Genomic DNA, 72,089 nt, shown 5'->3' with positions numbered 1-72,089 from the left:
AGGTGTTATGAAGATTACTTTGAAACTAGATGTGAAGCCTGTCAAACAAAGAACTTATCAACTCAATCCGAAGTATAAAGAAAAGCTGTACCAAGAGCTTATTATTGAACCTATAGAGGAATCTGATTAGGTGAGCCCAATGGTTGTCCAGTAAAAGAACAGAAAGGCGAAATCAGGAAATGTGTAGATCTAATAAAGTTGAATGATGCATGTGTGCACGATCCATTTCCAACACCATTTACAAATGAAGTATTAGAGGATGTTGGTGGACATGAGGCTTATTCATTTACTGATGGGTTCTCAGGATTCCATCAAATAAATATTGTGCCCGAATATCAAAGAAAGACAACCTTTTCAACTGAGTGGGGTTGCTTTCAATATACAGTAATGGTAATTGGATTAAAGAACATGCCTACAATCTTCTCCCGGTAAGTGATCGTGGTGTTCAAAGAGTTTATCGATAAATTTTTAGAGGTTTATTTTGAAGATTAGACTGTGTTTGGGTTGCTAAAGTGCCATGTTGTGAGCTTGTGCCGTATGCTAGATACATGTCGAAGGTATCAGATTGCGTTGAATTTGAAGAAGTGCATATTCTATGTGCCCTTTGGAATTTTGCTTGACCATGTCATCTATAAGCAGGGATTAATGGTGAAACCTATGAAGATCATTGTTATTATGAATTTGGAAGCTCCTAGGAATGTAAAATAGCTACACACAACGTTGGGTCACATTGGGTACTATAGAAAATTTATTGAGGCATATGCTCAGATAACTGCGTCGATGGAAAAGTTATTGACGAAAGATAAGATGTTTTGTTGGGATGAAGAATGTCAGTGAAGTCTAGATGTATTGAAGGAAAATATGGTGATTGCACCCATTTTGGTGTTTCTAGACTGGAAGAAAGAGTCCCATGTGCATGTAGATGCCTCTTGCATTGCACTAGGTGCAGTATTAACACAGGCAGGAGAGGGAGAAATTGATCATGTAATAGCCTTTGTGGCATAAAGTCATCAAAGAATGAGAAGGATTATTCTACATAGAGTGCATGGGGTTGGCGATGGTCTACATGCTACAAACATTTCGATATTATTTGTTGGGTAGACATTTTAAAATGTATATAGATCACTTCGTGCTAAAGTACCTAGTCAATAAGCTTGTGTTGGGGGGGAATACCTTCTGATGGTTATTGTTGTTTCAAGAATATGACTTTGAAGTGATTGTGAAGCTTGGAAGAATAAATGCAGGACCTGACCACCTGTCAAGGATTGAAATGGGTGAAGAACCAAATAGCTTGGAGGAAGGACTCACAAATGACCACTTTTCTGATATCATTTAGTTTTTAACTATGGGTGTAGCTCTGGAAGGATATTCTACTCAATAGAAGAAGGAACTAGTAGTTTGCTTTGCATAGTTTGCAGTGATTCTCGGTCACTTATACAATATGGGAATAGTTGAAATACAATGAAGGTATGTTCTAGAGTTTGAGCATGCTAGTATCATCACCGAAGAAAATGGAGGAGCGGGAGGAGGACACTAGGTAGGAAAAGAAACCACACAGAAGATTTTTCACACTGGATTATGGTGGTCGACATTGCATAAGGATTCTAAGGCGTACTACGAGGCTTGCGATGCTTGCCAATGAATGAGAAAGCCTTCGTGAAGAGATGAATTGCCTTTAAATCCTTAGGTTTCATTACAGGTATTTGATAAATGGGCGATTGATTTCATAGGTCATACACAACCACCAGGAAAGAAAATGGGTGCACGATATGTCATTACTACGAAAAAGTATTTAACCAGATGGGCAGAAGCACACTAAGTGAAGGATTGTATAGTTGCCACCACTATGATGTTTTTGTCTGGATATGTCTTAACATGGTTTGGATGCCCTAAGGTTTTTATGAGTGGTACGAATACACATTTCTTGAATGAAATGATCAGCGCGATGCTTGAAGAATTCAATTTATACCACCAAAAGAGCACACCCTATCACCCAAAAGTGAATGGAATGGTCGAAGCATTTAACAAAATCTTTGAAAATGCATTGATAAAGATCTGCAATGCATAAAGGAATGGCTGGCATATGTGTGTACCAGTAGTATTATGGGCATACAGGGCGACCTGAAAGAAGTTGGCAGGCCAAACACCATTTGGGTTGGTCTATGGGATTGAAGTAGTGAGGCCTATAGAATAAATTGTGTCAAGTCTTTGTATTGCATCTTTCATAGAGATGGTGGATCGCGAGACCTTGGAGGTGTTAGGTTCCTATATCAGTAGGAGCCATAATTTATGAATGGTTGAGAATAAACCTATAATATGTACATACCTTTGCTTTCTACAAATGTTTTCCATATTCAAAAAGTCAAAAAATTAAAAAAATGTAAAGAGGGTATGTCCTAAAAGAAAAATAAAAGGACAAAAAGAATGAAAAAAAGTAAAAAAAGATGAAAATGAACCCCCAAAAAAAAATACCATGAAAGTGTGCAAGTCCAAAGCCACTACCATTTACTTTTTATGCATAATAATGATTGTGTGAAACTTTCATGCCACAATCCATTGTAATCAAACAATTTAATCTTGGTTATTCCATGCTTTAAATTTCATGCTTATAGATAGAGAATAAAATCTGACCAAGCTGTTTAATCTTGGCAGATGATTAGATTAGGTAGAGTGAATAAAAGGAGCTCAACTATTTAATTTGAGCCCTTGGATGTAATAGGGATAGAATTAGATAGATTTCTATTGTAAAAGAAAAGAAAAAGTTTTGATAAGGATTTTCCAGCTTAATTCCACCCTAATAAAGAGTAGAAAAAAGTGGTAGGATGCATAGATGGGTAAATAGTTGAATGGTTGCAGAATTATGATGAATGATTAGTTAAGATCATATAATTTACTTTCATCATCAAGTTGCTAAAGTATGGATGATAATTGAGCATTTACACAAAGTCAAGTGATTAAATTCCCCATGCCTTTCACCCCTAATTTTACTAATTTCCCATAAGCAAAGTCAAAAGTACCCAAAATCTTAAGTCAAAGGGGCTTAGAGAATTTCTCTGAATTCTGAAGGGACCAGACCCTCAGCCTAATGACTTATAGGTCCTAAGTACTAAAATTCCCCTCAAAAACATTCACCCCCTCCATGATTCATTCATTTTCCCTAAAAACCCCTTTTTCCCTAAGGATAAAACCTTAGAAAAGTAATCACCCCCAAGCAAACCCCTTTTGCACAAAAACCCTCAAATGCGCATTTTTAGTCTAAGTTATAATGTGTAATGTGGAAGGCAAATAAACTTAAAATTACATTATACTTAGCACATTTCTTTTTTCCGCTCTCATTTCATATTTACTTCTAACATTATTTATTAATTCCCCAAAAAATACCCCTTTCCCGTATATTTTATTAAAAATCCCATATGTTAATATCCTGCCCCAAGGTGTGAAACATAAAACATACTAATAAACTAAATAAAGGGATTAATCAAGTCAATCAGTGACTAATTAATAACCATGACCCACCACCATATAAAGAAATTATTTAATCAATCAGTGATTAATTAATAATCTTTCCCTGCCAATCAAATCACTCCCAACATCATTAAGCCTCCCTAATCCGCAATTAATTAATCCTTCTACTCATTAAAACCCCATCGGGCCCCTCCATTAAACCTCACATTAAATCATTCCCCTGATCACCGTGTGATCTGACCCCTTCAGATCCAACAATCGACGCTCATATCGGGGAGCCCCCGAAGGTCGACCTTTACCTGCCTGATGTGAGTGGTTTCACTATTCACTCCGCCACTACGTGGCACCCGATGGATGGCATTGGGCAGCCTCTGCCAAAAACCACTTTTTCCTAAAAGTGGTTCAATGGATTCTGCTTACCACCTCCACTACACGCCAAAATGTCACATCCCCCATTAGTGCCAACTATCCTTTTCCGAATGTACCAGCCAAATTCATTGACTTTATGAATAAAACCCAAAAGCTTATAGTTTTTCATTTTATCGTGAAGAAAGGAAATTCTAACCTCCATTCAAACAAAGAGTACGTGTAGTCGTCAACCTGCTATCAACTGCCAACTTACTGAGCCTACTGAACTCCAGACAACCTTGCAAGTCCCGTGTGCTTCCAGTAGATAGTGCACAGTCACCATTACTCTGTCGAAAATCTAAAACCAGGTATTTAATCCAATTCACCAAGAAACTTTGTTTTATTCCACAACCTGGACTAAATTGCTTCCAATTCCTAAGTAATTTAGTAAGAAGAATTCCCTGGTGACTCCAAAACACCTCAATTAAGCTAGTTTTTCCCAAATTCACTAAAAACCCTTCGCCCCCGTCCTTGAATCCACAAGAACCAAGGATGTCTGCCCCAATTTCACTGAATATCATGCCCATTACTACTCATCATAGGGATTTAGATCATCTCCCACTGGATGATAAAGATTTCTAGATTAAAGATACCTCTGTCTTTGAATCTCCCTTGAAACTATATTGCAAGTACAGAGACCAATTCCTAAACCATGTAGACCATATAGGGCTTTGGGAATCAGGACTACCCAAATACCAATTCCCAAGAGTCCACATCTTCCTAGAGATTGTACCTTACTTCCATATGAACTATGATCCCAACCAAAGAGTAGTGAGAGCCCCGGATCAGTCTGTATTATTCACTATCATTGTTGAGTCAATAAATGAAATGCTGCAATTACAACCAAGTCAAAACTTGACTTCTCTTTCTATTGGAGATTTGTTGAATAGATACCCTACACTCAACTCAATTCAACTTGCCCAGTTATACCAAATCTTCGCCAGGGAAGGAAAATACACTCCAAAAGACTCTCCCCCTTATCTATGAACTATATTCTCTAACCTTGGTAGAGACACCATAGACATGATTTCCACTGTGTTAGGTTATACTACAAGTGAATTTGTTTATGAAATCATCATAGCCTTTATATCCATCTACTCTCCAGGGCAACCACCAGCCATCGTATTTGACTATGCTAAATTCATTGCTGATAAAATGCATGATCAATTCATGAGGTTAGAAAATGAAAGAGTATTTAAATATTATTTAGTCCTATATCATTTGTTGTTATATTATCAAACTAATAAATTTCCAATTACCCTCCAAAAGATTGATACCAGAGGCAACCCTAGGTCAATGGTCTTCTGGACTGTGTTGTTCCACCAATTTGACTCTCGATACTCTTATAATGATTTCATAGACCTCTTTGTACACCCAGTAGCAACTATGTTTCTAGGAAACCCTCCACCCAGAATCAGTGCAGACATCAGGAGGGTCCTTCAATTATCAAAATAGTATAGAGTGGGGGATTGGTACTTGTACTAGAACCACACTAAAATAAGAATCTATGATGTGGGTTGGCTCCCTACAAATTTCCCACGTACCTATGTATGAAATTGTTTGCTATGGAGTACTACAGACAAATGATAAACTCAGATGAGGTGCAATTTGTCAAAGCCAAGAAGAAAGTACAACTTAGGATAAAGGATCAGCTTGGCCCATTCATTTGTAACAATAGGGAAGCAGGAAAAGTAGCAGAGGAAATGCTCCAAAGACTAAGATTAAAACAAAGTTTCATTTGGATATATGATCCTTTTGATTTCATTTGTAATAGTATATAGAAGAATAAATTATCTCCTTACATCCACCATAGAATCCTGAAATTGAACAATATGCAAATTAGTTTGAATGGAGGGAAAATACTTTGGTATATTGGGATAGTACAAAAACTACTGTCAACAATGTATTGATTAATTTAGATAGAAGACTTGATGAGGAATCATTTGTATAGGTGCCAGAATTAAGTCAATCATAAAGACACAGTGAACACATAGTAGAGCAACAAGGCCACTCTGAGAAACCAGGCCCATCAAAGCAACAACCTTTAGAGTAACCAGAATCATCAAAGCATTCAGAGAGAAAAAAGCAGTGAGAGGAATCTAAATAGCCTATGGTTTCAGAAGAGCTTGCTCCACTAGAGCAAATCATGAGCAATCCTCCCATTTTACAAATTCCTCTAAATGAGGATAGGAATCTAAAAAGAGATAGAGAGGAGGCCACCCCCTCAAGTAGACCTATTTCCCAGACCTATGTCAAGAGGCAAAGGTTGAACCCATTTTTAGAGCAGGAATACACCGAGGAAACAACAAGAACTGTAGGAGCAGAAAGAAGACATACCACTCCTCCGGGAGGGACACAAGAACCTTCCACCTCATAGGCTCAAATGTTGGAAAGGCAACAAAGTGTGGAAGTATCCTCCTTCAGGGCTCTTGCTGGGCAAAGCCAAGATATCAAAGAGAAATACAAAGAAATCAAGGCAAGGAATGAAAGGCTAAAAGACCAAAGTTATGCTCATTACCTGAAAATGGCTTCAACAAATCAAACAAGGCTAATGTCAGCCTTTGACATAAAAGAAGGTAAAATGCAGATGAGATTTCTGAAGCCAACTACATAGCAACCTAGACCAATGGCAAATGATCTGAAAACATATTTTGAAGTCTTTTCCAAAGAAATTCATCCTATTGATCAAATAGAGCTACATAAACAGACTAGTGAAATGGTTTAATCAGCATTGACCAACAAGGCAATCACAACCCACCAGCCCCAGAATTCATTGAACAACATATCAACACAATTCTAGTTGGAGAAGGCCTCTTCATAGGCCAAGGACACCAAAATAAAGTCCTTAGAGGACTTGGTCATAAAGCTGGGACATGATCCAAAGGATGTGAAAGTTGCGGAAAAGCTTATCAAGAAGAAAAATGATGATATAGCTACACTGAAGAAGCAACTCAGAATTCCTCCACTACATCATCCTCAGATAGCTGAAGTGTTGGGAACACAGAAGGAGGAAGAGCTTACGGACTTAGAACTAAAGTCGAATGATAAATTGAAAGAAACATAAAAGGAGCTAGATAATTTGATATAGTCAAAGCAGAGTGAGTTGGCCACCACTCCTTAGATTGTAATTCCTACAGTCTCCATTGGAGTACCATCCACATTGGCTACTGCCTTAGCTCCAACACTTCCACTAGCAACAACCTTGCCAGTAACAGGTACATCAACAGGCACAGGGGCATCTACAAGCACAGGTACTTCTACAGAACAAACAGCTGAACTGGTAAGGGCCATGGAAGAAATGAGCATCTAGGCCATTGAACTTAAAAAACTTAGAGAAAAAGTATCAAATCTGGAGACTGACTGTAAACTCTCCCAGACATAGTAAAAGGAAGAATTTTAGAAAAACCAGAGAATGGTAGAAAGAATAAAAGTCCTTGAAAAGGACTTAACACTGCAAGAGCCACTAGGAGACATGAAAGAAATTCTTTAGGCCAACATCATTGATTCCATCAATGAGGTTTGGCCATCCATTCAAATTATTTTTGAATAGACTGAACTAGTTAAAACAACTACAGAAGTAGTCAATAAGACAAGGGAAGAATTGGGAGACAAGCCTGAAGAGGCAAACCAATTAATAACATTTTTGAATAGTAGAAACAGGTACCAACCATATGAGCTAGAAATAGAGGATAGAACAACAACTGTTATAGAAATAAAGAAGGTTCTCACCAAAAGGAACCTAATGCTTAACCTAGAGAAAAGATGTCAAAGTATTCAAGTAGATATTGATAGTTTTATGACAAAGTATGGCATTTTGAGAGACAAGGGACTTCCCAGTCCTATGGTTATAAATGAAAAATTAATGACTCAAGATGACTATATTGACAGGCTCAACAAGCTAGCAAGAAACCAAGCTAGTACCTCTGGAGTAAAAGCTCTGCCCACTGGTAAGGTACTATATGACAGTTTGGAAAATATGTTTTATATAGAGCATGAGGTAAAGCATTTTTTTTACCAGTAGGCCAAATTTTTATAAATATATAGAAGCTGACGAGATACATAGGAAAATAATAAGAATGAAATTACTTGACAGTGAATGGTGGACAAGTTTGACTGATTTACTATGAAGCTACTACAGTAAATCTATATGGTAAAACATTACTTCCAGGTGAAACAGGTAATACAGTGTCAAAGAAAAACAGGTAAATAATATCAGTAGGTAGAATATAGAAAGTGATTCCAACACACAACTACAAAGCAACTGAAAGAGCCAAATCTGATTTACAATAGCCAGCACAGTCACAATAAAAGGGATAGTAAGAAGACAGTTCTCCATCTGTCTCTATCTTCTTGCTAAAGATGTTTTCATTACCTCGAATAATTCTCATGTAGATATGAGATATTTTTGTAAACATTTTTCTTATAAATACTTCACAAAACGAAGTAGTTAGGGTCGATTATAATACATTTCTATAGACATTTTATTTTTTTAGCCAAGGAGCTATTATACTCAAGATTGGACTAGTTTTGCTGGATATGAAATAAAGCTAAGGACATTTCACAGGATTCTTGTGCACAGTTGGAAAAAATAAGTATCATCTCTTATGTTTAAATAATTTTTTCTCTTCATGTTATGAATATTCATATGTGTCTCTTATAAACTCTAAAAAGTAAACAAGGAATAATATCTCAGAATTAGCTTAAGTGCTCTCTGTTTTAATTGTTTACTTTCTATATGTTTCCAACTAAACTATCTTGGTATGGGAATTCTTAATTGCTCCCTTACTTCCATATTTTACCCCCATTTCGGTCCATAGTAAAGGATTCTTCATTTCACTTTGCTACTGATCATCCTTCCTTTCATCATCTTAATCCTGATTAAGGATTCTTCATTGCCCTTTTCCCTGGTTAGGACTACACCATCCATTTGAACCCAAAGATTTTCTTTTTGTTGTGCTAGCCTACCCTGTGACCTCTTACCTTAGTGATTGATCAAATACATTTAAGCCACTCTTGATTGACTCCATAGCCCAATGGCCTGAATACTTCCTCTACCCATCTATCTTTTTAATTCCATGACCCAATCAAAACCAAAATCCCATGAGCACTAAGAACTACCCTAAAATCTCATAAAAACAAAGTTAAATTATAAATAGAGAGCCCTCTCTGGACTTATGTTGGCTAGAACCTGAGTCTAAAAGATTTGGTTTGTGGTTACCTCAGACTATTCCTTCTTTAATAACTTCTAGGGAAAATTTGAGTGCTAAAATAGTGGTGAATCTGTTAGGGACTCAAACCCCCAATCTTAATAAACCTTTGAGAAATTAAAATATTTATTTTTAAGCATCTTAAATGGTTTATTAGAATTTATTTCAAACTTTCATAAAATAAGTAGAGAAAGCTCGAAATCTAGCTTCAGGGAGAACTCACCATAACAGGGCCAATCTTGATCCAAATCCTCCCCCTATGTTTGACAATCCCAACCTTATTCTGAGAATAATCAGAAGAAAAGAAATTTCAGTAAGCCCAAGACCTTTATTCAAATCAAATTCATGCCCCGTTGAGTGGTTGTTCCTAGAATATCTCCCCTTTGACGAATATTTTGATAATTCTCTATTTAGAACTAAGTCTGAAAGTGAACTTGAAGGCACAGTTCTAGACTCAGAATTCAAAGCTAATCTTTAAGTCCAAAGAGAAAATTTGTCAATTGATCAATACCTTTTGAATTCCCCTCATTCATCCTTCACTTCTGATGGAATCCCTGAACTTTCTGAAACTACTTCAACTTCTTTTAGCTCCCCATCATTTCCTCACACCTCTAAAGACCATCCTTCATCACCATTCATACCTTCACTCCCCCATCAACCTATCAGTACACTTCAAATACCTATCACCCCTGTTACCCCAACTCCCCTTGTTGTCCCAAATCCCCCAGTTAGCCCAACTACAGTTCTCAATCCTGTCCAACTTAGAGCTATGACACTGAGATATGCCCCTCTTATCATGCCTACTCCTCAGGGTGTCTTACTAGTAAATTATCAGAGTAAAATTACCTTATTTGATGGCACTGGAACTTACACCGCTCAGCAGTACACAAATAAAATGACAAATTATTTCAAACTACATGAGATTGACATAGGAGATGTACAAATGAGAACTTTTTCCCAAATGCTAGATGGAGAAGTGAGAACATGGTTTAGATCTTTGCCTCCTAATAGTACAGATAGTTTATAATTTTTTTATAAACAATTTTTACATAGGTGGGAGAAGAAAAAGAACCCTCTTCAAATTCTTTCTGAATATGACAACCTTAAGAGGGGACTATTAGCTCTGCTATTTTCTTCAACATTTGATGGATAAAAACAGGTTGGGCAGTGCTGGTTTTGGTTGCTTAGGGCTCGCAGCAGTTTTTCCCTCTTTTCCTTCGTTTTCCTTATAACTCCATAAAACCCCGTTATCCCTATTTTACACCCACATTTAGTATTAAGCTGCGTTTCCTTAGCTCTCAGGTGTTGGGTTTAAACGTTATAAAACCCCGATAACGTGACCGCGGACCATAACCCGCCCTTTCCACATCACTCCGCTTACACTCTTATAACTCCCAATAACTCTGTTTTCCTCTAAATTTCTTCACAAACTCATTTAACCCCGATAACCCGACTGAGCGCCTTTCGTAAGCCTTTTTCACATCACATCAATTAGAAAAGGGCATGTGCTTTAAACCTTGCCGTCCAATCCTCCGCCTCGCAATCCAACGATATACGCTACTCTTGCTCTCGTAAACCGCACACACGATAGCTCGCGGGGAAAGAGGTTTCCCGCTGGACCTACCAGACATGTGTCACAATTGTATTGGATCGCGCCACAGTATACGGATACCACCTACCTCACGTGAGCGGTGCGAGGAAACCGCTTACCGTCCACACGTATGACCTCCACTCGTTAACATTCGCATGTATCTGCTGCCCGATAGTCGTCGGATCTGCCCGACTGCGATCCGATGACCTACGTTCGTCTTTCCATATGTCTTCCTGATAGCTCCCTCTGATTCATTCTCCATCATCCATTTGTAGGATTTGACGACTGTTTTTTATTGCCATCCCGCCCATGCATCCTCTATGTTGTTTTTGTGCCTCGGACCTGTATCATTCACTCGAGGGACGAAGGCAATCGTCTACCAGATATGTGCAGTTAAGCTTCAACCATTGCATTCAACACATTGTACACCTGAAGGACGAGAAGGATAGCCTTGGGCAGATAAACGCATTGATCAGTTATAGAACTCCTTCAATCTAGCACTCCATCAGTTTGTGAAGTACAACAGAGTACCAGACAAGGTCATTTTGTTCATTAAAATAATTAGATTGTATCAGAGACCCATATCAAATAGTTAATGTGGTTGGTGGTCCATTATGACCCCTCCACGTACATGGCAGCATATATTTTTGTAATCAACATCCATATATACCCACAAAAAAGATGTAATGAGGGTTGATGAATATTATTATGATGTAAAGTTCAACTTCTGGACACTGTAACTACTGTGATACCTGTAGTGTCTGGTCTTCATTTTCAGCTAATGCAAGCTTATTTTGTTGTTAATTGCTCACTTTCCACTTCTTCTTTGTTCCAGGTTGTGCCTGTTATACATTTTTCATGTGCTCTTGATGTTTAGCATTAGAGGGCCTATCATCCCACCTCTGTGTTAGAATTTAGTATGTATTATTGAAGGTGTATGTAGGTTTCTGTTTTCTTGGTGCCAGAGAGCTATCATCTTGTCTTTGCATTAGGAAATAGATTTACAGACCTATTAACTGGTTGCAGCCAGCCATCACAGGGTCCTGTGCATCTACTGGTGTGGTCAATATTCTCCATGTTCACCTCTTCCTTAAACTATGAGTAATTGGTGGTCTAAAGCCTTGTGGTCTGAGGGTGTTCACCCATGTCTGGGGTTAAGCATAGTAGAAGTGGTTATCTGGCTTGAATATGCATCATTTATTCCATTCATCCACCTTTTTCCAACATTTTTGTTGAGTTTGTAATGTTCCCGAGCATCTCTGATATACAACCTAGGAGAGTTTCTTGGGATGATAACATTAATTGGCATCGTTGTTGGGGAGAGGAGATTGAAGCTTAGCTTCCCTGGGAAAATGTCACAGTTCTAGATTTTGATGATAGACAAGGTTTGGGCACATTTCTGGTTGTAATAATCTATCTGGCGACTCCATTGGAGGAAGACCAACCTTTGGCGACTCCACATTGAAGTTCTGGCTCAGTTTGTGAGGCATACTCGAAGAAATCCTCAAAAATCACCAGTTGAATTAGTGCCTGACCCTGAGAGGACTGTCAAATCGAAGGAAGCATCACAGAAAGGGGCATCAGGATCAGGTAAGACTAAGAAATCTCATTCATCTCTAAAAGATAACATTATATCTGAAGATATATAGTTTGAAGATTTAAAGCCCAGCTCTGTTAATAAGGAAATTCCTTCAAAGATTAATATAGCCCCTTGTCCATCTAGTTCCCCTTTGAATCTCAGTCCCAATAAAGTTTCCCATACAGTCCAAAACATCCCTTTGTCTTTGCCACTCATCACATTACTTCCTACTGCTCAATCTGCTAGTATCCTTCCACTTATCCCAATCACGGCATGACAACAAGAACCTATGAAGATAGAAAGAATTATAGCTGCCAGATATGGACCTTGGGTTTTTCCTGTTCCTTTGAATCCTATGCCTATGGGAGAATATCAAAAATATATGCCTAAATTCACTGGAACAAAGGGAGTAACAGTAGAAAAACACCTTGAAGCTTTCTATAGTTAAGCTGATTGTTAGAGCTTAGATTTGTCTCAGGCTGAAAAGACAAGGTTCTAGGTCCACATCAAACCACACTCAGCCTGGTAGCTAGCCCTACAAGTACAGGAGAGGTCTCTCTCCGGGTCGATCTCAGAAAAAGACAAGCGATGGGGCTCGAGATGACTAATTTAGCAACTAATTTTAGGCTAGGTATTAAGTGAAAAGGATTTGATTTGAGTTTTTAAGGATTTTGTGTTGGAAACAGGGAAAGGCAAATTGGGCTTGGGGATGAGGCACAGTTTCTGCAGAGTTCTGATTGGGGCAAGGAAGGCAATCGTTTTGATGCTTTAAACTGAGTGAATGGATAGATCAGACTGGTGATGAGCTAAGGAGAGCAAGAGAGTCTCAAGAATTCTTCTTAAATAGATGAAAACATGGAAATTTAAACAAATTCAAAGGCAGGGCATAACAATTAATGGATTCCACCTTAATCACTCATTTGTTCAAATTCAGATGAAAAGAGAGGAAAATGATACACATAACACTAATGAACTTACAATTACTTAGAGAAGCACACCATCAAAACATAAAGCCACATGGATCCCAAATAGTGCTGCAAAACCTTGGTCTTTCCTTAGCCAAAAATGCAGAGATAGAATGTACAATGATATGCCAAAGCAATCCCAAGTGTCCAACCCCGAAAATGACTTAGGAATTACATGATATAGACTAGCCCAACCCATCCCCTTGCCTCTAGGGGTCGAGCTCATCATTCTAGGAGCTATTTGAACTAATTCTAAACAAGGAACTGAAAACTAGGTAGTTAAACAACTTACCTCTATATGCTAGGAAACTGATTCATTCACTCACATTTCACCTTTTGGTGAATGAATCTTCTAGAACAAGTAAAAATGTGCCAATATTACATCATGGTTGTCAAATTACATCATGAAAATTCAAGAATAACTTCAAGAAGCAAAATTGCATGAATTGTTGAGCTGAACAGTGAAAAACAAGCCAAAATTCTCTATGCGCCGCGCCAAAATCTGTATGCGTCGCGCAACTTTGGAGCTGATTTTGAGGCACTCCCTAAAGTCCAAATTTAGCCCAAGTGTCCTTTTCGGAAATCCCTTCCTGTCTACTTTCCAACCCAAGTGCAATTTCTAAATTTGGATTTCATTTGCACCCTCCAAAAATTCAATCTCCCAAGACTGCTTTCTGTGTGTCAAAATAGGGGCAGGGAGGTCATTTTTTGAGTGTTTTTGACCTCCTGGGGACTCAAAACTTGCCCAAACTTCTTGGCCATGCACCAGAAGTCATGATTTTTCATAAAAAATCCAAAAATATAAAGTTTTTTGAATTTGGAGCTCCCTAGCAAAAGCGTGCGCCAGGTGGCGCGGCGCATAGGGAGGCAAAACCCTATTTTTTAGTGCAAAAAATTTCAAAATGTCAAAAATGCTCCAAATTTCTTGAAATTTGGGCTGTAGGTCCCCCATCAAGTGCCATGCTCAGCCAAAGAAGCTTCAGTCAATATCTGAAGACGATCAAGCTCCCTTTTGCCTCTTTTGCCTCTTTGATGCCTTCCTCAATTTTGCCTTCAAATTCCTTATTCGTGCCTTGGAACTCATATTTCGTGCCATGTAATGATGGGCCACGCAATCGCAATCACAATCCTTTGCTTTCGAGCTCCAGATAATCAGGTACCATGCTCTCCGAATTGGGTATCAAATCCCCGAAAAGAGCAACCATGACTGAGGCATGTTACTAATAAATTTTGCCGCATTAGCAAGCTCTCCAGCAGCCTGTATTTCCTCTGTGTTGCCCCATCTTTACCATATGCAATATTCTCCTTAATAGTGGTTGCAGAGAGAGCAGGTTCCTGGCTTACAAGTCCAATATTTTTCCTTATCCATTAAATTGATTGATATTGACACTATCTATAAGCACTTCACCAGCTTGTGGATCATAGAATCTATCTATAAGACTTATAATTGTGGACTTCCCACTTCCACTCTCTCCAACTATAGTTGTAGTGGTACCTCTATAGCTGCAATGGTACCTCTGGCTATTTCCAGTGAGAACCCTGAAAATATGTGAACATCAAGCCATGCTGGGTAACCTAAGTGTACATCTTTAAGCTCAATATCACCCTAAATATCCTCAAGTACCAATCCATTTGTATCATATACATCAATCTCTAGCTTTCTATAAATTGTCTCAAACATTTTGTAAGCTACAACTTATCCAGCTCCAAAGGCATTTAACCATGGTGATGCCTCCATTCAAAAATGCAATCATGACATTAATCACACTCGGCTCCAAAATATCCTTCATGAATGATTAACCTTTATCCATACCAAAGAGTCAATGCAAAGGTGGAGAACAAAATAAAATGTAAGGACCCAATGCCCAAACTAGCTGCCAACCATTGATGAGCAATAGCCTTGTAAGCAATCGCAAGGGAATTTTCATAGTCAGTCACAACATTCTTCTCCCCAATAAAAGCAGCAACCGTGCTAAATGAACCAACTGCTCCACAACATTGTCGGCTTCTACATATGCTTGCTGGCCTCAGCTTGACATCTTTGATATTATCATAGCCATAGCACTTATTACGACATGCTTGATGAAGATCCCCCTTTGTGCTTCAGTTCAGCTCCTCCATGCTTGAATCTATACTTGTGGAATGAAGAATTTGCAATTTTGAGGAAGATTTGAAAGAATTTTAGGCTTTTTAGCCCAATGCGCTGCGCCTTCCCAGTGCGTCGCGCCAGTGTAAATTTACACTGGAAAATTTCTCCCAGTGAGTTGCTCCTTTTTCCTGGCGAATTTTGGAGGCCTTCCCGGTGTCCAAATTGGGTGCAGGATAGCTCGTTGGAAAGGTATTTTCATATACTTTCCAACGCAACTAGAATTTTCCCTGTCAAACGTCAAATCTCTCAATCAAAATGTGCCAAATGAGGCTGCCTCAAGGCAGTGTGCTGTTGCAGTCAACTTTTGAATGCCTTCCTCAACTCCAAATTGAGCTCATGATAGCTCATTGGAAAGATATTTGTGTCTAGTTATCATTTGATTCATCACAAAAATCATTTGGCCAACCAAGCTAGGAGAAAATGTGATTTTTTCAATGTCACTTCAGAGGTGCATCAATTCTCTCGAGGCAATTGTATTTTTGACATTTATCTAAAACGATGACACCTGTGTAAATAGTGAAGGAGTTTTTTCTTCCTTGGCCTGTTTTGGAAAAAACCCTCTCTCAGGTTTCCAAGATTCATCTTTTATTACTCAGAAACATCATTTGAGTAAAACCTACCCTGATGTGTGGAACAAGAGATTTGTTGAAATGAAGCGAAATAAAGGGGATAGGGAGCTTCTAAATTCTTGAGGAAATTTTGGGAAGTAGGGAGGGATGTTAGGAAGTAGGGGAAATTGTAATCTCATAAATTGAGTGAGGGGAAGGGGTGCAAAAGGGCAAAGCACAGGCCTAGCCTTGAAAATTGTCAAGTTGTAGCAAGAAACTAGGGTTTGTGCGAAAATAAGGAATTTGGGGGATCTTAGTGATGGGAAGTGTTTAATAAGGTACATTAACGATAAGGGAAGGTGTATGAACATCCAGATATAATTTTTGCTAATGATTTGACCATCCAAGAGAAATTGCCTTCAAAACCCTAGGAGAGGGAAATGACCTTACTTAGGCACAACTGAAGCATGAACAAGGTGTAAAACGACCCAGTGAAACTTTGACATGATGATGAAAATCCTCTGAATGATGGTAGACTCAGCTGAATAGTGACATAGACCGATATTTGGATAACTTTGAAAGGATTGAAAGCAAACCCTAGACCTAATGCCTAGTGACCAAATTTTACTTGAAGACTCACTAAAATGACAAAATTTGACCTTAACACCTCAAATTGACTTTGTAAGAGCATGTTTAATCACTGGAGGAAAGCTAGAAAGACTAACACTAACACTGATAACCTAGATATAATTGAAAATGATGTATGGATGATAGTTTTTGTCCAGAGCCTTGATGGAGGGGCTAGGAAGTGGTTCAGAGAATTACCCCAGAGATCTATAACAGATATTGAAGCCTTAGATGATGCATTTTTGAACCACTGGGGAGATAAAAAGGAATTTTTGTATTACCATATTGAGTTTGGTAACCTAAAGAGGGAAAATTGGGAATCATTGCCTTATTTTAATAAAAGATTAAATCGTATGTATAGTAAGATACCAGCTGAGGTAAAGCCTACCCCCACCTCTACCAAACTCACTTATGCCAATGCTTTTGACTCTGATTTCTGTCTATTATTACGAGAAAGAAGATGTGCTACTATAGAAGACATGCAAGATGTAGCCTTAGAAGTAGAGTCTAATATCATGGGTGCAGAAAAGCTCAAAAGTCAAGCTGACAGAAGGAGGCAGAGAGGTCAGTCTTCTACTTCCTCTACATCATCTTCAGAGCCTAAATTAGACAAAATGACTAGGATGATAGAGTCATTGGCTGCTGAAATATCTAAGTTGAAGGTTGAGTAGAATTTAGGGAAGACAAGGCAGCAGAATACATTTGCTCCAAGAAACCCGAATCCTTTCAGAAGAGAAAATGAATAGTTACAAATTGTTCAGAGGGGTGAAGAATCAAGAGAAGAACAGAAAGTTAAAGCTCCTTTCCAAAATGTAGTCATGGAGGAGGAACAATTTGAAGATGAGGATGAAATTCACTGCATGGAAGATAAAGGCAGCGCCACATTTTTGACATTGGCTGCTTATGAAGAATCTTTGCTGTAGGAACAAGACAGTCAGGACTGGGACAAAGAGGCTATTCTACAAACTGGTGAACAACAAACATATAACTTGAGGTCAAATGCAAAAAATGTCAAGGAGAATCCTACCCAAAGAACTGTTGTCCAAACAGAGTCACATAATACTAGACAGAGAAGACCAACAGTTGATACAGTCATTCTCAAAGCTCCAGTTCAAGAGGTAAAAAGTTCTGATAAGTTATCTTCTTCTTTTAGCTTTGAGTCAGAAGTCCAGAAATTAAAAATATCTGTGCCTTTGGTAGAGTTGGTAAAGAGTGAAGTATTTAGAAAGCTGATCCTTGAAGCTCTTGAGTTGGAAACCACACAGACCTCCACTGACTCTGTCAATTTGCAAGATGACAAGCCTGCCATTGTGCTTAGCCCCATGATTGGACTTGCTGATAATAATTCTCCATCTTTTTATGTATCCTTGACCATTCATGACAAAATCCTCCACAACTTCCTACTAGACACAGGGGCCAGCCACAATCTGATGCCTAAAGCTGTCATGGAAGAGTTAGGCCTTGATATCACCAGACCATATCATGATTTATTCTCTTTTGATTCAAGAAAAGTGAAATGCCTAGGATTAATTACAGCCCTGGCCATTACCCTAACCCAGCTGCCCACGAAGAGTATGGTGATGGATATTGTAGTAGCAGATGTTCCTCCCAAGTTTGGCATGCTGTTGTCCAGAGGATGGATTAAGAAACTAGGTGGGACTTTACAGAATGATCTATCTTATGCCACTATCCCAGTTTTTGGAGGAGAGAGCAGGAGATTATATGGAGAAGCACAATTGGCATACATCATCAGTGATGAGAAGAACCCTACTAATCATCCCATATATGCCGTGGACACTGATTTTGGAGCATGTATTCTTCAAATAGAATAATCTCAGAAGACCTCATTGTAGATCAAGAAACCAACAGTTCAGGCTAAGGAAGAGCAAGGAAGTCAAGTTTGGGAGATGTTCTTTGATGGAGCATGTTCCAGGGACATTGCAGGAGCAGGGGTGGTGCTAGTATCTCCAAAACAAGAAAGCATTCAGTTGTCTTTCAAGCTAGCTTTTCAAGTCACAAGCAATATAGCAGAATATGAGGCTCTGCTATTGGGCCTTAGTGTAGAAAAATATAGAGGAATCAGAAGCATAAAGGTGTTTGGAGATGTTGATCTGATTATTCAACAAGTAAATAAAACATTTCAAGCAAAGCACCCAAGGCTAAAAGCATACAGAGATGAGGTATGGAGAATTAGAGATTCTTTTGATTATTTCTGTATTTCATATATCCCTAGAGCCAAAAATAAGCTTGTTGATTCCCTTGCTGTGTTTGCTAGTATGCTTGTCCCTCCCATGCCTCCAAGATTGATTTATGAAGTTCAAATGAAATATAGACCATCCTTGCCTGATAATGTCCACCATTGGAAAGTTTTTGAAGATGATGATGAATTGAATAGGTTCCTTCAAGTCATTGATGAGTTTTCCAAGATGAAAATTGACCAAGAGAAGGATGCTTTGCAAGAAAACCCCCAATCCCAGCTTATAAATAAAATTGGTAAAAATAGCATTGTCCAGCTTCCCAACAATCATATTCCTAAGGGTTTAATTCCTTTAGAAAGACTGTTTGACCAGAATGATGTGCCTTACAAGGCTGCCCAAAAAGAAGATCAATCTGCAGTTTGTAAGAATGATATAGGAAGTCCAGGTTAGCCTAGATATGTAAATTTGTCCACCCATCTCTCTGCTAACCAAAGTTCTGAATACTGCAAATTAGTGAAGCAACTTGCTGATGTGTTTGCCTAGGAGTATAGTGACCTGAAAACTTATGATAAAAAGATTATTCAGCATAAAATCCCTTTAGAGAAAGACACCATTCCTTTCAAATAGAAGTTGAGACCAATAAATCATATGCTTCTTCCTCTAATTGAAAAAGAAATTAAAAAGTTATTGGCTGCCAAGATCATAGTCCCTCTCAGATATTCCAAATGGGTAGCAAATTTGGTGGTGGTGTGGAAGAAAAGTGGAGAAATTAGACTGTGTGTGGATTTCAGAAACTTGAACAGGCGCTCAAAGAAAGATAATTATCTTGTACCAAAGATGGAGCATCTACTGCAAAAGGTCTCAGGAGCCAAAGTGATGTCTTTCCTCGACGGATTTTCAGGTTTTAATCAGATTTTTGTGCACCTAGATGACCAAGAGAAGACTGTATTTATCACTCCTTGGGGCACTTTTATGTATGCCAAGATGCCTTTCGGGTTGATGAATGCTGGAGCCACCTTTCAGAGAGTTATGGATATAGCATTTGTAGGAGAGAAGGATAAATTTGTCCTTATCTACCTTGGTGACATAATGGTATACTCCAGCAGCCATCAAAATCATTTGCAACATTTGAAAAAAGTGTTTCTGAAGTGCAGAAGGTTTGGGATTTCAGTCAATCCTAAAAAATCACAATTTTCTTTAGAAGAAGGAAAGATGTTGGGACATGTTGTTTCTGCTACAGGTGTCCGAATTGACCCAGAAAGAGTAAAATCAATACAGACTTTGTCGATCTTGAGATCAAAAAAGGATATTCAGTCCTTTCGGGGCAAAATTAATTTTGTCAAGAGGTTTATACCAAATTTTGCAAAATTAGTGAAGCATGTTACCTCCATGTTGAAGAAAGGGTCAGAGGTTAGATGGATTGATGCAGCAAGAAAATCATTTGAGTCTATTAAAAAAGCCATTATGGAGGCTCCCACATTAATGAGTCTAGATTACAGCAAGGAATTCCATATATTTTCATTTTCCTCTGAAGACACCATTGCAGCAGTTTTATTGCAGGTAGATGAAGAAGGTTCAGAACATCCAGTAGCATTTTTCAGCAACAACTTGAGGGATGCTGAACTGAGGTATGAAATTATTGAAAAACAAGCATATGATCTTATCAAATCCTTGAAAGCCTTTAGAGTTTACATTCTACATTCCAAGATAATTGCATATGTGACCTCTGCTACAATAAAAGATGTCTTAACGCAATCTGATGTTGATTGAAGAAGGGGTAAATGGATTACAAAGCTGATTGAATTTAATATAGAACTAAAGACCACTAAGATGGTCAGAGGTTAGGGTCTTGCCAGGTAGTTAGCTGAAGAAAATTGTAGATCATTAGATATTGATTTCCTGTGCACAATTGCAGAAATTGGTCAGATAAATGAAGAAGAAGATCAGGGAAAATTTCAAGAACCCCCCCTAAATTTATAAATATAATAAATGGGCGAATATCCATGGTATATAGGAAAAATGAAAGGCGATTTTATCAATAATATAATATGTATATATAATTTTTTGGCGAATCTCTCACGAGGCATGGCGAATATTTTACTCAATTATAAAATCTTGTAAGATCTTGGCGAGTCTTTCACTAAATAATAAAACTTTGTAAAGTACTAGTGAATCTTAGCATAGGCTACATGCTGGTTCAATTCCCCCATTTAAATAGGCTACATTCCAGGTGAATACCATGGGTCAATACCATGTGCCATTTTTATTTTTATTAATTCTAATATTAGGGTTAATAATGTTTTTTTGCATGGTATTAATAACAGTCTAGTCCATGGTATTTGTCCCATAGTATTTTGGCCATAAGTTTCACCTAAATATAACCCATTGTTTGAGTGTTCGTAAATATAAGGTGACTTATGGAGTAAATATAAAAAAATGTTTTATTTGTTTACCATACCTCTCGTTTATTTATATTTTTATTAATTTACCATACCTCTTTTACAAATATGGTATTTGGCCCATAGGATTCACTTAAATAAAACCTCTTTCTTGAGCCTTCATAAATAGAACGAGGGTTATGGACTAAATATAAAAAGAGGTTTTATTTATTTACGATACGTCTAGTTTATTTATATTTTTATTTATTTACCATACCTTTTGAGTAAGTATAAAAAGTCATTTTATTTATTTACCATACCTCCACTTTACTTATATTTTTATTTGTTTACACCCTTACATGTATATAAGGTGACTTATGGAGTAAATATAAAAAATGTTTTATTTATTTACCATACCTCTCATTTATTTAATTTTTTATTAATTTACCATACCTCTTTTATAAATATGGTATTTCGCCCATATGATTCACTTAAATAAAACCTATTCTTGAAAATGGGCGAATGGATTCACTTAAATAAAACCTATTCTCGAAAATGGGCGAATGGAAGGTTTTAAGTCCTAATTTCAAGGGCTAAATTTACCTTTTTTACCCTCGCCCTTAAAATAAGGTGGGCTATTTGAGGTGATTTGTAAAAATGTACTATGATACAAAATATTCGCCCACTAAAAATTTAAAACCCCTTAATTTCGCCAAAGGGCGAAAATTCGCCCCTAAAATTATCCTTGAAGAAGAAGCAGCTGAACCAGAGAGAAAGCAATCTGTGGAAGAGAATCTAGCTTCTTGTGATTGGTATTCTACAATAATCAGTTTCTTGTTGAAGCTAGAAATCACTTCAGGATTTACTCAAAGTCAAGCTAGGACTATAATGCTTAGGGCAGCTAAATATTGCATTAATGAAAATCTTCTCTACTGGAGGGATCCATCTAGAGTGCTTTTGAGGTGTCTAGACAAAGAACGGTCAATAGAAGTCATGTGGCAATTTCATTCCAGCATGTGTTGAGGGCACCATTATTGGAAGACTACAGCCCACAAGATCCTCAGAGCTAGGTATTACTGGCCCTCCTTATTTTCTGATGTATTTTCATTTGTTAAATCTTGTGAAGGTGCCAAAGATTTGAAGGAAAGTAGCAGTTGACGTCCCTGCCCCTAAAACCAATATAGGCAAAAGGACCTTTTCAACAATGGGGCTTGGATTTCATTGGAGAAGTCAATCCACATTCCAGTGGCTAGCATAGATGGACATTAGTAGCCACTGATTATTTTACCAAGTGGATTGAAGCAATCCCTACCTGGAAGGCTAATCATAATGTGGTCATGAAGTTTTTAATTGAAAATATCTTTACCAGATTTGGTTGTCCACATAAATTAGTAACAAACAATGCAACAACCTTTAGGGCAAAGGAATTGGTGGAAATGTGTGATTCAATGGGTATTAAACTGGTTCATTCCACCTCATACTATCCTCAAGGCAATGGTCTAGCAGAATCTTCAAATAAAAGCTCGATAAGGATAATTAAGAAGATGTTAGAGGATAATAAAAGGAATTGGGATGCTAAGCTCAAGTATGCACTGTGGGTTGACAGAGTAACCATTATCCATAGTAAATTCTCCATTCAGGCTGAGATATGGCACTGAAACTGTATTCCCAATTCAGCTAACTCTCCTTGTGGCAAAATTCCTTCAAACAGAATATAATGAGGAAGAAGACATGGCAAAAAGGATCACTGATTTAGCATAGTTACATCAGGTTAGAGAGAAGCTGGTTGAAAGGGCTATAGCACATCAGAGAAAGATCAAGAAAGCTTTTGACAGGAAGAAAAAGATAGATAATTTTCATATTGGAGACTTGGTGCTGAAGTGGGATGCATTGAAAGAAAAGAAAGGCAATCACAGGAAGTTTGATGCTTTCTGGACATGCCCTTTTATTATTTCACAGATTCAAGGGAATGACACCTTCATACTGAAAATTATGGGACAAGAGGTAATTTTTGATGGCCCAGTTAGTGGGCGATTTTTGAAAAATTATGTTGTTTAAAGTCCTTGGCCTTCAAATTTGTAAATATTTTGTTTTCATAAGTTTTGTGTAGGCAAAGTAGACTCCATGCCCAACGGAACACTAGGAATTTTGATAATTTATTTTCACTAGAAAGGCATTGATCTGCAGGTTCTTGAGACCTCACAGGGAGGATCTCATCCCCAGAAGGAGCCAGTGTTAGCTTTGCTATGTTCTTCAACATTTGATGGATAAAAACAGGTTGGGCAGTGCTGGTTTTGGTTGCAAAGGGCTCGTAGCAGTTTTTCCCTCTTTTCCTTCATTTTCCCTATAACTCCATAAAACCCCGTTATCCCTGTTTTACACCCACATTTAGTATTAAGCCATGTTTCCTTAGCTCCCGGGTGTTGGGTTTAAATGTTATAAAACCCCGATAACGTGACCACGCACCATAACCCGCCCTTTCCTCATCACTCCGCTTACACTCTTATAACTCCCAATAACTCTGTTTTCCTCTAAATTTCTTCACAAACTCATTTAACCCCAATAACACGGCTGGGTGCCTTTCACAAGACTTTTTCACATCATATCAGTTAAAAAAGGCCACGTGCTTTTAACCCCGTCGTCCGATCCTCCGCCTTGCGATCCAACGATATACGCTACTCCCGCTCTCGTAAACCGCATGCACGATAGCCCGCGGGGAAAGCAGTTTCCCATCAGACCTACCAGCCATGCGTCACAATTGTATTGGATCGTGCCCCCACATACGGATACCACCTGCCTCCCGTGAGCTGTGCGGGGAAACCACTTACTGCCCACACGTACGACCTCCACTCGTTAACATTCGCGCATCTCTGCTGCTCGATAGCTGTCGGATCTGCCCAACTACGATCCGATGGCCCACGTGCGTCCATACAGATGTCTTCCTAATAGCTCCCTCCGATTCATTCTCCACCATCCATTTGCAGGATTTGATGGTTGTTGTTATTCTCGTCCCACCCATGCATCCTCCGTGTTGTTTTCGTGTCTCTGACCTATATCATTCACCCGAGGGATGAAGGAAATCATCTACCAGCTCTGTGCAGTTAAGCTTCAACCATTGCATTCAACACATTGTACACCCGAAGGACGAGAAGGACAGAATTGAGCAGATAAACGCATTGATCAGTTATGGAACTCCTTCAATCTAGCACTCCACCGATTCATGAAGTACAACAGAGTACTAGACAAGGTCATTTTTTTCATTAAAATAATTAGATTGTATCAAAGACCCATATCAAATAGTTAATGTGGTTGGTGGTCCATTATGACTGCTCCATGTATATGGCAGTAGATATTTTTGTAATCAACCTGCATATATAACCACAAACAAGATGTAATGAGGGTTGATGAATATTGTTATGATGTAAAGTTCGACTTCTGGAGAATGTAACTACTATGATACCTGCAGTGCCTGGTCTTCATTTTCAAATAATGCAAGCTACTTTTGCTATTAATTGCTCACTTTCCACTTCTTCTTTGTTCCAGGATGTGCCTATTATGAATTTTTCATGTGCTCTTGATGTTTAGCATTAGAGGAGCTGTCATCCCACCTCTGTGTTAGAATTTAGTATGTATTATTGAAGATGTATGTAGGTTTCTGTTTGCTTGGTGCCAGAGAGCTGTCTTCCTGTCTGTGCATTAGGAAATAGATTTACAGACCTATTAACTGGTTTCAGCTGGCCATCATAGGGTCTTGTGCATCTGCTGGTGTGGTTAGTATTCTCCATGTTCACCTCTTCCTTAAACTATGAGTAATTGGTGGTCTAAAGCCTTGTGTTCTGAGGGTGTTCACCCATGTCTGGGGTTAAGCATAGTAGAAGTGGTTATCTAGCTTGAATATGCATCATTTCTTTGATTCATCCACCTTTTTCCAACATTTTTGTTGAGTTTGTAATGTTCTCGAGCATCTCTGATATACAACCTAGGAGAGTTTCTTGGGGTGATAACAGGGACTAAACGAAATTGTTCAGGACTACTACACTAGTTTTAACAATGTATATAATACAATACCACTTGATCTTAGATCTCCACCTGGTTTAGCCCTGATTAAGTTTCCACATAGATTTGACACAGATATGGCTTTTCAACTTAGAGAAAGGAATCCCCCTACACTAGAAGATATGCAAAGTGTTGAAGTCAATATAGAAGCTAATCTTCTATCTAAAAGAGCTAGGGTTAGAAACGAGAGAAGAACACGCCTGAAAGATGAAACTTTTGTTGGGTAGCTGAAGCTCTGTGCAACGGTCATGGGGCACGAAGCCAACAATTTTGGGGAAGGCGAAGGTAGAGGTGTCCTGCAATCATGATGAAGTCTATTGTGCGTATTAACCATTCCTTCTTTTGTTGAATGGAATATCCCTACGGCACGGGTCCTGTAGTTAAGAAAAGGATTATATCTTCAAAGTGACCATTCACTACACACACCACATATAGTTGTGCATTCGGGAGTTCGTCCTCTAGATTTGTGGATTCTTCGCCAGTCTCAATTTGGGACATGTGATCTGGGCCTGTGTTTATACATCCCGCCCTTACGATGACCTCAAAGTCATATTCCTGGAATAATAGTAACTATCTACAAATGTGCCCCTCTAAGACAGGCTTGTTCAATAGATATTTTAACATCGAGTGATCGGTATACATCTTGAAGTGGCCTCCAAGCAGATTGTGGCAGAATTTTTGAAGTGCATATACCATTGCTAATTCCTCGCGCTTAGTAATGGAGTAATTCTTCTTCGCTTTTGACAACCGACGAATTACGAATGCGATTGGGTGATCAATTCCCTTCGCTCCTAGTTGCATAAGTACCACCCCCAGCATGATACATGACGCGTCGACATGCATGTGAAACTAAACGTCCCATTTCAGAAAGACCAATATAGGAGTTGATGCCATATTTTCCTTGAGTGTCTCCAGACTATTGTTGCATTCCTCATTCCAACAATACGTAGCATCCTTCTTCAACAATTGTTCCATCGGTGCTGTAATCTGGGCATAGCTTTTGATGAACTGGCGATAGTAGCGCGTGTGTCCTATTATGGTGCACAATTTCTTGACACTTCGCAGTGCTTGTAGATTGAGGATGACGACGATCTTTGCTGGATTTTCCATCAGGCCTTGCTTACAAACCACATGGCCCAGCAGGTTCCAAAATGGGACAAGGAAAGTACACTTCTTTAAGTTGAGCGCAATCTGGTGTCGACAATAAGTATCTAGCATCAACCGTAAGCTTGCTACGTTTTCTTTAACCAATCCAAACATGTTCCAATCATCAATATAGACTTCTAAGAACTTTTGTGTAAATTCTTTGAATGCCACTACCACTATTCGTGAAAATATCACCGGCGCATTCTGCAGTCCAAAAGGCATCACTGTGTACTAAAAGCAACCCCATTCAGTGGTGAATGTCGTTTTTCTCCTATCTTCTGGCGCGATCTTGATCTGGTGGTATCCTAATAACCCATCCTTGAAGGAGTACGCTTCCTGCTCCCCCACATTTTCCAGTACCTCATCTGTAAACAGAGTTGGAAATGGATCATTTACGCAAGTATCATTAAGCGTCTGGAGATCCATGCAGATAAAAATCTCACCCTTCTGTTTCTTCTCCTACACAACCATCAGACTTACCCAATCAGACTCCTCATCTGGTTCAATGATTCTGGCTCCCAGCATCTTGTCCAGTTCTTCGCGGACTTTTGCTTTATATTTTGGGTTCAATCGGTAGGGTCGCTGCTTAACTGGTTTTGTGTTGGGCTTCAATGTTATCTTCATCCCTCCCAGGTGTCTTAGGATCCCTTTTAGCTCCATGATCTTTGTTGGGAATAAATCTTGATATTCACAAAGCAATTCGACAACCTTCTCCACTATGGCATCATCCCAATAGTCCGCAAGTGTTGAATACTTCGGCTCATCTTCTGTTCCAATATTGACTTGTGTCATTTTCAACGACGCTGTGTTATTTGGATCTTTGATTGCGGGTCTGCGCACCTCACAGCTCCCTTCTGATTCTGAAATATTAACATTTCGTGGATCATCTTCATCATCTTCTACTTGGACATTATGGCATTCAAGAGCCTGACTCAGTTGTCGCGACCAGTCAGGCTGCACCGTTTCTTTTGGTTCTAGTGGCGCCTTGAAAATGGCGGCCTTTACTAGCTGTAATGTGTCATCCACGGTATCCATCCATTGATCTTCAAAGAGGAAGGTCGACAAAAACCCTTGCGTAAGATATCCCACTCGCTTGTGTCGTGTCAGAGCTCTGCTTCAGTATACCAGTTTCTGGGAATGACGTCGAAGGTGGGATAAAATAAGTGTACCCATTATGGCTAAGGCTCTTCTCCGTAGGCTTTAATCCATCTGGTCAGATGCATGTGCAGATCATCACATCCATTGTATTTCTTTGTTATGCGTACTTCTGCCTTTCCAAATCTGATCTTCATCATATGACTGTAGGCATGCCAATCATTGAAAGTTCCTTCATGTGTTCCCCACCATCACGCAGGCGTCGCATGCAACGCCCACCTCAACGCATCAAACCGTTGGTGCTCTGGTACTGCGACTTCAAATTTAGTCAAGAATTCATCTATTATCGTCAGCTCATCATATGTCGACACTCCGCGGTCTTGGGTCCTCACACAGTACAAATATTTAGTCACCATGTTGCAACGTAGCATAGTTACTCCATTCCACCCATTGCACCACTGCTCATTATCTAACTCGGAAGTGCAAGATTCTTCATAGCCTCGTAAGATTCATTTATCCTCCATTGTCCTGACCCTTTCTCACCTTTTTGCAGACACTCTGTAGCTACAACCTATGTTTTCGTTTGTTGTTGGGAAAAGTATCCAATACGGAATGACCCTATCCCACTCTAAGGGTGATAGTACCTCAGCAACAATCAGAGCAAAGCTATTCGAGATTACTTCTTTATGAGATGTAAGAGAGGGGAGAAAGAGATCCACTAACCGTTGTCTTCCGCTAATGATTGATCCAATCTTATCTCTTTGTTGCTTGCTCCCAGCTCCTTGCTCTTTCACTGGCCCAGCTACACCAAGATCCTGCAAAATGGCAAGAGAGGGAAACTACAAGAAGCATACATTCATAATTGATTCAAGGATTAGACTAAATCAAATACACAAGCATAACAATACACCATTGAGACACATGCATATAGAAGAACCTCAAATGCTTTATTAATGGAAGAAGTAAAGTTCAGGAAGTAATACAACCATAAAAGGCCCAATCCAGCATCACCTCCCAGCAGAAAGAAATCTCCTCTTCACCTCCTTCAAGCAAATCACCCAATAGTTCTATACTCAAACCAACAACACTTCCTTACATTCACAAGATTCCAGCCCCCCTAGACCTCATGAGAGAGCTCTCTATATAGGAGTTTTGGAGAAAGGATGAGTCAGCTTGTAGCTGGCATGAAGCTGACTAGTGTCCTCTCCCACTTCAGTTATTCTTCAGTTCTTGAGTCCACTTGGAGGTTCCTGCTTCCACTTGGAGATCCAGACCCTCTTACTCATCACAAGTCGAATTCCCTGATCCAAGTGTCATTTTGGAAGCTTCCTGGGCGTTGACACCTTGAGGAATGACTGTGCCACTTGGCCAAACTCGCCCAGCGCATGTAGCCTTCTTTGCAATTGACATTCAGCACAGGTACACAGTGGAGCAGTTGACATTCAGCGCAGATGCTCAGTGGAGCAGTTGACATGATCCAAAATTAGCTTGTTTTTGAGTGTTTTCAGGTGGAGAACTGATATTTAGAGTTGTGGTTTGCTGACCTTGTTCCTCTAGGGGTAGGAACAACATGTTTAGGGACTTTGGATCCCTTAGATTATTGACATTTCATGCTCCATGATGTAAGGCACAAAAATGTCTATAACATCGTTGCTTTCTCAGTCACGCACAAGTTCAATGTAGCGTGGTCCTTCAGCCGAATCTAGTGGAATGACTACACGGAGCGACTTTGTTTCAAACACCATTTTTTGCTCCTTTAAATTGATAACTCCATTCATGTCGGTGGCCCAATCTATTCCTAACAATGCAGAATAGGGTGTACTTTCCTCCATGAGTTCAATAACTTCAAAGTCCGTCCGAGTACTTGCGCTGTCAAGGTCTACCGTTACTACTTGGAGCCTTCCTATGGGCAACACCTTCTGTTGATTTTCCATCCACAGTTGGATAGGGGACCATTGTAGCTTAGGCTTACCCATGCATTCCCAAGTCTGTTTAGGCAGTACATTGGCATCTGATCCTAGATCCAAAATGACCTGATCCATTTTATATTCATTGATCTGCACTGTGAGTCGCAGTTCCCTCCCAGTTCACGACGCATGTCTTCCTAACTTTCAAACTATGCAAGATTCACTCCATCATGCACATCGATTTATCAATTCATGTAAACCTTTAACTGCCTTGCTATCATGAAGGAATTTTATAGACGTCTCTAAAAAGGTAGTTATCATCAAGGGATCCCTGACTAGTTTAGGTTGATCCCTACTACCTGGGGTAGAGACTTCCACGAAGCTTTCCCGAGCTTCCAAATATGCCTCCTTACCCACCCCTGCATCTCCCTTACTTAAGCTCCTTCTATCTGTTCCTATGGTTGTGCCACTTCTTAGTACCATGTTGACATTGGGATCTTCCTCGCGGGCTTTGAACCTCATCATTTGTACATTCTGGGTTGTTGGTGGTTGCGTTGCCCTTTTTTCATGAATATGTGCTACCAGCGTCGAGAAACCTATTAGCCTGTTACACAAAAATATCGTCACTATGATTATTTACAGTCAGTATGGGTCTATCATCACTTGTACTGTCCTCCTAAGAAAGTCTAAGACCTCAGCTCTTCAAATCAAGCTTTGGAAATGGGAGAAAGACATTAAAAAACAATGTAACTCTGGTTCCGCACTTCCTCTCATGGTCACCTGCGGTCCCGCACCTTCTGTGTACAAAAGCTGCGTACCCACCCGCTCTGTCCCTAACGGTGTAGGTGCGGACCCCTGTGAAAGTCAAAAGGTGCAAGTTTTATCTAAAAAACTCACTTTGGGTTAATTCTAGAGTTTTCTAGAATGAATTTTGACGTGGATTGTTCGCTCTGAGGTGGTTCATGCATCCCAAAAGAGAAGGAGCTAATCCCTTGACTAAAGGAGCTATCCCTTTGAAGGAGGGCTTTATCCCTTTGAAGGAGGACCTAGTAACTTCTCTCCATTACACTATAAATACAGGCATTGGGGTGAGGACTAGGGAGGTTAGAAGCTGAACATTTTGAGGGTAAATGCTGGTGAAATTAAGACTTCCTAGTTGAGCTTAAGAGGAGAGATCACATACCTTTTTGGCTTCATTGGGGAGTGAGTGAAACTTGTCAAAGTAGAGGAGACTTCTTGTTGGACCCTGGGAGGAGCTTGTACAATGTCAAGGCGAAGGTTGTAAGGTTCTTCTTCTTTTGAATGAATACAATCAAACTCATTTTTATCAACAAGTACCTTATGTTATTTGTTTCATGGACTCCTTGACTTTCATGTTAAATATGTTTTATGCAATTGGTTTTTCAGGTGCTATTTAATTTGTTTTCCTTGTTTGTGTTTTCAGATTCGTGAAAAGGAGCTCATTTGGATCAAAGGAGTGAGGGCATCCACAATCTTGCGTTGGACCAAAGGTAGGCCCTAAAAACACTTGTTTGCTATTGTTTATTAAAGCATATTTAGAGAAAGATAGTGTGTGGTTGGTTTTCTTGTCATTAGGTCTTCTTTAGATTCTAGGAAGGTCTATCTTGTCCGCAAGATCCACTCATTCCATGCGACAAAATGGCGACTCCGCTGGGGACTTGATTGTTTTCCTTGTTTATACATTGACTTGAGAAACTGTATTTCTGTTTCTGTTTTTGACTTGATGATTGTGGGATTGGGTGAATTTAGTTAATTTTGAGTCAGTTTTTATTTTTCATAGTTTTGGGAGAAGTACGCACCCTCTGAGTTAAGCACAATGCATATCTGTACGCACTTTTTCTTTGTACACAGAGCATGGACGCACCAGTGTAAACAGGCTGCCTACGTACCCTATCAAAAATTTGAGAAATTTTAAATTTTTCTCTTTTTTATCAGTTTAGAATTTGTTTATAAGTTTTAGCCATTGCCCAGACCTGCTTGTTCCCTGTCAAAAACTTTCATTGGTTTAATTTCATTAGTGTTATGGTTTTAGGTGGAATTCCTAGGAGTTTTTCTTGTTGGGTTTGTTTTTCAATTTGGTTGTGTAGTGGGTCTAAGCTTAGAAGCTGTAGGGACCTCAGATCACATTGGTGTCTACCGGTATTCTTATGAGTCTGACCATTTATGAAATCTCCCCTTGTTGAGGAATCCGCTTTGTGTTTTCTCATTTCCAAATTTCAAAAAAATTGTATTTGAAAGTTTGGATTTTTCATTTTTAAAAAGAAAACGAAAGATTGGTTGTTTTTTGACTAATTGTGATTCTGCATAAATTAGTCCTTAGCTCACATTTAGCTAAGTAAAACATCCTCAAAAAGACACTTTGTAAGCTTTAACTTCAAATAGGTTTTTCTAGTTTGTAGAACTCAAGATTAGTCATTTTCATAGTTTTGAGTGTCTTATGAAAAATATAAAAAAAAAATCTCTTTTGGAAAAAGTTTGTTTTGTAGTGGTTGAGTGCTTTGAAAAGAAAAGGGAAATTTTTGTAAAATAACTACTTGTCTCGTTTTGAGTGCTTTGGAAAGGAAACATCTCTTATTTTAATTTGTTTAATTGAGAAAGATTTGTGTTTACAAAGTATTTGCATTCTCAAACTCTTTCTTAGTTTAGAAGTACATCGAAGAGAAAAGATTGTTTAAATCATCTCAGGTGCATCTTTATAGTGATTTCAAGTCGAGTCTTTACACCACGAGTTTCATCTCCGCCATCTCTTGACTTAAACAACAACCACTAAAATTAACGCTTAAAGTAAAATTCACCTAGTAACATTTTATTTCTAGGGCTCTGATACACCAACTTAGCTTAGGCTAGTGTCTTGGAGTAGGAAGAAATCCAATTGTTGCATTTATGCTCTGGGAAAGCTCCTCTTAAAGGAGAAACACGAGATCGTGTCCAAACCAGTGTGGGAATCAATCCTTCCTCATTGGGAACGACACCAGATATTCACGTATTAAAAACGGTAAACCTCGAATTAACCATTGTCGAGGAGCCTGGGGTCACTTGTTGGTAAACCTTGCATTATGTCAAGGAGCATTCAAGGGGATTGAGCTTGCTACTCTGCCCTTGCGTGCGTATTGGATCGTAGACTGTTCCCCCAGGTGTATTTGTCTCAGTTGGTAACCTTAGTGGCCATATTCTTTAGGATTCTTTCTAAGGTGACAGTGGTGGGAAGATCCCACTGTACCTGGAGCAGACGTCGGCTAGACTCACTTGGATTTTCTGGGGGGTTCACTTCACTCGAGACGGTTAAGTGGAGGAACTTGGTCTAGTGTATTCATTAAGCAGGTTGCCATGGTAACTGTTCCAACCACCATTTCTGTACTGAATTCTGCGACGTTGGATTTCATCACCAGCTAGTGTTTTCAGTCCGGAAAGTTACTATTTGTGTGTGTTTGATCTCTAGATTCTTTAGGCGTGTGATTCATATTTGTTTGGTTCTTTAGAGGCTTTAGGTGGTATGAAGTAGTTAAAAGTTTTTAGCTGTGGCTGAATTACCAAGACAGTCCCGTAGACTTCGGGGCTAGTCTCCTAAGTTTGTAACCATGGCTGATTTACTGAGGAAGTCTCGTAGACTTCGGGGCCAACCTCTTGAAGAAGTCCCGAGCCAGCTTGAAGGCTTGAAAGTCCTCGTAACTCCTAGTGGTAGTAAATTTGGGTCACCTGAAGAAGGAGAGTCTTCATTGGTTGTACATCCTGATTACCAAACTCTAGTAACAGGTTACGATCCACAATCGATTTCAGTTTCCGAACTTGCTGGTAGCTTTTCATCTACTAGTGATATAGGTGAAGAACCTGAGATATCAGAACCTATTACTCCAACATCCGAGTTTATCTCTCCAACTTCTAGTGGTCCTGATTCACCTAGGGTAGAAAGAGTAATTACCCAAGATCTTCCTTCTGGACTTATTGCTATTGAAGAACTTGCTTCAGAAGAAGGAGTAGGCATCCCTATCCCTGAAAATCAACCTGTTCTTGATCTAAGGGAGCGTGAATCAATTTTTTACAGTCTGCCTAGGAGTACTGCTTGGTATCTTTCTTTGACTAATTATTTGGAAAACCCAGGGTTAAGTTTTTCACCACCTCGTGCTCCTTATCATCCTATAGATTTTTATACTCCCGTAAAAATGTCAGGTCAATCGTCCATGTTTACTCAATCGCCTGAATCTTTTTTGTACGGCAGTCCTTCTATTCCCTCTAGGTATCAGTCACTTTCTGGTACTTTTTCGGGAGCATCTCCTCAACCCATTGAGCAAGGGTTATTAACTGGAAGCAATGGTACAAAGTCGTTGAGCGTAAAAGACATTCTCATGATGTCAGGTTCTATTCCCAATTCTCAACCTCAGGGTGGCCAGTTACCGCCTGGGGGGCAGCCTCAATTAACACCTGGGGGGCAACCTCAAGGACAGTACGTACCTACGGTACAGTACGTTCCTCAAGGTCAACCCTAGACTCAATATGTACCCCAAGGTAAACCCCAGTATCAATTTATCCCTCAAGGTCAACCCAAGTATCAGTACATGCCTCAAGGGTATCTACCCCAAGGTCAGTACTCGAACCAAGGTTTCCAACCACCCCAAGGTCAATCTTATGTTCAAGGAACGGGAAATGTACCTTTCAATTATCAATCCTACCCTCAACCCGGTTATGGTCCACAATATTCCCAACCTGTTATGGGTCAATACCCCAGAATGAACATAGTGTGGGATCCATCGCAAACCCAACAGGTGTTGTAGCCAAGTGTACAGTTGTCATCTCAAACTGGACAACCCTTAGTTTCTGGTACACCCTAGCAACCAGTCCAGTCTAACATTCAAACTTCTGTACCTTCGGTAGTTTCTCAGTCAAGGCCTACTGTGCCTCGTACTCCATCTCAAACGACTGCTGCAACTGCCGTAACATCTGTTCAATCTACCCCACCTACTTTTGGAGTATCGACAGCTCCGATTTCTACTATTCCTGTATCTACTCCTCAGACATCTTTACCACCATCTGGATCCAAAATTCAAACTACGGTTCAGATGCCTGTAGGACAACCTGGTTTAAGTACGGTTGTCACAAGTCAACCGCAATTCACCTATTAACCGTACCAGGGACAGTACCAATTTGGTCATGTTGTCCAGCAGCCAGTTTATCAGTATCAACCGTATCTTGGGTACACTTATCAACATCCTCACCAACCCCAGTACGGTCCAGTTAATCCTGGTTTTCCGGGAGGATACAATATCTCGAACGCGATTCCTATTCCTAGTTATCCCGGATATCCTCCTCCTGGGGCTGGTATCATGACCCAGAGTTTTAGGGATCCTTATCGACAGTTACCATTTATTGCAACTTTGGACTTACCAGACTTGTCGCGCCTAACAAAGGATCCGATTAATTATCTTCCGTTTTGGCCACCAATGCCGAATAAGTTGCCCAGTGACATTCCCAAGTTCGAAGGTAAATCAGGAGAGGACCTGTCGAACCATGTGATGACTTACCACCTCTGGTGTGTGTCTAACTCCATCACAGATGATTCGATCCATCTTAGAATTTTCCAACGCACTCTAATTGGTCTCGCGGCCAAGTGGTACATTGAGTTACCGCGAGGCACTTTTTATAATTTTAGTCAGTTAGCTACCTCGTTTTTAACTCATTTCCAGTTGCCAGTCCGATATGACAATGGCACAGAATTGTTAACTTCGCTAAAACAGTCAACATCCACGTACATTTCAGATCATATTCATGAGTGGAGACGTCGACGTCGTTTAGTGAAAGTATTTATTCCAGATCAAATCTTGGCCGAGTGGTTTGTAAAATTCTTGTTGCCAAAGATCACTGAAGATGTTGCTAAAGCCGGAGTGGTTAATGAGGAGCAAGTCATTGCTTAAGCACATTACCTTGACTTAGTTTATACTCAGTCAGGTACGTTACACGAAAAGATCCCCGATCTTCCCAAGTCAAATCAAATCGCTGCAGCTCCTTCGGGATCTCATGCCGCTGACGGTATGATTGGCACGGTTAACACTAAAGGTAAGAAGAAATTCTCCAAGAATTCTTCTCCTATTATAACCTTGCCTGATTCCCCAACAGGAGATTCTTCTACAGAGATTTCCGCCGATATTCACGTTGTAGAGTCATCTACAGCTAAATCAAAATCCGGTGGGAAGAAGAAAGGAAAGGAGAAGAATAAAACGGACAAAATTTCAAAGGAGAAACCTGAAAAGGTGGAATCTAATGATGAAAAGCGTAAACCTCGTTATCCATGTCTCATTTGTGACGAAGAACATTTTACAAGAGACTGCCCTCATCGTGCAGAGGTTGTGAAGATCGTCAAAGGTTCCCAAACTCCTACTGTTTTGAAGGATCCATTTCCAAGTCAAGAAAACAAAATGATAGGTTCTTCCTCGAGTGCCAATGAAGAACCCATATTGATGATGTCCCATGTTAGGATTGCGACTCGATCGCAAGATTATGGTAGTAAAATTCCTGTTGATGGCAAAGAAGCAGAATCTTCTCATTCTAATCCATCAACCTCAGCTCCTGGTTCCCATCCACTACAGATCGAGAAACCTAACCCGGACTTGGTAATCAAACCGCCCACCAAGGGTATACTTCGAAAGTCAGCTTTCAATCCACATGCAAGAGCGGCTCAGAACTATATCATTGTTGAGGATTTAGCTGTTTCACCCTCAGCAATGTCGGCTTTGGAAGTGCTGCAATCATGTCCAGCACAGCGTAAATTACTTTTGTCGGCTATAGGAGCTGTTGACGTTCAGGACCCGAACCTAATAATTTTCAATCTAGAAAATAGTACACCGCGTCTCCCTCATCAAATGGCTTTCTAGATGCCAGTGATAGTAAAAAATGGGCCTATTCATCGGACTGTAATTGATTGAGCCTCAACGTGTATTATGTCGATACAGTGTTGGAGATCGCTTGGTTCTCCTTCACTAAATCAATCCCCGATGATTCTTAAGGCCTTTGATGGCTGTGGGTTTCATCCTTTTGGCATTCTACAGGATTTGCCTATAGGGGTTGAAGGAAAAACCGTTAGTCTAGATGTGGAGGTGGTTGATGCCCCTCTCGACTACAACCTTCTCTTGGGTCGAAGTTGGTCTTACGCTATGACAACGGTCGTTTCATCGGTCTTTCGAGTAATAAATTTTCCACATAATGGAAAGATCGTAACAATAGACCAGCTGGCTTACCTTTCATCCGACCCAACCTCTACAGAGAGTATTCAGCATGTTGGTAAAACGAATATCCCATATAAGGATGTTGGAGTAGGATTAGTTAAAGATGCCGGTTTACTGGGAACTTTTCCTTTTCCTCCAATCAACGCATCATCTTCATTTGCAACTATTCATATGACCACATCAGAGACCATTATTTATGATGATCCCTCGATCATCCCTTCTGAATCTGAGATAGAATCATTTGGTAATTCCATGCCTTTGAGTCCATATGAAATTGCCTATGAACCTGTGCAGTCTTTTGCCGACCTGGGTTCAACTGAAATTGACTTAATGAATGTGGTCTGTGAGGAATCACTTTTCACATCAACCTCGGATTTAACTATGTTTTTTGAACTTGTTCACTCTGATGAGAAAATTCGTGAAATCCTATGTGTAGATAATTTACCATGGGAAGATCTCCATCACAGATCTTCGTTTTTACCTAAGGATGATCGTTTTGAAAATTATTTCTCATCAATTTTTACAACTGAATATGTCAAGGAACCTTAGAATCCAATGAAACATCCTGATTCAGAGTTAAATTTGGGAAACATCTCTCGAACTATTCCTATTGACATTTCGGTTAAGCCCGAAATTGTTGAAAACATTCATATAGGTGCCTCGTGTACATATGACGAAATTCAATTATATAAGGCCCTATTTCAATAATTCCGCGACGTGTTTGCCTGGTCCTATGAGGAAATGCCAGGAATTGATCCCGCGATTGTTGTTCATGAGATCAAGACTTACCCGGACGCTAAACCTGTCCGGCAATGTTTGCGTCAGATTCACCCACGAAAAGTTGCTGCAATTAAAGCAGAAGTTGAAAAACTGTTGAAAGCAAGTTTCATTTATCCGATCCCGTTAACGGATTGGGTATCGAATATTGTTCCGGTTAACAAAAAGTAGGGAACAATAAGAATATGCATCGATTATAGGGACATTAATCGAGCCTGTCAAAAGGACAATTACCCAACTCCCTATATCGGTCAAATCATTGATGATTGTGCCGACAGTGAAATATTTTCCTTTATGGACGATTTTTCCGGATACAATCAAATCAACATTCTACCTGCCGATCAACCAAAAACGGATTTCATTTGTCCATGGGGGACATTTGCTTATTGCAAATTGCCTTTTGGGCTTAAGAATGCCGGAGCAACTTTTCGAAGGGCGATGTCTTATGCGTTTCATGACATCAAACACATTGTGCAACCGTATCTTGATGATTTGCCTGCTCACTCTTGACATCGAGCTGATCACCTTGTCCATTTACAAGAAATCTTTATGAGGTGTAGGCATTATCGTATTCGGTTGAACCCACACAAATGTGTCTTCTGTATAGAAACGGGTCGATTGCTGGGATTTGTAGTTTCGAAAGACGGCATTCGCGTCGATACCTCAAAGGTCGAAGCTATCATCAAATTGCCTCCTCCTTCGAGTCTTCGCCAACTCCAAAGTTTGCAGGGGAAAGCAAACTTTTTACGACGATTCATTCCTAACTACGCCGAGGTTACAAAGGGTTTTACCCGATTCTTGAAGCAAAAAACTCAATTCTCTTGGGATGAGATAGCTCAGAAATCTTTTGATGCACTCAAACACGCATTGACCCATGCACCGTTGTTGCATCCTCCCAACTACAACCAGGATTACTTCTTGTATCTCGCCACCTCCCATTCCACCATTGGAATGGTCTTAGTTCAGGAAGATGAATTCGGAACGAAACATGTGATATATTACCTTAGTCGAACGTTAAACTCAACTGAGCTAAAATACTCACATGTGGAGAAATTGGCATTGGCAGCCGTTCAAGTTGTCCAACGTTTTTGTCACTACATTTTACTACGTAAAACTACGATAATTTCGGATTGCAACCCTATGATCTACATTTTGACCAAACAATTGCTAGGGGGCAAGTACTCTAAATGGATCGTTATCCTGCAGGAGTTCAACTTGGAGTTTGAGAAATCTAAGTCTAAGAAATCTTTAGTTTTTGCGGAGTTAATGTGTGACTTCCCGCGTGCTGACACGGAAACTGTGGCAGAGGAGCCCATTGTGGACGAATCTTTGTTTCTAATTAGCAATTTAGATCCGTGGTATGGGGATATCATCGTATATCTCCAGACCCAATCCTTTCGACCAGAAATTTCAAGGTCGGAACGTCGGAAAATTCGATTCCAGTCCCAACAATTCAAAATTATTGGAGATACTCTTTATCGCCGTGGGGCGGACTCTATTTTTCGACGTTGCTTGACTCACGAAGAGGCTGAAAGGGTTCTAAATGACTATCACTCTAGAGAATGTGGCGGTCATATGTCTGGGTATTCCACAACCCAAAAGATATTGCGCACTGGCTATTTCTGGCTATCCTTGTTGAAAGATTGTATTACGGCGGTCCGAAAATGCCACAACTGCCAGATTTTTTATCGTAAGATGCGCGCTTGTCACACGGAATTTGTCAAGGGTGCGGACACGACTGACCTTCCTAGAAGTCTAAGACGTTCTAATGACAAACAAGACAAAATGGAGTGATCTTTCTCTAAATATACCTTTTAAAACATGGAAACTACAAGTGTTTAGGCTTACCTTATTCCAAAACGTTGTTGTTGAAGTCCGTTCTTGACGATCCAGATGAGCTCCTCTTTCAAGTCAATTCCTGCAACCACAAACAATCAAACAATTACCAAGCACTTGCATTTCATATAATAAAACATATATTCAACATGCAGACCAAGGAACACATGAAATAACTCATTAACACAAGCTATTGAGAAAAATAAACCAGTTTGTATTAATAACGAAACAAAGAAACTCTTACAACCTGGCCTTGGTGTTGTGCAAGTTCCTCCCAGGGTCCATCAAGTGTTTTCCCCTACTTTGACAAAGCTCACCCACTTCCAAGTAGAATCATGTAAAGACAATCTCTCCTCACAAAGGTTCTAATGGAAGACCTAAATCCTGCAGCATTTACCCAAAGAAAATGTATAGCTCCAACCTCTCCTCCTTCTGGCTCAATGCCTTTATTTATAGTGCTGTAAAGAGGTTATTCAGGTCCACTATCAATGGGATCATCCCCCTCTATGGGTGGGATAGGTCCCTTATTGATGGGATAAGTCCCCTCTTAATAGAGATACATGAACCAACTGGAGGCGCATCCATTTCATCAAACCGACCTCTAGAATGTTCTAGAAGTAACCACAAGTAACTTTTTCAAGATAAAACTTGCGCATTTTGCCTTTTACAGAAGGACGCACCTGTCCTTTAACATACAGAGCGTCCATGGACGCAGTTTTTGTGAACATGACCTGCGTCCCCGCAGGTAAGGCTAGAGAGAACCTGCGACCCCAGAGATAAACATAGATTTTACAAGACTTTCTCTCTTCTTTGAGTTTGAGATGGATAACAGAGGCATAAAGACTTGCCTAAGAGGGTAGCATGACTGTTGATTTGAGCCATACTAACTGTAAGTAGTCAAGGTGACATTTTTTAGTGTAACAGATTGCCCCCTAAAGTGCGAAGCCTGGAATAGATTGGTATTTTGTAATTCTAGGAAGGGTGAAGCGCTTTATCATTTCAAGGATTGACTTGTGGATGACCTGGTTAGAACCTGCAATTTTCAACACAAAATACATGTATAAGATTATATCATCACTGAGGTAGGCATTCCCATACTCAGATTCAAAACTTTAACTAATGGACTAACTATTCTGATACAGGAATGATCTTGCAGTACATCATTTTTATAGACTTTTGTAGACACAGTATGGACGCAGCCATCTGTTTATGATTAGTCTACATAGACAATGAATACAAAACTCCTCGCAGCCTGGATGGTAGAAACTAGATCCAGGGTCTTCACTTCTACTTCCCGAATTGGTACGATTCTAAACATGTGATTAAATGATTTGATGTCGAACATGTTAGAAACCACTTGATTACCAGTCGATGATGTGAACTGTTAACAAGCATGAGAGAGACCACCAGTAATGTCAATGGTTCTCAAAGTACCAAGCACAATCCGTGAAATGTGAATAGATGTTCTGATGTCGAACACTTCACGGAATCCTTTGATCGAAAGTCAATGATGTAAACTGTCGTCAAAGGCGAGAAACCTGCCATTGATGCATGCAGACTTCAAGGTACTGTCGATTCCTAAGTCATCTTTCTAGATAATGTGTCGATGTCGATAGAAAGCGACTCGTTGCAGGCAAGCCTGCAACACGAAATCATTGTTCAAGTTGAAGAAATGTTGCTGTAAGGACTGACTCAGGGATGGTCAAATGGATGATAAGTATTTTGCAGATGAAAGTTTTGCTTGCAGACCTCTTGAACACATAACGACACGACAAATGGTTTGGTGACGAATAACTCAAAGTTAACCCCTGAACCCGGTTAAAGATTTTCAAAGTGATTTGGTCAACTGTGAGGTAAAAGATTTCCCAACCCAAGTGAAATGCAAAAGTGTCGTGTTCAAGAGTGGTAATAAAGTTTCGTTTGAGACAAAAAGTGACAAATAGGTTCATTCTTCTCTCTTTTCCCCCACCATTTCTGGCAAGTACCTCTTTATTTTTAACAAGCTTGAGGAGGATAACATATGCTTGGTTATAAGCTCATCCTTCGGACGAGTCCAACCTAGTTTAAATTCGAACCCTAGGAAGGAGTGGTTCGTTCCTGTTTGTAATTGAACAGGTCCTTTACTGTAAAATTTTAACGAGCCCAGTATAGGAGAAACTCGGCGTTTTTCATTTTTAGAGAGTCTGAAAAACTTAAGGAAACTCCACGTTGAACTTTTTCGTAAGTTTGTGTCCCTCAAGCCCGAAAAAGTATAAAATAATACCTGGGGGAACCGCTTGATCTTGCGACCAAGGAGTACTTTCATAATTAGTGCCACTGACCTGAAAAGTAAAAAGCGATCAAGGACACGTCGTTTTATTTCCATATCGAGTTTGAAACGACAAAAACCCGGCAATCTTTTCCTGTTTTTACGGTCAGAAAAGAGCTATAAGGGGACCGTCTTTTAATTCCGTTTTAACGAGTGTAAAAGAAACGCTCGGCAATCTTTTCATATTTTAGGAGTCTGAAAAGGGCTTAAAAGAGAACTCCAAGGTTTCACTTTTTCTTAAGTTTTAACGAGTTCGAAAAAGGGATAAAAATGTACTCATGGTTTTCACTTTTTCGTAAATTTTAACGAGTTCGAAAAAATGATAAAAATGTACTCATATGGCCGACTTTCAATTTAATTTACGAGCAGGAAAAGACGGAAAGAACTCGGCATTTTCATTTGTTTTACGAGAATGAAAAATAGCAAAATAATCTCGGGATTTTCATGAGTTTAACGAGTCTTGAAAATAACTGAAATTGACTCGAGATAGGTTTCATTTTTACAAAAGCTTGAAACAGAGAAAAACTATGCTTTAAAGTAGTTTCATTTTTTCGCAAGCTTGAAACAGAGAAAAACTGTGCTTGATGCCCCCTAAGCATAATTGCTAGAGCGCATGCCCCTCCAACTTCATTTCATTCAACTAAGGTGGATGAAATGAAGGTTCAAGTACGAGATCATTTGAAAGACTCAACCTAAAACTGTAAGAAAATTATGCAAAAAACTGAAATAACTAACCTAAATACTTAACATCTATAAGATCTCGTCAATCTCTCGACTCAAGTAGAGGAGGATTTGTTTCATTTTTTAACGAGCTTGACACAGGAAAAGAACTATGCTCGGATTCGGTTTCATGTTTACACAAGCTTGAAACGAAAAACTATGCTTGTTACAAGTTCACATGCCCCCGGCATAACGATGCAAATCAAGGTACATGCCCCCCAAGCTTCATTGCATTCAATGAGGTGGATGGAATGAAGCTTAACTTTCAAAATCTTGGAAAGACTCGTGGGAGTTGTTTCATTTTTTAGTGAGCTTGACACAAGACGAGGAACTATGCTCATAACTACTTTCTACAATCTACCTAACAAAAACTCTACTCTAAAAACCTTGATTCATTTTTTAACGAGCTTGACCCAAGACAAGGAACTATGCTCTAAAAACCTTGATTCATTTTTTAACGAGCTTGACCCAAGACAAGGAACTATGCTCTAAAATCCTTGTTTCATTTTTTTTAACGAGCTTGACACAAGACAAAGAACTATGCTCATTACTACTCTCTACTTAACCTACCCTTGTTTCATTTTTTAACGAGCTTGACACAAGACAAGGAAATATGCTCAAAAAGTTCGCATGCCCCCAGCATAATGATGCAAAGCGAGGTACATGCCCCCCAGGCTTCATTGCATTCAACCGGCTGGATGAAATGAAGGTTTACTTTCAATATTTAACTTGAAAAGGGAGTTGTTTCATTTTTATGGAGGTTGACACAAGAAAAGAACTATCCTCATACCTGATTCATTTTTTAATGAGGTTGACTCAGTAACAGGAACTGTCCTCATACCTGATTCATTTTTTAACGAGGTTGACTCAGTAACAGGAACTGTCCTCAAACCCACTGATTCATTTTTTGACGAGGTTGACACAGTAAAAGGAACTTTCCTCCTAATCCAATTTTCCTATATAACCTACGATCTACCTGATTCATTTTTTAATGAGGTTGACTCAGTAACAGGAACTGTCCTCATAACATCCAATTTCATTTTTTAACGAGGTTGAGAGAGGAACAAACTATCCTCGTACCCCTGATTCATTTTTTAACGAGGTTGACTCAGTAACAGGAACTATCCTCAAAACATCCAATTTCATTTTTTAACGAGGTTGAGAGAGGAACAAACTATCCTCGTTACACCCTATTTCATTTTTTAACGAGGTTGACATAGGAACAAAACTATCCTCGTGCTCCTTGTTTCATTTTTTAATGAGCTTGACACAAGACAAGGAACTATGCTCATGACGTCCAGTTTCATTTTTGAACGAGGTTGAGACTAGAAGAAACTATCCTCATTACATCCTATTTCATTTTTTAACGAGGTTGACATAGGAACAAAACTATCCTCGCACACACTGATTCATTTTTTAACGAGGTTGACACAGTAAAAGGAACTTTCCTCGTACACACTGATTTCTAACTATCTATATGGCCTAAAAACTAGCTGATTCATTTTTTAATGAGGTTGACTCAGTAAAAGAACTGTCCTCATACACACTGATTCATTTTTTAACGAGGTTGACACAGTAAAAGGAACTTTCCTCGTACACACTGATCATGGCTTCCAACTAGAAGAAAGACATGTCAATGGACACACCTTGATCATGGCTTCCAAGAGATCTTCATCAGAAGGAAGAACAGTTCTTTGGAAGGAACACATGTCAAGGGACTCAAAAGGGATAAGAACATCGTGTTCAAGTAATCCCATAGAGTTTTCCATGTCAATTACCGGATCTAAATCAACAGTGAGAGGCTCACTTACATTGGTAACTGAAAACATGGGATCAGTTGCCACATAATTAACCCGTGGCAGGGTAGATACCACTTTAGAATCAGGAACATCTAGGGGTGTCATATTATTGGTAGTTGAGACAAGACTAGGGAACGAGAGCTGGTCTACGGTCACAATACTGCCATTGTGAGGGAAAGACATCACGCGAAAGAGTGTCGATACGACAGCTTTCATTGCATACACATAGTCTCGCCCAAGGAGTAAATTGAAATCCAAGGGACCTCGAACTACCATAAGATCAACAAAAACAGTTTTACCTTCCAAGGTAATAGAAAACTTAGGAAGGATCCCTAAAGGTTCACTAATTGTTCTGTTAAAAGCTTTCAGATTCTGCGTAATAGGCGCAAGCTGAGGGGAACCCAAAGCTTTCCAAACAGCTGAGGATAAAATACTAACAGAAGCACCTTCATCTACTTGAGTACGATGTATGTCCCTACCACCCACCTTGACAATGATTTGGAAAGGGATGGAGGAAGGAAGACGAGGTTCTGTCAGTCTATTCCAATCAAAGGAAAAGACCTCAGTACTTGGAGGGGGTTCTGTAGAAACAGGTGAAATGCCCCCCGGCATAGAAGAATCTGAAGTAACAAGAAGAACCTGAGCGGTATGAAGTTCACTCTCTAAATGGAAAGTGGGATCGACCGAATGTGAAATTGAATCGACCACTTGATCAACTAAAGGATCATCAATCTGAGTGACATGAGTTTCACTCTCCAATGGGAGAGTGTGATTGACTGTACTTGAATTTAGAGCAATCACTCCGTCAGTTGACGGTAGGTTGGGAAAAAGTTTACGGTAACCAGTTGGAAGTTCTTGCTGTGGAACAGTAAGGTTTTCCAACAATGTTGAGGCTTCATCCATGTGAGGGCAAATGTGAGTTTGATGACTCCCTTTGCATAACTTACAAGGAAACCTAACTTTACCCTTTTTCCCAGGAACCTGACTATCACTGGTTGATGGATCAACAGAAAGTTGATGAGATTTTTCTGACCATACTTCCAAGACCTTTGGAATACCAGGACAATAGACAAGGAAGTGGTCACCCTTACAAAGCCTGCAAGGGTATTTGGGTTTACGGTGCATGTCAGAATTTTCCTCAACACAATTAACACTTACAGCCATGGTTGGTTGGTTGACTTCTTTCTTATCTTGCTTCTTCTTCTTCTTCTTCTTCTTCCCTTTCTTCTTCTTCTTAGCCTCCTGGTTACTAGCATCAAGGCTTTTACCAGGCGAAGAGGAAGAAATGGAGGAAGAAAAATTAGGCGAAGAAGGTAAAGGGTCAACAGAAGGTTGGTGATGTTGAGATGGTGAACTCTGTTGAGGTGAAGCATCCGGTTGAGATGGAACAATTGGAGTATTTTGGGCCAACGAAGTTGAAAATAACCATATCGGTAAACCTATTGTAAATCCAGGTAATGACAAAGTAGCCATATAAGGAGGACCAACATTCCCAAAGTAAGGAAAAGTACTAGGATTCTCATTAGGAGGGGTTCCTAGGTTGATAAATTCCGGAACACTTGCCATTATATTCAACTTCAGTGAATTTTATTAACAATTTATAACTAAGACTAAAATTAACAATTCACAATTCACACTTAACAACTAAAATTCACAATTCACACCTATGGTCTCTAAAAGTAAAAACAAACAAATTAACACACGCTATCAAATCTAGGAGTCAAACCACACACAAACAGTATTCTTCCGGACCAAAAACGCTAGTTGGTGATGAAGCCCAACCTCGCTGGATTCAGTACAGAAATGGCGGGTGGAACAGTTACGCCGACAACCTGCTTAATGAATAGACTGGAACAAGTTCCTCCACTTTAACCGTCTCGAGTGAAGTGAACCCCCCAGAAAATCCAAGTGAGTATAGCCGACGTCTGCTCCAGGTACAGTGGGACCTTCCCTCCACCGTCACCTTGGGTAGAATCCTAAAGATTATGGTCACTAAGGTTACCAACGGCCACAAGTACACCTGGGGGAACAGTCTAAACTCCGACAGCACGCAAGGGCAGAGTAGCAAGCTCAATCCCCTTACCGGCTCCTTGACAGTAATCCAAGGTTTACCGATAAGTGACCCCTGGCTCCTCGACAATGGTTAATCCGAGGTTTACCGTTTGTAATACGTACTGTCTGGCGTCGTTCCCAACGAGGGGGGAATGATCCCCTCACTGGTTCGGACACGAGCTCGTGCTTCTCCTTTAAGAGGAGCTTTCCCAGAGTGTAAATGTAACAATTGGATTTGATTCTATCACAAGATCGACTACTTGTTTGGTTTTACTGTCTTGGAGAGTTAAGTACTCACCTACTCCAAGACACTAGCCTAAGCTATGTTGGTGCTTCAGAGCCCTAGAAATGTAAAAATTACTAGATGAATTTTAATTAAGCGCTGTGTTATTAAGGCTGTTATTACTCAAATGGATAAATGGAGATGAAACCAATGGTGTTATGACCCGACTCAACTGAATGCAATCGAATATGATAATGTAATCTTTTCAATTCGATGAATCCTAACTAAAGTAAGGAGAGAGTTTCCATTCACTTCCAACAATGCAAAAATTGATCACTAAGAGAAGATATAACAAATTCTCTAATGCACTAATTTTATGAAGAAAAACTAATGCAAATCAATTCCAAACCATTTTTTTATTTTATTTTTGTGTAAATTCAAATCAAAGAAAACTGATCTAAATCTACAATTGATTTTTTCAGAATGTAAACTATGCAATTGTAATCTATGCACAATTCACTTGAAAAGTATGCAAATGTAATCTATGCACATTTTTCATTAATATTCTGAAAATGAGAATTCTAATTATGCAAATGTGATCTATGCAAGAGAATTCTCAGACACAAGACGATTCTAATGTGATCTAAGAACCAATCAAGTGCAAGTCGAGAAAATTGGGTGAAAGTTCCAAAGATCAAAAAATAAAAACACTCAAAGGCGATTAACACTCATACACAATTTAGCCCCCCCCGGCGAATGAGGGGGAAATTTTTTTTGCAAAAACACAAGCAAAAAGATGCAAAATTGTGAAAGAACTGAGACAAACCTCCAAGTAATGACCAAAGGAAATCAAATTAAGAATTTCTCAAAAAAGAGACTCAAAACACCCAATTGATGAAAGCTAAGAGCAGGAACAAGCTCAGGTGAAAATTTTTGACAGGGTACTAAAGGATCTGGGCAGAAAACACTAAGTAAAATCAAAATCTAAGAGCAAAAAATGCAAAAAATGGAATTTTCCTAAATTTTACAGGAAGACGCAGGCAACCCGTTATCACAGGCGCGGGCCCGCACTGTGCACGCTGCGAAAGTGCGTCCAGGGACGCACTGTGCAGCACTCAGAGGGTGCGTCCTTCTGAAAAAACTCAAGAAAAACCAAAATAAAACTAATCCTAAGCTAACCCACCCAGAAACAGAAACACAGAGCCAAAAACCAGAAAAATAAACCAATTTTCTCAGAGCAAAGTTCACACAAAGGAAAAAACTCTTCTCATTAATGGAAACTATCCCCAGTGGAGTCGCCAATTTGTCACACGGAATTTGTCAAGGGTGCGGACACGACTGACCTTCCTAGAAGTCTAAGACGTTCTAATGACAAACAAGACAAAATGGAGTGATCTTTCTCTAAATATACCTTTTAAAACATGGAAACTACAAGTGTTTAGGCTTACCTTATTCCAAAACGTTGTTGTTGAAGTCCGTTCTTGACGATCCAGATGAGCTCCTCTTTCAAGTCAATTCCTGCAACCACAAACAATCAAACAATTACCAAGCACTTGCATTTCATATAATAAAACATATATTCAACATGCAGACCAAGGAACACATGAAATAACTCATTAACACAAGCTATTGAGAAAAATAAACCAGTTTGTATTAATAACGAAACAAAGAAACTCTTACAACCTGGCCTTGGTGTTGTGCAAGTTCCTCCCAGGGTCCATCAAGTGTTTTCCCCTACTTTGACAAAGCTCACCCACTTCCAAGTAGAATCATGTAAAGACAATCTCTCCTCACAAAGGTTCTAATGGAAGACCTAAATCCTGCAGCATTTACCCAAAGAAAATGTATAGCTCCAACCTCTCCTCCTTCTGGCTCAATGCCTTTATTTATAGTGCTGTAAAGAGGTTATTCAGGTCCACTATCAATGGGATCATCCCCCTCTATGGGTGGGATAGGTCCCTTATTGATGGGATAAGTCCCCTCTTAATAGAGATACATGAACCAACTGGAGGCGCATCCATTTCATCAAACCGACCTCTAGAATGTTCTAGAAGTAACCACAAGTAACTTTTTCAAGATAAAACTTGCGCATTTTGCCTTTTACAGAAGGACGCACCTGTCCTTTAACATACAGAGCGTCCATGGACGCAGTTTTTGTGAACATGACCTGCGTCCCCGCAGGTAAGGCTAGAGAGAACCTGCGACCCCAGAGATAAACATAGATTTTACAAGACTTTCTCTCTTCTTTGAGTTTGAGATGGATAACAGAGGCATAAAGACTTGCCTAAGAGGGTAGCATGACTGTTGATTTGAGCCATACTAACTGTAAGTAGTCAAGGTGACATTTTTTAGTGTAACAGCGCTCCACCTGCTCCTCTCCACCCTATAATTGCCGTTGGTCCTTTTGCCAAATGGGGTATCGATTTTATTACATGTAACCCTCACTCGGCCTGGGGGCATGCGTATATCATCCTTGTGGTAGATTATTTTACTAAGTGGGCCGAGGCGATGCCTACATTTGAGGCAGACGGCAAAACAGCTGCAATTTTCATGTTCAATCATATAATTGTTAGGTTTGGTGTCCCACAAGCGATAATCACTGATCATGGGCATCATTTTCGAAACGTTATGATGACCGAACTTACAGGCCATCTTGGTTTACGTCACAATAGTTCAACCCCTTATTATCCACAAGCGAATGTTTTGGTTGAATCCATCAACAAAGTTTTAGTTATCATGATCCGATGAATCATTGGGATTCATCGGTCGAATTGGCACAACATGCTATTTTCAGCGCTTTGGGCGTACCGAAAATCAGTAAAAACATCAACAGGGTTCACTCCTTTCCAACTAGTCTATGGTTTGGAAGCTGTGTTACCCATTGAATGCGAAATCCCGTCACTGCAAATGGCCATCGAGTTACTTCCAGCCACTTCCGAAGAGGAAAAGCGTTTGTTATACTTAGCTCAATTAGATGAGAATCGACGTGATGCTGCATTGGCAATCGAGACTCACGCAAAACGTATGAAAGCTCAGTATGATCGAGATGTGACCCCTTGAAATTTTTCGGAAGGAGACCTAGTGTTATTATATGATCAAGCCAATGATAAATTAGGCGCTGGAAAATTCGTTCCTATGTGGCATGGTCCCTATATTGTCAAGCGAAAGCTAGCAAAAGGGGCCTATGAATTGGTAGACTTTGACGGGGACTCTTTAGGTAAACCCAGAAATGGTCTTTACCTGAAGAGGTATTATGCTTAAAAGAATGGGTATGGAGATTTGTTAGTTAGGTTAGTTTTTCTTTCTAGCTAGTGTGTTTTACTTTAAAAAGTGTGTTTAGCTTAGAGAGTGTTTTTCCGTCATTATTCCTGCTTATCTTGGTTTTACTCTTGATATTGCAGATGTCGATGCCTCTCCAAACGTACATTGGATTCGCAGATGGTGCTTGTCCTAATACACGAAACATCTCTTCCGCATCTTGGGTTATCTATTCACCCTCTGATGAGTTAGTTTCTATGCATGGGGTAAGCCTCGGTCAAACAACAAACAACATTGCAGAGTATCGTGCAGTGATTGAGTTATTGTCTGAATCTATTTCATTTGGGATTCGGAGTTTGATAGTGAGGTTAGATTCTGAACTCTTTGTATTACAGCTTAATAGAGTGTATGCCATTAGAAATCCAGTGTTATTAATATTATTTTTGAGAGTGCGTCTCTTGGAACGTGAGTTTGATCACATTGAATATTAGCATATTCCAAGGTCTTTAAATACATTAGCAGATGCAATTGCTTCTCGAATGTTAAATAGACATTTGCAATAATCATACATGTAAATTTAAAACCATTCCATAACATGATTTACAAGATAAGCCAGTAATAGTGATATATATATAGGAGTGTGTCAAAAAATACATCGTCCTCGATCATAGGTTGAAAAACACCTTATGATAGGCAAAAATGATAAGTAAAAAAAACAAAATGTCACATGTGCCCACAATAGGCGATCATCCTATCACTGGTGATGATCTCTATAAGAAACCACTGCATGGGCCACCTTGCAAAGGAACCTCCTAAAAGGTCCCGGGACTCCAATCACATAGCACTGAAGTCGACGAGGAATGTCGTCTATAGTGGTCTCAGGAATATCTCCTTTCAAGCGCTCGAGATGACCCTCCAACTCGGCAAAAAGCTCTGTTGATTCGTCCTGTGGGGCATGCGCGGGTGCAACTGGTTGCTTCCTCTCGAAAGGTCGGAGAGCGGCTGGTCGTTGTGGACCCACATCTGCATTTGAAATTTTTAATATCAGTTTTGAGACGATGGAAAAATAAAAAAAAATTAAAATAGGAAAAGTTGAAAAGGATTTAACCTGACTCGTCCCACTGCTCTCCTGGTGGAAGAGCCATGTCTGGGTCACCACGAAAATCTATCCCAGTGTAAGGGAAATCCTGAATGGAAAAGACCTAGTTTTCCAACCATTGGAAATACTCAGGTTTGAACCGAGCAACCTTTGTCCTCTCATCCGGGTGACGGGCCATGACTGCGACCCATCTCATCAGTTTGGGCTCTCGAGGAAGCCCGGCTCGAACAGTAAGGTGCCGTGGGATCAGCATAGGAACCCTCTCCAAGCTAAAACTCACGATCAAAGCCCCATAACCAAAGGTCTTTAGTCGTCCGCTCTTGGCCCTAGTCAGTTGGCCTTTCACATTGGCCAACACAACATTGCACCAGTTGAAGATGGTGCCTTGAAAGAAATCAACTGCCATACGCATCTGGGATCCGGTGGCAATATGTAATGCGGCAGCTCAGCAAAGTCTGGTGACAGTAAACGCAATCACCATGAGTTCAGGATGGGATATGGTCTTTATTTCTATCCCTTTGTCTCTAGCGTGGCTGTTTCAGTACTCTAGCCAGAGGCTATCGACAAACTGGCCACCTGGCCTAGTCCTGTGCAGAGTCAAGTCTTCGCCTCTCTTAGGAAAACTAGTCAAGAAATAAATGTCCGCCGGCTCGATTTCGAGCTGGTGGCCGCCAATGAAAAAGCACTGGTCCTGTATGCTCCATCTGTCAACCAGCCACTGTAAGAAATCCACCTGAGCCCTCATGCCATGAATGGTCCAGAATTTGTACAGTCCGCATGCCCTCAAAGCATCAAGTGAAGGCTGATGATTCCATGTGGCAGCATCCACGTCCTCATGCTCTCGTTCACGCCAATCTAGCATGATGTACTCTCTGCATCAAGTATAAAGATTAATTAAATTGCTAGAAAACATTTAGATTGGTCCATTTTTGAGAATTTTTGGGTTCAAAACCCTTGCGGCAGGGTACGCACCCTCCGAGTTAGACACAGTGCGTGGGTCCACACTTTGTCTACATGGAAGGTGCGGACCCCGAGCTTTTTCCCAATGGAGAAAAAGTCGGGGTCTGCGGGTCCGCAATGTTAAACCTGCGGACCCGCGCGCGCGGGTTTTGCGCCTAAAAACCCTCCCAAAAAATGAAATGAAAGACTAAAAAAAAAAACTAAACGGTTGAAAATGAAGAGTAGGATGATGTGGATTACCTGGAGAAGACGGCGCTCGATTCTGACAGTTGGATTTTCCACAATCTTCACGGGAAGTTTTCTAAGCAAAAGCACTATTTTCTCACCCAAACTCAAACGGTAGAAATGAATCGACAAAGGCCCTTTTTATAAGTTTTTTGAGTAAATAAATCGAAAATTTGTTTATGTTTCACTTTGAAAAGGTATTTTGCGAATCTTTTATCTATTTCAAACAGGTATGAGTAATGTTTGTGTTTTTGTGCAGAATAAATGATTATTGAGGAAAAATCTATAATTTTTGACAGAAAAACATGTAGAGTCATCTTTAAGCTCTTTTCTGACTCCTAAAACATGAAAAGATTTCCGAGTGTTTCTTTTAAACTCGTTAAAATGGAATTAAAGGACGGTCCACTTACAGCTCTTTTCCGACCGTAAAAACGTGAAAAGATTGCCGAATTTTTGTCATTTCGAATTCGATATTGGTTATAAAACGACATGTCATTGATCGCTTTTTTACTTTTTCGGGTCAAGGGCACTAATAACGAAAAGTACTCCTTGATCCTAAAAGATCAAGCGGTTCTCTCAAGTATTATTTTATACTTTTTTGGGCTTGGGAGACACAAATTTACGAAAAAGGTCAACCCTGGAGTCTTCTTAAGCTTTTTCAGACTCTCTAAAATTGAAAAAACGCCGAGTTTCTCCTATACTGGACTCGTTAAAATTTCACAGTAAAGGACCTGTTCAATTACAAACAGAAACGAACCACTCCTTCTTAGGGTTCGAATTTAAACTAATTTGGAGTCATCCGAAGGATGAGCTTATAATCAAGCAAATGTTATCCTCCTCAAGCTTGTCAAAAATAAAGAGGTACTTGCCAGAAATGGTGGGGGAAAAGAGAGAAAAATGAATCTGTTTGGCATACTTTGTAACCACTCTTGAACACGACACTTTTATTCACCTGGGTTGGGAAATCCTTTGCCTAACAGTTGGTCAAACCACATTGAAAGTCTTCAGCCGGTTTCTGGGTATTAAGTTTGGGTCAATTATCACCAAGCCATCTGTCGTGTCGTTATGTGTTCAAGAGGTCACTGCCAATAAGCCATTCATCTGCAAAATATCTGTCATCCATATTGACCATCCCTGAGTCAGTCCTTGCAACTAAATTTCTTCAACTTGATCTATGATTTCATGTTGTGGGCTTGCCTACGACGGACCGCTTTCTATCGACATCATCTCATTATCTAGAAAGATGATCTAGGAATCGTCAGTACCTTGAGATCTGCATGCTTCAATGGCAAGTTTCTCGCCTTTGACAACAGTTTACATCATTGAATTTCGATCGAAGGATTCCGTGATATGTTCGACATCAACACATTTATTCACATCTCATGGATTGTACTGGGTACTTTGAGAGCCATTGATATCACTGGTGGTTTCTCTCACACTTGTTAATAGTTTACATCATTAACTGGTAATCAAGTGGTTTCTACCATGTTCGACATCAATACATTTATTCGCATGGATAGAATCTTACTATTTCGGGAAGTAGAAATGAAGACCTTGGATCTAGTTTCCACCATCCAGGTTGCGAGGAATTTTGTATTCATTATGTTGTGGACTATTCATAAATAGATGGTTGTGCCCATACTGTGTTCACATGAGTCTATACTTGTGATGTTTTACAAGATCATTCCTACATCAGAGCAGTAGATAGTTTTCTAGTTAGTTTTGGTCTGAGTATAGGAATGCCTACCTTAGCGATGATATGATCTCATATATATATCTTGCATTGAATGTTTTTACAGGTTCCGATGGGGCTATCCACAAGATGATCCTCGAAATGATAAAGTACTTCACTCTTCCTTTATGATAAATGAAATCCTCATCTACTACATACTTCACACTTTAGGGGGCAATCTGTTACACAAAAATATCATCACTATGATTATTTACAGTCAGTATGGGTCTATCATCACTTGTACTGTCCTCCTAAGCAAGTCTAAGACATCAGCTCTTCAAATCAAGCTTTGGAAATGGGAAAAAGACATTAAAAATAAATGTAACTCTGGTTCTGCACTTTCTCTCATGGTCACCTGCGGTCCCGCACCTTTTGTGTACAAAAGCTGTGTACCTACCCGCTCTGTCGCTAACGGTGTAGGTGCGGACCCCTGTGAAAGTCAAAAGGTGCAAGTTTTATCTAAAAAAACTCACTTTGGGTTAATTCTAGAGTTTTCTAGAAGGAATTTTGACGTGGATTGTTCGCTCTAAGGTGGTTCATGCATCCCAAAAGAGAAGGAGCTAATCCCTTGACTAAAGGAGCTATCCCTTTGAAGGAGGGCTTTATCCCTTTGAAGGAGGACCTAGTAACTTCTCTCCATTGAACTATAAATACAGGCATTGGGGTGAGGACTAGGGAGGTTAGAAGCTGAACTTTTTGAGGGTAAATGCTGGTGAAATTAAGACTTCCTAGTTGAGCTTAAGAGGAGAGATCACATACCTTTTTGGCTTCATTGGGGAGTGAGTGAAACTTGTCAAAGTAGAGGAGACTTCTTGTTTGACCCTGGGAGGAGCTTGTACAGCGTCAAGGCGAAGGTTGTAAGGTTCTTCTTCTTTTGAATGAATACAATCAAACTCATTTTTCTCAACAAGTACCTTATGTTATTTGTTTCATGGACTCATTGACTTTCATGTTAAATATGTTTTATGCAATTGGTTTTTCAAGTGCTATTTAATTTGTTTGCCTTGTTTGGGTTTGCAGATTCGCGAAAAGGAGCTCATTTGGATCAAAGGAGCGAGGGCATCCACAACCTTGCGTTGGACCAAAGGTAGGCCCTAAAAACACTTGTTTGCTATTGTTTATTAAAGCATATTTAGAGAAAGATAGTGTCTGGTTGGTTTGCTTGTCATTAGGTCTTCTTTAGATTCTAGGAAGGTCTATCTTGTCTGCAAGATCGACTCATTCCGTGTGACATAGCTCATGATCAAATTGCTCACAATAACTGCACGAAATTCTGGTGGGGTTGGTACAATCCTACACATAATGTCCTAGTCCCCTGCAATTGTAGCAAATTAGCTACCCACGACCCCTTCCTAGCCCCATTCTGCCCTGCCCTCGTCCACGGCCCTAGAACCCATCATGCATAATCAACGCGGCTAGATCCTGACCTCACACCTTAGTCTGCATCCTATACACAGGTGATTGGTCCATTAACAACTGGTAGCTACGGTAGTCTCTTTCCTCGTGGCCTACAAACCTACAAAAGTAGCAAAATAGCTACCAGGGGGTCTGGTTGTATTTTGGTAGTAGATGGCAGTTATCCGTGTTGTGATTTCCTTTCACCTGAAAAATTGTACACCAGAGTGGGGCTACATGCCTGATACTGCTTGTGCCGCTAGTCGTAGCAGTGTTGGTACCCCTATTGTGACAAGATTCACTGAGACCAGGTAATGATCTTTGTCGTGTCCCTAGCTTCTACACTATATACACCATACTTCCTCCTGGACTTCCGGTCGCGGAACCTATTCTTGTTTTAACTTCATCATTTCCAAACATAAGTTTTGGATTTGTGCTTGGATTTTTTGAACTCCTAAGCCCGGGTCTTGTAGCGGGGTTTCATGTAACCTCATCGTTGTCTCTAGTGCTTCGGCCTAGGTTTAGATCTTCTGTTGTGATAAAGCCATCCTTAGATGTGGTGTTAAGGATACCATAAATGAAGCACAGTGTTGCACATCCGTCAATGTCATGTTAGCCTCGCGAATAGTGCTTTTCAGTCTTTGGTCTAAATCCTATGGGGTTTCACCAGGGGTCATTGTGATCTCTTTGAACCCTATAATCGACTGTTTTTATGACTTCGACCAGATAAATTCCTTCTTTAATTCAGTTTGGATGTTTGTTGTCCCTGCCGTTAGATGATCGCTTGAGTACTTTATGTACCATGTTAGTGCTCAGTCCTGCAACACACTAACTAAGGTAGCCTTTCTGATATTATCATCCGTAATTCGTTGTGCATTCCATACTGATGTAAATATGAACCAGAATTGTTCTGGGTCTGCGCCTCCTTCTCCTTTCAATATCGGTAACTGGATTGCGCTTGTCATTGTTACCCTTGTACTACTACTGTCCCTGATTTCTTTGAGTCCTCATGTTTCACACTAGACACCCTTTAGGTAGAACCCGGTCCTGGCAATGGAACCATTTGTTGGCTTATATGGGTCTGACCCAGGTTTGGAAGAATTATTTGGCCAAAAAAATCCCATAGCTACTGGCCCTTTCGGCAATAGTCCGCAGAGCGCGAACCAAGGTCTCACCCAAGGTAGCAGGGGAGGGTTTTGGAACCAGGTTTCTACACCCTTGGGGTGTCTAGATGTGATCTGGAGGGTTTGCACACTGTTTCGCAGCGTCATGCTGGCATGTTTCATGTAGATCTAAACCCGAAACAATCTTTACTAGTTATTAGTGCACTGTTTATAGATCTAATCTAGGTGTTGAAGTATTACTTAGAAAGGTCTTTAAGCAAACATTTATTAGCTTTACTTAGTTTGCATACTTAGATTAACCACAGATTCACATGTACTTAAAAAGCAAACATATGCGCATAGATCAAACAGTGATATCAACCATACAAAAATCTAGATCTGCGATATTTCAGATTAACACAGAATTATCAAAGCAACTTATCTTTATTCACATTCTTCACCAATACATCTAGATTTTCCCTGCGCACTTAGCCGGAGGGGTCCACGCACACAACTGCGGACTCTTCCAAGCCTCTGTGCACATAGCTGCAAAGCCTCTACCCACACTCTCGACTCAGACTTATAGATGCTTACAGATTGTTCTTCCTCAAAAACCCATTACATTAAGATCATAACCAAAACTTATCTACCTCTACCCATAGAGCCTCGCTCTATTTATACCTTTCCATGGACCATGATCCTCAGGCGGGCCGACTCAACTTACATTTCTTTACATTATTTTCAAGTGGACTACCCTTTGACTTTACCCTACTACACATTGAGCTCCACGCTCCTCGCGGAATCTCTACCTTTGCCTTTCCCAAAATTGTGGGCTTCATGCCCCATGACCATTGCATGTGGCTTCCACTACCCGACAACTTCACCCTCAACAAAAGGAATGGAATAATTGATGGACATAATAGAAAACATAGGAAGAAAACCTCATTCGGATAGCCAACAGGCACCTCCAGGAAGGAATCCAAACTTTAGGAAGAACCAAAACCAAAACATAGGTAAAAATGGGCCTGATCAAAATATTAGACCATCCTTTCAAGAGAATAATGCTGAAACCTCCCATCAAGAAGACACTGAGCTAGACACCCAAATCAACTTAATGGGGTTAGATGAAGAATAAACTATTTTTCTGACTCAGGATGAACAAGAACTATACATGCTTCAGTAGCTACAGACCCAAACTGGAGAATCTTTTGATTACAGAAAAGGGTATGACTCTACTATTTTCGAAGTGCAAAAACAACACAATTTGAGTAGAAAAAAGTACATGGATGTTCCGGACCAAAATAAAGAAGCAGTACCTAATCAGCCCAAGAAAGTAAAAGCTTCAAATCAGAATCCTCCAGTTACTAAAACCCTGCAAATCCCTTCTAGACCGAGTCAAAATCCTCCCAGTCCTATCATTGAAGATGTAAGCAATGACCAACCTTCTAAGGAGAAACCTTCCACTTCAATTCCCCTCAAGGAAACAATGGAACAATCTCCAAATATTGTAGTAAAAAATCCAATTAAAAAGACTCTAAAGAATGAAAAAGAAGAACAAACCACTCAGAACCTAGGTGCTAAGATTTCAAATGTTCAAACAGATAAAGCCCCTCTACCTTTCAATTTGGGAGCAGAGGTGGCCAAACTTAAAATCTTAGTTCCTTTAACAGAACTTGTTAAACATGAAACTTACATATCTCAAATAAGTAAATCCTTAATCTTAGTTGAAAATGAAGACTCTATTAACCTATTTGATGATCAACCTGAGTTAATTTTCGAACCTGATGTTAATGGAAAACTAGTGGAAGGAGGGATACCACCCTTTTACATTAGCCTTAACATCCACAATAAAATCCTACATAATGCCATGCTAGACTCTGGGGCTTCACACAACCTTATGCCTAAATCTGTCATGGAGAAGCTAAACTTGGATATCACCAGACCCTACAAATACGTCTTTTCCTTTGATTCAAGCCAAGTTAAGTGCCTAGGACTTATAAAAGACTAGTGTGTTTCCCTAGTGCAATACCCTGCTAAAACCATTTTAATGGACATAGTTGTTGCTGATATACCACCTAAGTATGGTATGTTGTTTTCTAGATCTTGGGATGCTAAACTCCACGGATCTCTGCAACATGACATGTCGTATGCTACCGTTTCGGTCTTTGGACATCCTAAGAAACTATATAGAGAAACTCTGATGAAGTATGTAGTGAGTACATAGGAGAGGACTCAAAACTTTCCTATATATTCAACACATTCTGATATTGATTCTTTCATTCTTTATAATGTTGAATCCAACCAAGAAAATACTTTAGACAACACTATAGCAGAACCAAAAGAAATTAGAGTAACAGATGAAAATCAAAGTGTCCAAATTCATGAAATTTCAGATGATAAATATGATCTAGATGCTTTAGTTAAAAAATATTTCATTCCCCCAGACAGTGAAAATTACGAACATGAAATCCTACGACATCTTGAATTTGATGGGTCAGTAAACAAACTAGGTGCAAGGGCAGGGGTATGGGTTTACAACTTAGAAAATGATCATTTAGAGGGACATGCCTATAGATTGAACTTTAAATGTACAAACAATATGGTAGAATATGAAGCACTCCCATTAGGTTTGAAATTGGTCAAAAGGTTAGGAGCCATAAGAGTCTCTATTATGGGAGATTCAGAATTGGTGATAAAACAAATTAACACTTTTTATATGACCAGGGATCCTAGATTAGGATTTTATGGGGAAAAGGGTTATAGAAATACTAAATACCTTTTTAGAAACCAAGTTTGTTGTGATTCCAAGAAAACACAACATGCAACCTCACAGTTTAGCAATGTTTGCTAGTACTTGCAAGTTGCCATTTTATCCCAACCATCAATACACTGCTGAGGTTAGGCATAGACTTGCTATTCCTGAAAACTTAAAGAACTGGAAAGTGTTTGATAATGATCTGAAAATTAATAATTCTCTAACTTTAGATGAGGGATTTGTAAATAGTAACATAGACACAGACATGATATTAGACTTTGATTTCATTAATGAATTAGAAATTAACCAAGTAGAAGATGAAAATATAGATAATTTCTATCCCACAAATTTTTCGAAATCTGATATTCGAGACCTAAAACAAATGGAAATTGACGAAGCAATCGATGAAGAATCTAAAGTCATCAATCTAAAAGATACTTTTTTTCCCAAAGGATTAACTCCTTTGGAGGACTTATTTGATTAAAACGATGTTCCTAAAAAGCCTAACATGGAATGTTTGAAATCAGACATTGAAGAATGTAATATTGACTCTGAAGAAGATCCCAAAATGATAAAACTTTCAAAGTCTTTGCCTCCCAATGAAAAAGTGAAATACATAGAACTGCTAAAGGAATTCCAAGATGTTTTTTCTTGGAATTATGAGGACCTTAAGTCCTATGATACCAGCATAATACAACACACCATTCCATTAAAAGAAGACCAAAAACCTTTTAGACAGAAGCTTATAAGGATTAATCCTATTCTATTGCCTTGTACCGAAAAGGATATCAAAAGAATGTATGAAGCTAAGATTATTGCACCAATTAGATTCTCTGATTGGGTTTCAAATTTGGTACCTACAAGAAAGAAAACTGGTGAAATTAGATTATGTGTTGACCTTAGGAATTTAAATAAAGTTTCACTAAAGGATAACTACCCCCTCCCTAATTAAAGAATAGTCTTTCGAAAACTTTCCTAGAGGAGGCTAGGGTTTGCTAGAAACTTGGACAACCTATGATCATAGTACCAAGCTCTGGAGGAGGACAGCACCAGGGGTGAAGAAATTTGTAGAAGAGGGTAGGTTCTAACCCAACAAATGAAAAACACGGGGTCGATTGGGATCCCATTGTACAAACAGGCAATGATGCAAAAAGGAAAAACCTCATTGGATGGGGTGCAGATCTCTGGATCTGAGAAGACAGGAAAGGAGGAATCAAGCAAAAAAGGGAAACTAAGTGAGGAGCCCAGGACTACTTAGAGGCGAAAGGAAAAGAGTAATAGTACAATAGACAGAGAAAAAGAAAAACATGTTCCTGAACAAGGACCACAAGAAAATGAGCCTGAGGAAAAGATAACAGGAAATACTGAAGATCTGCACCAGTCTGAAACAGATCAGGAAGGAACAGACACGGGAGCCAGAAAGTAGGAGAACCAAGGGCATTGGAAGCCTAAAACCACAAAAAACCTATGGGTAATAATCTCAGACTTGGAACTACAGGCTTATTGAGATCATATGGCAGTACACGCAGTTATTTGTAAGTTTATGGGTTTTTGGCCAACAGAACAAGCCCTATGCTTATGAATCAACCAAGAATGGAAACCAAAAGGGGATGTAAGGCTTCACCTAGGAGCCAAACGCTTCTTCATGGTGGTTTTCAAAAATTTGGAAGACAAGGATCACATCTTCGATGGAGGACCATATTTTTTTGCCTCAGCCGGACTATACATGAGACCATGGAAGCCCAACTTTGCACCCGACCAGGAAACTTTCAAACAGGTACCTATTTGGATACGCCTATTCTCCCTTGCAATTGACTATTGGATACATGCGGCGCTGGAACAGATGGGTAAAAATTTAGGTACCTTCATTAAAGCTTGAGAGGCAACGATACAAAAAAGATATACCTCCTGTGCTAGAATCTGCATCAATATGGATGTTTCAGGGGCTCTACATGAAGGTCTCTGGTTGGAATATAGGGATGAAGTTTACTTTCAAGTGATAGACTATGAGTAGATCCTATTTCGTTGTAGAAAATGCCATGAACATGGACACTTATTTAGGGAATGCCCAATGAACAAAACAATGGAAAAGCCCAAGGAGAACACAAGGAAAAATAAGGAAGCTTTCACCCAACCTCATGGTAAACAGAGAGCTAGCAGGAGATAGCAACACAAAGCAAGCGCATCCATTAAAAGCATAGGCAATGCCTTTGAGGTGCTAGAATCAGAAACAGAAGCAGAGAAGGCCAATCAAGAGAAAAATCCACTACAGGTTAGCTAGACCAATACAACACAGAAGACACAAGATCCCAATCCCATCCCTTCAAGTAACATCCCTTACTTTCCAATACTAATAGAAGAACTGGAAGAAGACGTAGAAATGATAACCAGTGAAGTGGGTATAGAGGAAATGGATCTCAATGAAATCCTAGAACAAGAAGGTATGGATCTACCAAACATTGTAGAAAAATGAAAGAAGAAAGGCATAAAACACATACTTGAGGAGGAGGTGAATAGAGTAAACTCACTATTCCTTACAAGACAAAAAGAAAAACTGGATATGCAGAAAAGAAGCTCTGGAACAAAAAAAGGACTGGGGGTGAAAGCTCAAGGACTGCATCAAACCACCGACAATCCCAAGCACTGAAAAAAACGAGGCAAAAGCACAAACGATGAAGCCCTCCAAGAGCTTGGTCAAATGCTTCTTAACTCAGGTAAGATGAAAGCCCTTGAGGCTTTCACACTTACTTCCTAAAAATTTGTCAATTATGAAAATGCTTTCATGGAATGCTAGAGGGCTAAACAACCAAAATAAACAGTGTCTATTAAGGAAAAAATTCATAAATGAGCAACTTGATATGATATTTTTGTAAGAAACAAAATGTTCTAATCCAATTATGAAAGCAATAAGTAAAAAAATTGGAAGTAGAATATAATGCATAGAGGTAGAAAGGATTAGAATGGAGGGTGGCTTAGCTACTCCATGGAATTCTCAGGTTATACATCTTATCTCTGCAAAGGCATCTAGATTAGCCATTTCCATAGAAATCCAGATCATTGTGAATGTAGAAACTTATCTTTGTACTAATGTGTACAACCTTCAGAAACTAGAGGAAAAAATGACAATGGTTAGAACTCTCTCCAACCTGCAGCAAAGATATCCACTAACAAAAACAATTTATGGAGGAGATTTTAATATGATCACTTTGCTAACAGAAAAGAAAGGAGGCATCGGGATGCTCAATTGAGATGCAAAAGCTTTCAATAATTTTATCAAAACAAAGAATCTTGTTGACATTATCCCCAGGAGTGGAGCTTATACCTAGAACAACAAAAGGGTCGGTGAAAGGAAAATCACCTCTAGACTTGACAGATTCTTAGTAACAGAAAACATTCTTCTTGAAGGGATCATAGTGGATTCAGATATTCTACCAAGTGGAGGTCCGTACCAGTGGCCTATATCTAGAAACACGGCCATCCTTGGCACCCCGAGGAACAAACCACTCAGATTTGAAAAGTTTTGGCTCAGCCATCCATAGTTCATCTCAAAAATAAAAAAATGGTGGAATGAGCCGCTAGAAACAAGAGGAACCAAGATGTACATACTCCAAGCCAAACTCAAACATATCAAATGTAGATTAAAATCCTAGAACTAGGAGGTCTTCACAAACATATTCAAAGATAAGAAGCTACTGGATAATTAGCTAGAACAAATTCATAAGGAGTAGCTCCAGGGAAATATCAACCAAGAAGTAATAAACATAGAGAAAATACTCATGCAGAAGTGGCAGGCCAGATGTCACCAGGAGGAAACCTTGTGGAAGCAAAAATCCTGAATCTGGTGGTTCAAAGAAGGAGAGAAGAATAAAAAATTCTTCCATCACTCATCCATTGACCACAGATGTGCAAATAAAATCATCAGTATGAAAAATGAACAGGGGGCCTCTGTACAAACCCATCAGGATATCTCAACCCCTCTAATTAATCATTTCAGCCAGATTGCTTTGGAGCCAGACATCAACAAAGAGGAAGCTATAAGAGATATAATGACCTCTATTCCAAAAATAATATCAGGAGACCAAAACAAATCCTTGAATCACTAGATTACCATGGAATAAGTGGAAGAACCAGTGCGAGACATGCCCAATGGTAAGGCTCCAGGACCGAATGGCTTTACCATCGATTTTTATAAAGCCTATTGGGAGATAGTCAAGATGGAAGTTTGGGAGGTGGTGGAGGATTCCCAACAATCCTCATCCATCCTCAAATCCCTCAACTCAACCTTCATAACCCTCATACCAAAAGAGGAGGAAGCAAACACTCCCTCGAAGTTTCGCCCTATTGCCTTGTGCAATGTTCTTTACAAGATTATCTCCAAAGTCATAGCCAACAGGCTAAAGCCAATTCTTCCTGGCATAATATTGGAAGAAAAATCAGGCTATGTGGAGGGATGACAAATAATGGATAATATACTGCTAGCTCAAGAGATGATTCATACTCTTCAATCTTGGAAAAAAGTTGGCATGCTCATGTAGCTGGACCTTTCTAAAGCCTATGATAAAGTTAGCTAGAGCTACTTGGAGGCCATACTGGAGGCCCTTGGTTTTGTAAAGCGATGGATAAAATGGATTCTAGCCCTGATTAAGTCTACCAGATTCTCCATCTTGGTAAATGGAGCTCCCACAGTGTTATCAGGAAAACTAGTGTCCATTCAGAGCTGCTAGTCCCAGTAAGAGAGGTAGCTATCTTAGAAACAAACAAACTAAAGTAATTTGTGTTATCCTTTATGAGAGATAGACGAGAGAGAAGCAGAGAGTAGCAACCTCAGTCTTTCGCTAGTCTCCTTGCTTGTTTCTTCTCTCCCTTGATAGAACTTTCGCCACTCCTTTCTCACCTTTCCTGCTTCAAAGAACACCTGTAGAGTCAAGGCAGCAAAATTCCATCAAAGCATAGAGATCTATAACCATAAACAATGTAGGATCAGATGTACATTAACCATATAAGTGCACATACAAATACAAGATTCAGAGATATACAAGCATATGGAGGAAAACTAAAATAGCTTTATTGATAGAAGTAGTAGAAGAGAGGATTGCAGCCAAGCTGTCTGATCCAGCATCATCCTCCCAACATGAAAGCCCTCTTCACCACATACAAAGCAATATCACCCAACAATGTCTTCAAAGAGAAACCAATAGCACTTCCTTGGAAATTACCAAATTCCAGCCTTTGGATCTTTAGGATGGGGGATCCATATATAGATGTTTACAGGAGAGTGAGTCAGCTTCTAGAATTTTGATTAGTGTCATTTCATTGATAGTTCTTGGTTCCACTTGGAGATTTCAGATCTCTTACTCATCCCTGGGCGAATTCAGAGAGGCAAGTGTCATATGAGCAGTTTCTAGAAGATTCTTTGGGTTTCCACCTAGCAAACTGCGTCTGCCATTTGTCTTCTCTCACTCATCACACCCTATAGAAGGGATTTACATTATGCATTGCAACCCCCATGTGTAATAAGTGAGATGCATCGCACCCTATGCATGGAGTAGTCTGTATGGTCCAGTTTTGACCAGTTTTGATTAGTTTTTCATGGAGAACTTCTGGGAGATGATGTAATCAGCTGACCTTGTTCCTTTAGGGTATGAAACAACACTTTTAGGGGTTTATAAGCCCTTGTTTTATGGACATATGTGATTGGGGTTGCAGTGCCCAAATATGTCTATAACAGTTGCCCCCTAAAGCATGAGGTCGTAAATATTTTGATGTCGGGTGAAATGCTTTATAATGAGGATCCGAGGTTTTTCAAACTGGAAGGTGACTTGTAATAAGATACAATAAAATACATTATCTTCATAATATTTTCATGATCTAGCTGAGGCGGGCATTCCCATGCTCAACTTTATAAATTCATATTCCTGTACATAAGTCAGACAATTGTCTATGTGGCAGATTGATGATTCTAGTAGAGCCATCATCCTTTAGTTTGGATGATTATCTGTGCAGCTGTGGTGTACATTTGATGTCTTTATTTTCCTGAATATATCACAACCCAGATGGATGAAACTAGATCCGGGGTCTTCAAAATCATTCAATCTTTGCCCGAAGTACAAGTTGATCCATGTGAAAAGATGCTCTGATGTCGAACATGGACAGACATCACCTGATTACTAGCAAATGATGTAAGCTATTAACAGGCATGAGAGGAATCACCAATAATGATGATGACGCTCAAGGTACTGTAGTACAATTCATGTGGTGTGAATACATGAGTTGATGTCAAACACCACGTAAAATCTTTTGGTCGAAGGCCATTGATGTAAACATGTCGCTGGAAGTGAGAAACTTGCCATTGAGGCATGCAAGATTCAAAGTACTGAAAGGGTTGTTCCTAAGTCAACTTCTTGGATAATGATCTAATGTCGACAAGAAGTGACCCGTCGTTGGAGGGTCTTAATGATCCCACATTTATGACATGGAACGGAGCAAATTATTTTGTGGCGGTGAAAACAATCTAATGATATAAGGTTTAGGGTGGCGGTCATGAAAAATGGAGAGTGAAGGTATTGTAGCGGATGAGGCATTAGCTAGGTTGGTGAATTCTTTGAGCAACTTCTCTTGACCATACCGGCAACACTAAAATGGATTGGTAGCGTTAACCCCAAGGTGGATGATACAACAGACCAATGGTGATATGACCGGTGAACGGAATAACCCAACCTGACTCAATCATGGTGATGGAGTGAAAGTTTCATGTTCAAGAGTGACCTACTACCAATGAAGCTATTCAAGTTTTCTTCCCTTTTTACCCGGTCATTGATGATCAGTACCTCTTTATTTTGTCAATCTTGAGGAGGATAACATATGCTTGTTCTATAATTTTCCCTTCGGGCAAACCTGTCGCTATGTTTTAATGAGCCTAGCGACAGTGAAACTTGCTCTTGTCTGCATGGACAAGTTTGTTGCCATTTTTTTAACAAGTTTAACAACAAAGATAATTTGGTCCTTTTCAATTTTAGAGAGTCTAAAAAGGGATAGAAAGGCAACTCCAGCGGTCCTTTTTTGTAATGTAATTCCTTAAGTCCAAAAAAGTATAAAATAATATGAAATGGATGACTTTTTGATAGTTTTAACGAGCCGAACAAGACAAGCGCTCAATCTTTTTGTGTAATAATCCGTCGGGTCCAAAAAGATTAAAATCTAGAGGAGGGATGGCACTTCTGATCACTTTAATGAGATAGAAAGGCCAATTTCTCGGCAATACTTTCATATTTTACGAGTCAGATGAAAAGAGCTTAAAGGAGACTCGTTTTTTGAGGAACGAGTGATGTTTTTGTATAGCAATTGGTTCTAGGTAAGGTTTGGAACTTTTTTCAATCACGACAATGTAAAGAAGGTGGCTAATAGAATCACTCATCGCATCTGTTCCTCAAAAGGGTAAATAATCAAATGGAGGCATATGACTGGCTAAAAAAGAGTGGAGGTGATGCTAAAGGTTCAAAAGCTGATAATTATGCGATCACAAATATTATTTACTAAAGGTGGGGTTCATTTTTTAGTGAGCTTAAACTCTGGGGGATTCTCATTGCTAGGTTTATTTTTTAACGAGCTTGAAATTCGCGTAAAATTGCTCATGGCGAGGTTTATCTTTTAACGAGCTTGAACTTTGTGTAAAACTGCTTGTGGCTAGGTTTATTTTTTAACGAGCTTGAACTTCGCGTAAAATTGCTCGTGGCTAGGTTTATTTTTTAACAGGCTTGAACTTCGCATAAAACTGCTTGTGCCAGTCTTATAATAAGGATGTATCATTGATAGGTTCATTTTTTAGGGAGCTTGCCCCATTCAAAACTTTGCTCCTGAGCCTTTTGTATGCAAGCTAGGAATGACCAACTACTTTCCTAGGGGTTAGAGAACTACTAAGGTTAGGTAGGATAGTCTCTCGGTGGGAAACAATCTCCTTTACTTTTCCATTTCCATTGGTCCCGGTAACGATGAATGGTGGATCATACCAATCACCTAACTTAAGCAGTTGAAGTTAGTAAAACTACAGGGTTAGAGTTACGTGGTTGCTTTTCACTTTCGTACAAGATGTTTGCATGCCCCCAAGTATAAAGTAGAGTTTCCAGGTCACCATATGGAAGTTCTTGCATTAGCAAGATTGTTTTATCCGCGTCACATACAAAACACTTCCTTGGCGATGTCCATTGAAATGGAAAAAGGTGACCGTTGTCAATGCCAATCACATAACCTTTGACGGGGGAATCCTTTTCCAGTCCAAATCCATTTTCCTAAATAGACAGGGGTATCAGACTAGTCATATTCCTACGCAGACACATACCTTATATCTGGGGTTTCCCTGCTGAAGCAGACCAGGGCGCACGTCTCCTGGGTTTCAGTCACAATCACCGAGTCACTGGCGATCATCAGGTGGACGAACTGGAGATTGATGAGATATTCCTTGTGCAAAAAGACTAGTTAGGGATGGAATTTGACTAATAGTTGTGTTTGAACCAAGCAATGAAAGCTGGTCAACTAGGTGGACCACTCTGCCTTCATGTGGAAAACACATCACTCGGAAGAGTGAGGAAATAATAGCTCCCATGCTATAAATGTAGTCATGCCCAAGGACTACAGGTCCTTGGACTACCATCATGTTTAGATGAACGGTTTTCCTTCTCAAAGTTATAGGCAAATTTGGAAGGATCCCCAACGATCAACTGGCTCCTTTGTTGAAGCCTGTCAGATTTCGAATTTTAGGCAGAAGCGATGGTGAACCAAGCACTTTCCAAGTAGTTGAGGAAAGGATACTCACAAAAGCCCCTTCATCTATAATAGTACCAACCATGATCATTCTGTAAGCTTGTACTATGATTTGGAATGGTACATTAGATGGTAGGCAGGGTTTTCCTAGTAGATTCCAATCGAACGAAATAACTAGATTGCCTGGAGGTGGGACCGAATAAACGACCAGATAAATCTCTGATCAACTTCCTTCCTGTGGTAAAGGAATGGGTAGATTGCACTCATGTTCATCGGAGTCTTTGTTTACAAAGAGAATTTGAATGGTGTCATTCTCATTCTCTTTGGTGACAGTATCATCTGAAGGTGGACCCTCTAAAGACAAGATTGGGTTGACTACTGTCTCAACCTGTTGACTTTGGTCCAGTGTAGACTCAGATGGTTTATCTTCAATGTTAGGTGCTTCTACTGACAAAAATGATGTGTTAGTTGGGTTTTCAACTAGCAATGGACTCAGCAAGAGTTTCTTGTATCCAGGAGAGAGTCAGCGCGGTGACGTAGGAGGGTTATCCAAGACTCTCTTAGCTTCATCTAGGAAGGGACAATGGTGGAGGGCATGATCATTTTCACTAGTCGATGGTGTGCTCTCATCATGATCATCAGCGGTTGAGGACACTGGATTGTGCGCACAAGGAGACTAGTCCCTCAAGATCCGTGGGATGCAGGGACAATCTCGATGATAGTGGTCTCCCTTGCAAATGACACATGGAGATTTATGTTTGGAAGGTGCAGTGTGTGGATTCTCGCTAGACGATGCACGACTACCCACTTTCATCATTGGATTCTTCTTCTTCTCCTCCTTTCCTTTCTTCTTATTCTTAGTTACTTGGTTTTTAGTGTTACTAGCTTCACCAAGTGAAGAGGAAGAAGGAGAGGGAGAAACAAATGAAGTAGAAGGTGGGGGAGCAACTTTAGGGTCATATGGCTGCTGATTTGATTATTGAGGAATTATGTTGTTTTGAACGATAGAGGTGGAGAAAAGCCATACTGGCAGACCAATTGTGAGTCCTGGAAGGGACAATGTAGCTATATGTGGAGCACCAACATCCCCCCAAGAGGAGAAAGGACTAGGATTCCCCCCAAGGGGGAACCCTTGATTGGTAGACTCCATTTTCTCAACCTAAGACAAATGAGGGAACAATGACGTTATTCCATTTAAAATAAATTTTATGACGCTTTGACACAACTTGCTTTTTTCAATTTTTAAGAGTCAAGAAAAAGCTAAAGATGACTCTAGTCACCTTCGATTTTTAATGAGCCTGAAGTGACAAGTGCTCAGATGGATGTTTTCTTTTAAGGAGTATAAAAAGGAATGAAGGTGACTACTCTAGAAATCTAGACAGAGGGATTACCAAAACAATCGCAAAACTACAGAATAATTTTTATGGTACCATAGTCAATCTTCCCAAATGCTGTGTTCAGTGCATTGTGATCGATAGGGTTGCAGACACAGCTTCCTAAGGATAAAGGATGCAGCCTATTGTGGTCTCCCAATATATACTCAATGGTACGTGCGAGCACAAGTCTGTACTGGCACTTGTTGTCTCAAGGAGGAGGAATTACCCAACCTACGATGAAAGCGATAGCTACTAGGCTTTATGATGCCAAAATATGTCTCTAGCCTAGATTTCTAAATGTTGTGCATTAGGTTCCAAAGCATTTTTATGTTCATTGAGGTTTATTTTACAGTTGATCTTTCTTAAGAAGTTTTCCTTTAAGGTTCACCATGTGATGTAGATATACAATTCCTAAATGTGCAATCTAAGATGATAAACAGTCGTTTACTTTCTTTTTGCAATGAAAATCCTAGCTACTAAGGAAAGAGAGAGGAAATTCTTTCAACCTAGAGCAGAGAGCACACACTAGATGCACTTTTCCTAAATCAACTTTAGCATGCAGTCTTGATGCAAATGCACATGCATGTATTGTTTTTTTAGTTTCCTTAATGTGAGAATGACAAAAAGAAAACTAAGTATAGATCTGAACTATTTTCTTGCAAAGTGACAGTACTAACAATTTTCTTTTCAAAAAACAAAAGTAAGGCCAAGTCGACACTTTGCGATTTTGAATTTAAAACTACTTTCAACACTTTAAATACTAATGCTTGAAATTAAATACAATGGAAAAAGTGTAATCGATTATATAAAAGAGGAATTATTGGTGACACTCTTTTTCTTGACTAAAAATGACACTTGCGACAATTTCAAATCAAAAGACGACAGTTCGATTAAACTACTATTTGCAAAGGAGAACTGTAAATGATGAAAAATACATAAAAAAACATTCACAATTCCTTCTGATGGAGGCTAAAATAATGCAAAGTAAGATGGTTTCAACAGGGATATACTGATCATAGACAACAAAACTACTGAATAAAGCTGAAGACAATGAAGAAAAAACCAAAATCTGGAGGCAGAAACAGTCTTAGTCAATCATTGCACCTGTAACACAAGGAAACAGGGATGCATCTCACCTGCAACACATGGGAGGTGTGATGCATCCAGGTTGCCAAGAGGAGATAGTGTGGTGGTCCAGGGACGAGACCGTGCTTGGTTTTCACTCACAGTTTGCAACTAAGTTCAGGGATTTAGGCCGAGCTAATAATAGTCGGTAAACACAAAGTATAGGGGCTGATCTAATGAGTTTATTTGAGCTACCACCAGGGCACTTAGGATGTTTGCAAGCTAGATGTTCAGTTCATAAACCAACTTGGAGATTGACTGAAGTAGCGTTGATCTACTTCGCAGTTACATAGCAAAAGCAGTTCGAAGGCTAGCTGGCTTAACTTCAAGCTCCGTCTATGGTTTATAAACCAAACAACAGTAACAAAACAAACAAACTATCCACTCCCCAATGAAGTCACCATTTTGTTATTGGGAAAACTAGTGTCCATTCAGAGCTTCTAGTCCCACTAAGGTGGGTAGCTATCTTAGAAACAAACAAACTAAAGTCACTTGTGTTTTCCTTTATGAGAGATAGATGAGAGAGAAGCAGAGAGTACCAACCTCAATCTTTTGCTAGTCTCCTTGCCTATTTCCTCTCTCCCTTGATAGAGCTTTCTCCACTCCTTTCTCACTTGTCCCACTTCAAAGAACACCTGTAGAGTCAAGGCAACAAAATACCATCAAAGCATAGAGATCTATAACCATAAACAATGTAGGATCAGATGTAAATCCATATAAATGCACATACAAATATAATATTTAGAGATATACATTCATATGGAGGAAAACTCAAATAGCTTTATTGATAGAAGTAGTAGAAGAGATGATTACAACCAAGCTTTCCGATCCAGCATCATCCTCCCAGCATGAAAGCCCTCTTCACCTCATACAAAGCAAGATCACCCAACAATGTCTTCAAAGAGAAACCAATAGCACTTCCTTGAAAATTACCAAATTCCAGCCTTTGGATATCTAGGATGAGGAATCCATATATAGATTTTTACAGGAGAGTGAGTCAGCATCTGGGATTTTGATTAGTGTCATTTCACTGATAGTTCTTGGCTCCACTTAGAGATTTTAGATCTCTTACTCATCCTTGGGCAAATTCAGAGAGGCAAGTGTCATATGAGCAGTTTCTAGAAGATTCTCTGGGTTTCCACCTAGCAAACTACTTCTGCCATTTGTCTACTCTCACTCACCGTACCCTACAGAAGTACTTTCTAGTATGCATCGCACCCTATGCATGGACTAGTTTGTATGGTCCAGTTTTGACCAGTTCTTAGTAGTTTTTCATGGGGAACTTCTAGGAGATGATGTAATCAACTGACCTTGTTCCTTTAGGGTATGAAACAACACTTTTAGGGGTTTAGAAGCCCTTGGTTTATGGACATATGTGATTTGGGTTGCAGTTCCCAAATATGTATATAATACACAGCCCAATTCACACCAACTAGAGGTATTCGCCAAGGGGATCCCCTATCCCCCTTTTTGTTTGTTATATTAATGGAAGGTCTAAGCCGAATTATCAAAAGTGCAAAAGAGGACAACTTAATTCAAGGCCTTCAACCCTTTCCCTCCTACCTTGCTACCACCAACCAGCAGTTTGTTGATGAAACTATGCTTCATGGCACCTCCACGATTTAAGAGGCTCAAGGCTTCAAAGACATTCTTAAGCGTTTCAGCAAAGACTCAGGTATGGATCTAAATCTCTCCAAATCCTCTATTTTCGTTTTCAACACTCACCTTGCAGTCCAAAAAATTCTCTCCAAAATCCTCAGGTTCAAGAGGTGTATCCTTCCCTCCAGATACTTAGGAATTCCTATTACTGAAAAAACTTGGCAAAAAGGTCATTGGGAGAAAATGCTATCCAATTTGGAGAAACACAACAAGCATTGGACTCATAGAGCCTTTAACTTTGTAGGCCACCTTGTCCTCACTAAATCCATCCTTGAGGCCATCCCTCTAGACATGATATCCACTCTCCCGGCCCCTAAAGGAGTTCTTCATAAAATAAGACTCATCCAAAAAGCCTTCCTTTGGTCTAGAAACTCTG

This window comes from Pinus tabuliformis, chromosome 4_2 (assembly GCF_031772625.1).
Source record: "Pinus tabuliformis cultivar Carrire ecotype Pingquan chromosome 4_2, CPIR1, whole genome shotgun sequence".
Lineage (NCBI taxonomy): Eukaryota > Viridiplantae > Streptophyta > Pinopsida > Pinales > Pinaceae > Pinus > Pinus tabuliformis.
This window is presented reverse-complemented; position numbering follows the sequence as displayed.